This window comes from Cryptomeria japonica, chromosome 10 (genome assembly GCF_030272615.1).
Source record: "Cryptomeria japonica chromosome 10, Sugi_1.0, whole genome shotgun sequence".
NCBI lineage: Eukaryota > Viridiplantae > Streptophyta > Pinopsida > Cupressales > Cupressaceae > Cryptomeria > Cryptomeria japonica.
The window spans coordinates 414,616,571-414,688,659 of NC_081414.1; the positions used below are offsets into that span (position 1 = coordinate 414,616,571).

At 35.5% G+C, this 72,089-nt stretch overlaps 1 protein-coding gene across 2 annotated transcripts; it reads left to right on the top strand.

Moving 5' to 3' along the window:
* Nucleotides 1–9,067: 9,067 nt before the first annotated feature.
* Nucleotides 9,068–48,545, top strand: LOC131038581 (phosphatidylinositol/phosphatidylcholine transfer protein SFH8). 2 transcript variants are annotated; one of them, XM_057971071.2, is made up of 15 exons: nt 9,068–9,723; nt 9,809–9,888; nt 18,743–19,028; nt 24,321–24,420; nt 29,480–29,746; nt 29,918–29,995; nt 30,166–30,267; nt 30,395–30,444; nt 30,593–30,692; nt 31,160–31,258; nt 31,414–31,527; nt 38,471–38,597; nt 47,339–47,742; nt 47,846–47,920; nt 48,023–48,545. In XM_057971071.2, exons 2-15 carry the CDS (start codon nt 9,855–9,857, stop codon nt 48,044–48,046), a joined length of 1,860 nt encoding a protein of 619 aa, XP_057827054.1. In that variant the 5' UTR covers nt 9,068–9,723; nt 9,809–9,854; the 3' UTR covers nt 48,047–48,545. The 2 variants fall into 2 exon arrangements, with proteins under 2 accessions (XP_057827054.1, XP_057827055.1); XM_057971072.2 differs by lacking the exon at nt 31,414–31,527.
* Nucleotides 48,546–72,089: the final 23,544 nt, after the last annotated feature.

Sequence of the window (72,089 nt, forward strand, 5' to 3'; positions counted from 1 at the left end):
AGCCTTTCTTTCTTATCGAGAGATTGTCTCTGCTCTTTTCATACATTTTCATCCAATCTCTCGAGGGGGCATATCATTCCCATCTTGGGGCAACTTTGTATCAGTTCATATTATCTTCTTTGAAACAACACGACAAGCTGCATTGTCTCAAAGAGGGGCAAAATGTAGACACCTAAAATTGTCTTGTCCAATTAAATAATTATCTTTATTTATTTAATTAATTCATTCATTTATCCTCTTCTAGCCTTATTTTTCATTTAAATAAATACTTTTATTTATTTAAATTATCCTTTTCTAAATTAAATAAATATTTTATTTATTTAATTAATCCCACTTCCTCTATTAATTAAATAAATCTTTATTTATTTAATTAATTCATTAGCCTTATCCACCCATGACACATGTCATTCATCTCTTAATTCCTACACTACCTACCCTCTCGTTATTTTCTTATTTCCTCTACCTACCCTCTAATCATAGCCGACCATTTATCTTTTACACCTCTCAATCTTATCCCTTCATTTCTTATAGTGTCTTCTATATAAGGAGATGCTTCCTTCATTATCAACTGTTGGACATATACATTTTAATCAAGCATTCGAGCATTCAAACTTTCATATGTGATCCTACTTGCAACCACATTTATGTTCTTTGTTGAGCTCTTGTGCACACATAAAATCTGAGAGCAAATATATCAAAGCAAGATCAATGGAGATAGGAAGAATGGAGATCCAAACCCTATTGGACATGTGATGGTATAATCTTTGTGATTTCATTTGATTGACATTGTCTTAGGTAATCTTCATATGTTATGGTGGATCTTTGTTGTTGTTAGGCTAGGGTTTTGTCGTTGAATTCATTTAGTCTTTCAACATTGTTGTTATCCATTTTCACTGTAAACAATTGGAGATCGGCCTAATTTGTGAAATACCTTAAGAACCCCACATAAGAGCATTTTTTAATTCATTTTCACATCCATCTACATCTTTTATCATCAAGCATTCTACTCACAATTACTCATTGAGCATCAAGGTGACATTTCATCCCATCCTATCCTTCAAGCATTCTTCAGATCTACACATCATGAAGTAGAAAATTACAACAAACTTCATGCAAGCATGTGTTCATGTTTAATTTCTTTTAGGTTTTGTCATGCCATGTCATGTTATTACATTAACACTTGTGATCACATTCAAAGAGAATTGCATCATCAATCTTTGTATAATATAACGAATCTAAGGTATAACATTCAACATTTTATTTCAACACTTTCAATTCAATTCAAGGGTTAATTCCAAACCTGGGGTTTGAACTAGGAAAACCTCTATCAACAACACCATTTCTCTTCTTATGTGTGTAGGTGACTGGTTTAGAAGCTACAATTGCAGAATTAAGAAAAGTAGACAGAGACAATCAGATTTAGCTTAAATCGCAAGAGCAAAAAGCAGAGGACAAAGTTTCCCCACACACCTATGTACGACTAATTTTTGACGAATCTTAGGAGATCATTTCGGGCTGCATTTTGATCCAAGAATGTTATATGTTGTCTGCATCTGACATTCCAAGGACAAGGTCGCCTAGAGCTTCCTTGTCCCACACTTTTGGGCTTTGATTCTATACACACGTTCCTCTTAGCTCCTTGATTATAGATTTATGTTTATGGTTGCACACCAAATCTAAAACTACTTATTCATGTTAATTTATGTCAACTTTACACCTTTACCTCTAGATCTTGCATTCAATTTACATATTTCCATAGCTCATTTTCAACTCAAACAAAGAGGCAACATATTGAAGTCAATCAACATTCAAACATTTGGGATTGAATCTATTGGCTTCATCCCTCTTTCATTTAATGAATGAAAATAGGCTCATTCCCTGTTTGCATAGCTAAACTAATGAATACCTATTTCTCAACATTATAAAATTGGTGAACTCGACACTTCTAACATCTTGCATATTTTTGTTTGGGTATTTTCAGATCTAATCTTTCAAAATGGAGTTTACAAAATCTATTTGGTTTGCTATTTCACATGCGATTACATTACTCATTAGTTACTTTTATCAAAACCATGTGTTGGATAATAGCTTCTTTCACTTCATGTTGATTGCATTCATTCATACAACTTTAACGTATTGCATTATGAGGGTTTTAAAGATTTTTACTACATGCAAATCATCTCTTAAAGATTTCATACATATTTTATATTGCTATATATAATGATATTTTTTAAGAATTTGATGGAATGTTTATATTTCATAAAAGCTTTGGTATATGCTTCAAATAGAACCCTTACTAGTCTTAGAGATGAAATTGAAATGAATCATACTTGTACCTCTCCTAGAGTATCTTTTATTCATGAGGAATGAAACAATACTCCTATCAATGATCTCTCCAATGGAGATACAACATTGAAGAGTGACATTGAACCATCCTATTCTCACAAAGGTACTTTGGTGCAAGAGGGACAAGGTAAAAATATTAATCTCAGTACATATATCCCCTTATTCTCCTAGATCTTATCTTGATAACCAACATTTTTTGAAGCAAAATGATGTTATCCATTTTATTAATGACCTATCTCATAATATAACATTGAGCAAAGATTAAGCTTTAGATGATGAGAATATGTCTTCCCTACCTAACAAAGTGGATATGAATAATGGTGAGATGAATGAGAATCTTCCTACAAAGGTTATTCCTCCCTCATTTATTTGTCCCTTTGGGCCTTCAACATGTCCTTGCACAACAAATTACAAAGAAGTCCATAACGAAAATCCTCCCCCTCCTTTATCAATTCTTTTACCAAAAACTTATCCTTCTATCCCTCGAGGGACAAGACCTATAAAAAAAAATCTAGGAAAAAGAATCTTCTGGAGACTCAAATATGATAAAAACATTACCTTTCCTTTTGTAAGATGTATCAATAATCATAAGAACAAAGATGGTGTATTGTCTCTTTCATCATATCTATTCTCATTATATTTCCAATTGCAAAGATTTTAAAGCATTTGTTCAAGACTTATATGATAGAGCTCACATCCATATCACACCGGATCTCATTCTTTTTCTTGATCCAAATTTGGGAGTAGTGCATTAGCATTTCCTTCGCCTATTATTTTGCTCCTCACTGACATTAGTAGCTTGCATTTTGGGTGCTCTTTGTCATCGTGGTGGTACAATTTTATGTGCAATCATACTTGGTTAGCAACATAACAGTCTTTCTTATTCTCGTCTCCATGCCCAAGGGACAAGAATAGTGTTTCAATCTTCTCTCTTTTCAAGAATTTCCTTTTCTTTTATTGACCTGCATCTTTCATAACTTAATGTCCTTTCTTGCATAGAATTGTCCTCCATGCGAATACATGTATGTCCCTTGGTTAGGACCTATTCCTTGCTTGAAATGGTACACCTTTTATGAATAATATCTCCTTAGTGAATGTGTACAATCCTTCTCTAAGAATCCACTTTTTCTAGTAGAAGGGAAGGTGTGTATTCTTAGTCTCCTTCCCCTTTCAAAGATGTCATCTTTATTAAGGATCTCCTCTATTTTTTCGAAGATATATATCTTTGGGTAAAGATCTCTTCCACCTTTCACTATGCATTCCTCAAAAGAACCCCTTTACACTTGTTGTGAGATATTTATTTTACAACTATCTCTTCCTTGCTTCAAAAGAGTTATGTCTCTTTAGCATGGAGTGATATACATTGTTTCCTAAAGGATATCTCCTTGGTGTTGGAGGTGTGTATCCCCGTCTCTTCTTTTTGCCTTGAGATGTCAACATAAGGCTATGTTGGAATCTTAAGGGGGGCATGTATGAGACCTCCTTGTTGCTTATTTTCAATTCCATGTTGTAAGATTTCCTTGCGAATGACATGATTTGTTTGGTTATCCTTATTCCATATCATAGGATTTCCTTACAAACAACATGTTTTCTTTGGTTATCCTTGTTGTGGTGTCCTAGTAAGACCTACCTTGCAATTGTTTGCCTTGTGATAAGAAAGCTTCACTTGTCAAAATCTTTCCTTTCAATTTATTTTTTGTGGATTTCCTTATAGACAATGCTTTGTTTGGTGATCCTAATTGTGGTGTCCCAATAACACCTTCCTTGCAGTTTTTTGCCTTGTGATAAGAAAGCTTCGCTTTGTGAAATATTTCCTTCCAATTTGTATCAATCAATCACCTTGAAAGAAGAAAAATTTCCTTGGCACCCCTTTTGTAGGATGAGTGGAACTAGCATAACACAACTTGGTTGACTATTTCTACTTTTTCTTTTCACATGGATCACACAACATAACACAACTTTTTGTCTCATGAGATTTTGTGCTCCCATGGATCACCTAACATAAGACAACTTGCTAGCTCCAGTAGAATCCATGTTCCCTCCCCCCCCCTCTCTCTCTCCCATGGATCACCTAGCATTACACAATTTGCTAACCTATGGAATCCATGTTTCCTTTCTCCTTCCCCATGAACCCATAGTATAACATGTAGGCATCTAAAATGGTTAACACTTGCGATACCATACTTTAACGTGTCCACATTACCTTCTTTTAGGGTTTCACACTTACTAACATTTCTTCTATGTTACACATTTAATCTTTATCATCTATTAACATTGTGTCATTTTTTTGCATTATTTCCTATTTGATCGCGTTTTCTCAAATTTGACTTAGGTTTTATCAATGTCAATCCTATTGCTCAATCTATGATTGTGATCAATATTTCATATCAATTGGACATCATTTTAACCCTAATCAATGTTAATTATGGTTTGTCTTGAATCATTGTCATTTTTAATATCAAACCTATTTCAATCAATTATCAATCAACCAATTTGCATCCTTATCAATCTTTATCAAATCAAACTTTTGTCAATCTTGATCGATTCATCATCGATCCTTTATTAATCATCCTTTATCAAATCAATCTTCTCAATTTCAATTAATTTGTCATTGGTCTCTGTCATTATCAATTTAATCAATTCTTGGTCCTTGTCAATTATCTTCTTGATCATGATCATCATCATTCATTTATCACATTAATCACATCATGGCATTGTTTTGATCTATTTCATTCCTTTTCTCCTTTCTAGGGTTTAATAATTCTTTAATTGTTAATCCCTTCTAGCTCATCCTCCATGGGATAAGAGAATTTATTAATTTACCCTATGCCTTGTGTCACGATTAAATCATTTATTTAATTAGCTAATTGTCCTTTTGCGAGGGAAATTAATAAATGAAAAAGTATTAATTTCTCCCACCTTTTTCTCTCCTAATTTCATCCACCTTTTACTCCACTAATTTGTCTCCATCTTTGCTCAATTACGAGGCTACTTTTTTTCTTATTTTGTCATAATTTCACGAGCTATTGCTCCATCTTGTCATAATCAATTAGCACAATTTTCTCTCCAATTTGTCATAAATTGAGAAGCTCAAATTTGTCACAATTTGTATACCTTGCCATGGTAATTTATCATAATCATTCCATTCAATCAATGCCAATTTTGAATTAATTGCCTCTTTCAATTGCTCACATCATTTTGGAGACTTTTTTCTCTATAAATTGAGCTCTTTTCTCAATGATTTGGATCTCGATATTTGAATAACTATATGCTGTGAATTTAACTTTGAATCTTCTCGCCCTTGCTTTCAATACACTTGCAATTGGAGTTTGAGAGCCACATAACATTTGGTTAGAGAAGCAAGAAGGGCAATGAAGGGGATCATTTTGAGCGTATGAAGGATCATTTGCGATTATGCTTTCTTCATTTTCCTTGTTTATTCTTTCTTTTGTACCTCATTGATGTGGGATTTTATGGATTTCTTTAAATTCTTAACTTTTCCTCTCACATAAAATGCTTTTCTAGTCATTGGATAATGGTTCATTATTTGATGCATGCTCTTTCTCTTTCCATGTGACCACTTGTTCTCTTGCAATGACATTTCGAGAATGATATTAGCAGCTAAGACATTTTGACTACCACGGTCTCTTCAACTAGTTGACTTGGAGCCTTTGTTTTTAGTGCTAACCCTTTTTGTGTGTCTTTTATCTTTGTTTGTTTTTGTCTTGTTTTGTGCATCCTTGTAAGTGATTGCATGAGTTAAGATCCTTAGCTAGGAGCCCTTTTCCCTTGAATTTAGTGATGTCTCATCTCTTTTTAATCTTGCTCCCAGTTGTTTATATCTCTCTCCCTCTTTCTTCTACTTTAGCATGAGTATGCGTGTTGGATCATACTCTTGCTAAAGTGGGGGATAAATGTATTGTCGTAAATTATAACCTTAAAAAATATACACTACTTTTTGTGCCCCTACCTTAGTGTGTTACCTCTTAGCTCTTATCCAAGCCTATTTCTGCCCTTTTTACCCAAAATTGATATCATCCATCCACATGGTGATTTGAACCTTTGTCTTGAAATGAGTGCATCTCATCCTTGATGGATGGACAAGGGCATTTGGGGCACCCTTGTCCTAGGCAATAACACCAAGGATGTCCTTGTCTCCCAAAATTTGGCTCAAATTTGACTATAACGATGCTCACTTCCCACTAGTTGGTTCCCAATCATGATGCCTCAATTTGATCGTTGGAGGTTGGCCTAATGTGTGAAATTCCTCGAGAACCCTATATAAGAGCGTTATTTCATTCATTTTCACATCCATATACATCTTTAATCATTAAGCATTCTAGTTAGAAGCATTCATTGAGCATAAAGGAAACATTTCATCCCATCATATCCTTCAAGCATTCTCTAGGTCTAGACATCATGGAGCAACAAAATACAACAATCTTCATGCAAGCATGTGTCCATGATTGATTTCCTCCAGGTTAGGTCATGTCATGCCAAGTTATTGCATGAACACTTGTGATCACATTCAAAGACCACTACATCATTGATCTTCATCAACTATAGTAGATCTGAGGTATAACATTCAACATTTTACTTCAGCATTTTCAATTCAATTCAAGGGTTAATTCCAAACCTGGGGTTTGACCTAGGAAAACCCCTATCAAGAACACCTTTTCTCTCCTTAGATGTTTAGAAGTTGCAATTGCAAAATCAAGAAAAGTAGACAAAGACAATCAAATTTAGCTTTTGCGGGAGAAAAAAGTAAAGGACAAGGTTGCCCCACACACCTATGTCCAACGAATTCTTGACATTTTTTTAGGAGATCGTTTTGGATTACATTCTAATCTCAAAAAGATATAGATGTTGTCTACGCCCGACATTCCGAGGACAGGGTCACCCGAAGCATCCTTGTTTTGCACTTTTAGGCTCAAATTCATGACACAAGTTCCTCTTGACTTCCTAATTCTAGATTTGTGTTTATGGTTGCATATCAAAGCTGAAACTACTTGTTTATGTTAATTTATGCCAATTTTACACCTTTAGCCCTAGATCTTGCATTCAATTTACATATTTCCATAACTCATTTTCAACTTAAACACAGAGGCAACATTTTGAAGTCAATTAACATTCAAACATTTAGGATTGAATCTATTGACTTCATTCCTCTCTAATGTAATGGAAGTTGGAAGTAGACTCATTCCTTGTTTATATAGCTAAACTAGTGAATACCTTTTCCCAACGTTATAATAAGTAAAACATACTTCAAATTTTTATCAAGAAAATTATCATATATGCGAACCTTTGCCATTTTGTTACATAAAATAGTCATCAAATCAATACAAGGTCAATTTTATGCATCACATTCTCTTGGGTCAATTCAAATCATAAAGTTCTCTTTCCTTCCGACTAGTTCTTATGAGTTGACAAAACACACATTTATGCAACTTATTGTTATGCCCTCATACTCAAAGGTGTTTAATTGCATCTATATGCTAGCATCACATTTAATCATTCTCTTATCTTAAAAGCATTAAAGGAGTAATTAATAGAGAAATGGTTCAACTCAGTGCTTTAAAAAAATAACAAATTTACGTACATATTCCAAGGCTTTCATATTGTTTATGATTTTGTACATATTTTAGGGGTTTGACCTAGATGAACTTGTCTTCTCAAGACACATTGCCAACCCTTTAAAGGTATTCATAAATATCACTAGTCTTATGACAATTCTTGTGTGCTTGAACACCAAATTAATGACCTTATTGACACCCTTATTTTACCATCTCATGTTTTTGAATCCAACTCTATAGCATGCCTTTCGAGGCAATTCAATCAACACAATAACTTTCTAAAATATAATTCTTCAGTTGTTTACTTATATTATAAAACTCATTAATTGTAAATCAATGTTTATTAAGAATTATTTTGGTAGACAATCATTATCTCCTAAAACCTTTGGAGATACACTTGTGAGTCTTCTTGGAGGGCCTTGGTCAATAACAACTCTAACATACAAAACTACACCAACAATTACTCATGATCTAGAAACAACCATTATAGAGACAAATGCATGGATAATCACTTATACTATAAAAAACATACTATTTTTTTTATGGAGGATTTTATATCATTCACAAGATTATTTTGCTATTTCATACAATAACACAATCCTTAAGTTGAAATCTTTTTGGTGAGAGCAAATGACTAAGGGTGTATCCATTCAACTAGAATGGCCGAAGGCCAACCTTGACCTCATCTCTTATGTTACCAAGGCTTTGCATTCAATAAGACTTGATCCTCAATGAACTCATTCAATTTTAACAACAGATTAAAGATCCATAGATTTTTAAAACTCATGACTCAACACAAAATAAAAATGTAATTTTAACTTGAACTCAATAACTCAACAAAAACTTAACAAATTACAAAATATCTAAATTCATTAAATCCAAATAAATGAAATAAATAAATAAATCATGATATTATCTGACTTAAAGATTTTCAACCTATGAAAAAGAAAAAAAACACATATAAAATTATGTAGTTAAAATATATAAAATTTGTGTGGTTGAAAAAATTGCAATTATCACAAGACAAAGCAAATGCAGCTAAAAACAGAAAACCCTAACAAAATCCAGCACCTACTTCCCAACGACCATGTCTCATTCATATGTTCAAGTAAACAAAAGAGTATTAAAAAAAGCAAAAAGCCAAAGTTTTTCCTATTGGGGCAAGCAATTAAAGGTGAAGTATAGAAGCAAAGGCTGGTAGAGTAGGGGAAAAGATATGAAAGATACTGGATGTATATTTGGAGCGTGTCGTTAGACACATTCAGCTTTGCCCGATCTTAAAAATCAGCCAAAATATCTGTAGACAGAAGTCAACCTCGAAACCCTAAAACTCGTATTGAATGTTTCATCCCGAATTCCAACGGATCTCTGATGTCATCACCCAAAATCCCGCCAGGAGCTCCATTGAATTAAAAATTGGAAAAGAAAATGGCTTCCAGCGCCTCGTAAAAAACCCTTCCGCGCCAGCCGTAATCGTATAAAGCAGATTGAAATGCTTTTAGGGCAGGCCGTGGCCCGCCGGGGCATGTAATGCGACGTGTGTTGGTGGGTCCCAATCCCCCTCCCCCGTCGCAGTCCAGTTGGACACGCGGGCGGCATTCGCCGGCTCCCCGGAGACGGGCCTGCCCAGGTGGAAATGCTACTTCTTGTTGATATGTTTCCGCACCCGCATCGTGCGCTCCGAAAGGGAAGACGACGAGAATAGGTATAACCGTAATCCCGCATATCAAGTGGCATAGCTTATTCTTGCTTCCCCCGGCTTTACTGCACGCTCAAAAACGACTGGCTAACTTGGACGGTAAAGGTACGCGTTTTGTTTTCTATTCAGTTTGATTCCTCCATGTTGCTTGCTCTGTTACCTCTTGGAGCTGATCTGAGGGACATTGCAGGGTGCTGAGCATTTTGCGTTTGTGAGTAGCTGAACTGAATTGCAGAATGTCCGGTCCTCTCGACAGATTTGCCAGGCCATGTAAGTTTCACTACAAGAGATTTTCGGTCCAATTGTGCGGGTTTTTGCTGAAAATCAAGAGTTATTTCATGTTTTGATTTTCAGATGATTGCTTGTTTCTATCAGAGTAACCGTAATAATCGGAATTCTGTAGGCTTATGTTCGGTTTTAGGGAAATTAGGGTTTTCTTAAAGGATTTAACTTCCCAGGAGCACAAGTTTCGTGTTCTTGTTTACATTCACGTAGATTGGTAGTACTGCTGTCTTTTTTGCTGAGAAGATGATAATTAAATCATAAATTCTGTATGTTAGGCATGCCTCTCGAAACACGGCTTGTTTCATTTGAGAGAAGTTAAGATCACGAATATTAGGCAGTGCATGTTCTGATCCGGTTTGCTTACATTTATAATTTCAGCCTTTTGGGTATTCGAGATTGCACAACTTCTGTAATTATTAATGATACGCGATCTGCCAAAAAAGCTTTTCTGTTGCAGTTGCCATTTTTTAGTTATGACTTTTTCCGTCACCTTCAAAGTTAAAATTTGAGATTTATCAGTTTGAATGCTTCTTTTGTGATTAATTGCTTGCATAGATGCTTACTAGCAACTAACTGATCTATAACAGGTTTTGTCCTTCACTTGTCTGTCAGTGGTTGCCATCATTATAGTCTTATCGAATTTAACAATATGCTCACAGCCAAGCCTTTTATAACAGTGAATATTGATCTGCCACTGAAAAACCAACAAAGTTTATTCTCTTCTTACACAGAATTTTCTTCGACCAATCTGTAAGTTCAAGTTGAATGTAAGTCCCTTGAGTGTACACTTGGTCAAGCATTTGCCATCCCTACCTTGCAGCAGATAGACTGGAAGACATCCGCAATGCAGGCATTGGAACAACCTAAAATTAAAAGTAGAAGCAAATGAGTTATTTAAATCAGAGCCTAGCGCAGATGCATCCGATAACCCATTTATGGTGGAGACCAAGAGTTAGATTTTGGTTTTTGATAGAAACATGCATACAAATGTTTCAGTTTGGTCTGCAGTTAGTGGAGGTATGTTTTAAGTGCCAAAGGTTCAGTGACCTCCATGAGATCTCATGTACTTATTTTAAGATGCTGATTATGCACTTTTATGGAAGGAAAGCTATTGTATGACGAGGTACATTATCCTGTTGGATATGAGAAAGGCCTGAAGATTCTATGATGATTTTTTTGTCAATTATCAGAGGCAAGAGTAAGGAGTTAACGACATAGAATACATTTATGTAGGTTTGCAATATTCTTGAACATGACTAGACAGGAGGATACTATGTTGATGGTAATACATAGTTATGTTAAAGAGAACTGATATTGTTGTTCATGAAGCCTCTAGATAGAGCCAACCGAAATCCCTGTGAGTTGTATTTAGGAAGCAAAGATCAAAAGAACATGTTCCAGGATTAAGGCAAGTGAGGAATAAAAATATCACTCTGATTTGGAAGGGAATCCTGGGGGAGGACCAAGCGGAATCATAAATTGAAAAACACATGGATGATAAATATTGAACGTTTCATCTTGGTTGGGTTGTTTGTAATTGTGCAGGTAAGTTGTTTATGATGACAAAGTATGCAGGAAGAAGGGATAGTCATATATTATATAGCTGTCCATATTAGGACAATGGAAGCTGCATGTGATGGTGAAGTCACAGCTTGTTCCATGGGGAATCTGTGAATCAAACAGACATTGCAGAAAATTATTTTGATCCAGGGAGTCGATAAAATATGATTTTTTGAATAGTTTAGGATCTTCCAACTATGGCACACCTGGATGCAGATCTCTGAAGTGACTCACTAATGTTGTTTTAGGTTCTACACTACATGCTACATTGTGGACATGATGGAGTGTGACGTAGTTCAATAGGGTGTTTGTGTAATAGTTCTGGGTGGCCTATACCTGCAAATCAGAGATGGCTATGCTGCTTTTGTGAGCAGAGAGAACCAGTGGCAGTTGTCTAAGGATGGGTGGCCTTTTTAATAATGATTCATCGTAAGGGCAAAGATACCATTTCCTCAGAACAACTCATGCACAGAGTTTGGTTGACATCAGTAAGGGATTGGTTTCACCATCTAAAATTTAAGCCAGCCGGATAGAGCTTGGAGGATCTAAGGAGGCTGCTATCAAATATTAGGCATGCAATGCCAAATAGAATCAACATGAATAATATGTTTATATAGAGAAGATGAAGGGTCTGATTTACAGGAGACAAAAAGCTCTCTTATTGTGGGTGACACCCAGAAGGGGAAGCTACAATTGGACCGTGTTGAATTGCTGAGTTGTAATGCTGTTGCTTTCGGGGCCTAATATATGGAGGTTGCAACTGGGCCTCATCCACAATTGCTTGCATATAAGTCTGGTTAGAACCAGACTTAATGAGGCCCTCACAAGGTTCGAATTCGACAGCCATGAAATTCGGATGAAATTCGTCAAGGGAAAAATTCGAAAAAAAATTCGGATAAAATTTGCCTTCTATAATTTTGTTTATTTTTAAATATATGTATACTTCTAATAAATTATCAGAATAGCGACCCTTGTTGGAGAAAATCCGAGGGCGACCCAGCAGTTGCAGACACCCATGACCCAATAGATACAAAACATATACAAAGAATACCCACGACCAGCTGAGTTGTGTTTAGAGGCGGATAGCAGTGCTTTATAGAGGAAATTCGATTAAATTCGATTAAATTCGAACCTCATCCATGAAAATCGTCGTATCCTGTGACTTAGAATGAGGGTGAGTCTGAGTCCATCTTCTGGATGGTTGAATGGCTCTCTGAAGAACTCAGACACTCCTAGCAAGAAGAAGAGTCATGGCTACATGAGTGATGGGCATTATGAATGCACTTGTTAGATTGGCAGATTGGATTGCAGATATGATTTCAATATATAACACTAAGAGGGACACTGCATTCATGCCTCTGATAATAGTTATCTCTCGGTCTGTAGTATTGACTAGATAGGTTAAACCTTAAGCATGTCTCTCTGTTAGACATTAGGATCTTAGTATACTAATCATTATAAATGAGAATCATACAACCATAAAATTACACATTACACAAGATATACACGGAGTAAACCATTTTGGATAAAAAACCCCATAAAGCATCATTTAATTAAAACACTTACAAAATATAGTCTATCATAAATAGACTGAACCTGGGGATACTTCTCCTTGCTTCCACATGGACCATAATACCTTCTATGCATAGTGATATAACTTGTTATAGAACTCCAAATTCACACTCCTCTCAAATGAGACAGAACCTCCTTAAATATAGGAGGAAGGGTGGTAACATTAGTCACACCTTTTCAATAACCCCTATTTATAAATAAAATAATTAATAATCTAATAGTTATTAGATTATAATTATTTCAAATGGGATATGCTAATAAAGCATATAACATATAAGGTTTAATAACCTTATATTAGAACAATATATAAATGTTATAAGGGTGTGACCCTTAATAACATTATGTTCTAACACTCTCATTGGGAAAGGCCTTAAAATGTGTCTCTGTATGATGGATGAGGACATATTGATATTAGGAATGTGGGAATGGGGAGCCAAAGGACAAGTTCATTTCTTTTTCTTTGCAAATGTGTCTACAGCAGGGCACACAAATATGACCTACTCTGCCATATGTAGGCATCCTACCATGGAAAGCTGTAGAATGATGCAGAGGGCTGGAAGATCTTGCCTCACTGTAGATATTGTAGTCAAAATCTGGATCGAAAGAATTAGATACCAAGATTCCAGATTTAAGAGGTAAAGAAGGTTCATGGGACAAGATTTAAGCAAGAGAAAAAGGGAGAGCACAACTCTCCTTAGGAGGTATGTGAAAGAAAAAAGGTGATGTACAAGGCTGGACAAGGTCTATAAAGATAGAGTTTAGGTGAAAAAGATAGGGAAACAAGTTATTTGTGCAGAGGAAGATGGGTCACCTGGAATTGGACGATATACAAATCTAGATCCTTGATTAGCTGTCTCTCTATGCTGGCCGAAACTACTGCATGCTGACATATGTAAACAACAATAGGAAGAAGTGTAATCTTCCCTAGCTCTATGACCTACCGTCTCATTTGATCTGAGCAGAATGTAGAATAATAAATGTCTCTCCATTTCCTTTCCTTATTAAGATATGTGCAGATGGAAGGATTGGGTCATCCGGATTTGGGAAAGGAGCACACTCAAATCCTCAAAATAGATGTTTCTCAATGCTAACCCAAAGCAGTGCATTCTAAATTTTAGGTTTGTTTAAACAGCAAAAGGAAACATAGCTTGTTCTGGTTCAGCGTTTCATTTTCTGTGTTGAGCTAACTAAATGCAGAAAAATGAATACCTTTTTGTGTTTGTTTCACTTTCAGAGACAATGGACAGAGCCTCACTGATTTCCAGCTATTTCCTTGGTGGTTTCCCAAACTCAGCAGGTCACATCAAAGCAACAGGAGTGTAAAGGGGTGAGATAGCTTCTGCATGTATATAATGTAACCCTATCCTTAAGACAACAAGAAAGCAATACCCATGTTATTGTTAATTTTAAGCAATCAGATGTTAATGTAACCAATTTGATTATAATCAGACTGTGTATAAACAGTAACAGAAATAAAACACAAGACACAAGACACCAATACCCTGGGAAAACCTCCCTCTTGGAGGTGAAATCCCCAGCCTTAAGTATGATATGTATTATCTCAATTGTAGGCAATTACAACATAGCAGACTTATCTCAGATTGCTGTCCAAACAGCAAGTTGGCAAGGTAATGAAGGATGCAGCCCTAATCAACAGTAGGTGACCAAAATAGAAGATCAGCAGCAGATGACTACAATAGGCTGGAGCAGAATTGCAGAAGATCTTGACAACTTCGCCCAACAATATCCTTGACTGAATTCGCACAAGTGAAGAGTTCACTAAATGTAGGATAGCAGATTGTATTTTCTAAAAATGATTGTGTAAATGACTTCATCTTCAAGTGGATTATATATCATCCTTTTGGCGCTAAACATCCTCAAGTTGGCTTGCAAGATAATTAATTAATGTTGTGTTGTCATTATGCATTTTCCCACGTTAGGTATTTGGGTCCAGCCCAATAGTCCTTTCCACGTTATATTTCAGCCCAGCCCAATAACATAGTTAATTGTTTCTCACGTTACATTTGGGTCCAGCCCAATAACAAATTAATTGAACATTAATTGAGATAATACATATATGAATTTTAATTGTCATTTGACTACATTAAAATTTGATAATCAGTTATCCGAACTTAGCTAACATTTTCAACAGTTATTATATGCCCATGCTAAAGAGGTTGCCAGGGGGCTGTAATGCACATATGACAAACAGCAAGTGAATCATGAAGAAAAATGGTATACCGATCTGAAAGTGGATTGAATTCAGGTCAGAAGCAAGTGTAGCAAGAGCCCCTGAAGAATGTGAAGGGATGGCAATGCCTTAACACTGTAGGTTGGCTTTCTCCATAAGTTCTCAGTGAAGATATGTTTGAAAGCTTGCTTGATTGTTTTGATCATTATTTTCTTACAGAGGCTGTTGTTTGAGAAGCCCGTAGAAAAGGGGCTTTGAAAGAGAAAGGCAAAAAAGCCAAAAGAAAATTACAGAAGACTCCTTCCTGCTCATGTGCTAGAATCTAAGTTGAACAAAAAAGAGGGAAAAGTGCATATGCTATATTTCACTCTTTTTTATTAACCCACAAACCATTCAAGTAGTTTTGCGCCCTTTTCTAGTGTTTGAGCTAAACTTGAAGGGCCAGTTTGAGAGCAGCAAGTCAATTTTGGTGAGATTAGGTTCTTTACAAATCATGACAAAGGAATTTGGAGAAGTCACTATATCTGCTAATCGGAACAAGTTGGAGCTCCCCATCACCTTCTATAGACAACTTTTTTAAGCACCCCACAATTTACCAGCTATTGGTTGAACATTTGGCAGTCAACCGTACACCAATTCAATAAAAGTCAATCAATGTTCCTTTGTAGGTTTTATCAACTTCAACATCTTTTCCTTGGGGACATATTTCTGGAAACATTAGGATCTAGCATTGCAGGCCAAATAACATGAATAAAACCATAGTTTTAAAACTCATGGGACTCGCCAAGACTCGCGAGTCCATTGGTAGGCCGAGTCGACTTGCCAAGGACTTGCGAGCCGAGTCTCGGCGAGTCCTTCCCAAGGACTCACGAGTTTTTTGAGTGGACTTGCGCGAGTCTTTCACTCGGACTCGTGAGTCTTTCACTTGGACTCATCCCATTCACTGAACACGCCCAGCTACGATTTTAAGTGTTTTTTTTTTTAATCTTTTTTCACTCATTTGGCATTGTTACTTGCTGAAAACAGGTTTGTAGGGTTTGAAGGAGGAGAGGAAACAAGATTAAAACAACCTCATTCTCTTCATTAGAATATATACATGAAATATAACATTTAAGTATACTTTAAGTTATATTTCATGTATATATTGGCAGGATGTTTGAGAGTGGTTTCAGATCTCTAGGGGTTTCAGATCTCTAGGAGTTACAATGCAAATTCTAGGTTTTAGAATATCTTTTAAATTTTCAGACAGTCAAATTTCAGTAATCAGTAGGCTCCTATTAGTATTCTCTCACTCTCTCTATCTCACTCACTTTATCTGCTCTGAATTTTAGACCTATCTATCTCCCTATCACTCTTCCTCTATCCCCTCTCTCTACCACTCTCTATCTTACTCTATCCTCTCCCCCCCAAGATCTAGACCTATCTCTTTACCCCCCTCTCTCTCTCTCACCCTCAGACCCCAGTAAGTGGTGCTACCCCCAACCTAATTTTGGCGAGCTAGAGAACCCACATCGGACTCCTAGAACTAGACCCTCTAGTTCTGTCTCTCCCTTGGTTTTCACTAGAGCTGGAAAGAGGAAGATGTAGTCTTCTCTTTAGTTTGTTCATTGTTGTTTTTCACATTTGGACATATCATTATATGTAATTTTGTAAACCTTTATAAACTTATGCTGCTATTATACATTTTAATATTTGAAACTAGGAGTATGAATGATGAAATTTCAAATATATTCAGTGTTTGTAGATCATATGACATGTATAATGTTTCAGTTATGGCTCTTATGTTCTCTAAATGCATTAATTTCTTTATGTTTGTTCATTGTTGTTTTTCACATTTGGACATATCATTATATGTAATTTTGTAAACCTTTATAAACTTATGCTGCTATTATACATTTTAATATTTGAAACTAGGAGTATGAATGATGAAATTTCAAATATTCAGTGTTTGTAGATCATATGACATGTGTAATGTTTCAATTATGGCTCTTATGTTCTCTAAATGCATTAATTTCTTTATGTTTTTTTGTAAAACTACGGTTTTTTGTTTTTTTTGCCGAGTCTTTCACGAGTTCGAGTCCAAGTCCAATTTTTTGGTTTGCCGAGTCCGTGGCGAGTCCGAATTTTAAAACTTTGAATAAAACTACTGAACGCTCTTGTAGATATATACAAAATATGCTCCTATCCATAGCAGCAAATATCTTTCTAGCGAATAAATCAGCAAACCAAAAAAGGAAGGAGATTTTTTCAATGAATTGAGAAAAAATAGGGTTAGGAAAAAATTGCTCTGCAAAAATCAGAAAAAAAAAACCTGAATCCAGAAGTTGGTTTGTTGACCAAAAAATCTGTTAGATTGATTTCCTGGGAAAAATTGCATCTTTTACAATAAAATTTCACCCAGTGGGCTGAGAAATGATTTATTGGGATTTAATAAAGATATCTGCTTCTGTGCTTCATCACAGATTACCAAAGAATATACTAGATTATTGTGTTTTACTATTTGATCAAGGAGGCAATGTTGGCTTGATCTGCAAAAATTTTAAGAAGTGCCCAAAATAATTTCACTTTCAACTCTCCTATTGGTTTGAGGTGAAGAATTATAAGAAGGGGGAACTCATGCGAACCTTCTTTTATTCTATGCCAATTAAAATTAAATAATAATAATTATTGTGTGGCGGCCACAACTCACCTTTTGGCAACTTCAATTTAATTTCAAGCTTGGTCACGAGTTAGAAACTCGGGAACAAATTTTGAAATAAATTGCCTGGGGGATCTTCACAAGGAAGGTTTCATATGCCTAATTGCTGCCTGGCTTTGCTGTGGCCTTAAAAACAACATATTCTTGTAGCTAGGGGATCATTCTAAGGGCAAATGGGTCAGTCCATCCTTTTAGTTAGTGGTTCCACCAATACAGCTTTTTGGTTAATGTGTTCAGATCCAATATATCCAGGTCATTTGGTAGGTATGAACTAAATAGATTCCCTCATCAAAGAGTATATTAAGGGGCTTGTTCCTTTTATTGGGAAGTGATAAAATTTTGTTTTCAATGGAAGTTGTTGACAAGCCTAAATGACTGTCTCAGATATCTATATTTTGATAACTTCATAAGAATCAATTTAACTAAATAAGAATCAATAAGAATCAATATTTATATTTCGATAACTTAATAAGAATTAATTTAACTAAATGTCACCTTAAAAATTGGGGACATCTTTAATTACCTATGGAGCAATTATGTTCCAAAGTAATAAAAATCTCTTCTAAAAACTGAGAAAATTATGTGTTTTTTATGAATGTCATATCCAGTCATATCCATTTAGGGGTATTAAAAAATGGCCATATCTGTATCTGATATAGTATCTGTAACTGTATCCATATCCGTGTCCATGCAGCTTTGCTGAATAACTTTATGTTGGTTTGGAGAAGCAGTGTTTTATATGATGCATTCTAGTTATGTTTAAGATTCCATATTATACCATTCAGCATGTGATTTTCTTGACATGAATCTGTTTCCAGGTTTTGAGGGATCTTCTGGACATGATGAAAGAAGAGAGAGGAAATCTGATGTTGAGAACTCCGAAGATGAGAGAAGAACAACAAAAATTGGAGCTTTAAAAAAGAAAGCAATAAATGCTTCCACAAAATTTAGGCATTCTTTAAAGAAAAATAGAAGGAAGAAGTCTGTTGCAATTCAGGATGTACGTGATGCTGAAGAACAGGAAGCTGTTGATAACTTTCGACAAGCTCTTATTTCAGAAGACCTGCTGCCTCCCAGACATGATGATTATCATATGATGTTAAGGTAGTATTCATGTCTTCAATGAATGCTTGCCGTGCTTACATTTTAGGGATTCTACAGTATTAAATAGAATGGATGTCATATGATTGCTGTAATGGTTCATTTTATTTATTCATTTTAATTATTGTGTTGTTATGATGCACAACTTAAATTTCTATGTCAGAATACATAGATGTGCTTTCTTAGATCTGCCTTAGCAGTCATAAAATCTGATATGACACCCAATTTATGTTGTTCTTGCAAATGCAGTTACCATTGATCACATCTTCAACCTTTTCTTGAATCTAAATGCACTTGCATGTAATAGAGTACCAAGAGCTTATGGAACTGGTTCACACTGATCACATGTCATAGAAGTTAGAGTTTATGTAATTTTTTTTTCTAAATGATAAAGGTTACGGACAAGTTTGTTTTGCTAGAACCCTATAATACTGCATTGGGGTATGTTTTTAATGCATATAGCAAGTTTTACTATTGAGCTGAGCTATATTTCCTCACAATCATTGGTTCTTGTGCTTCTTTCGTGTTTCATATGTTGTAATTATGGACCTGGATAGGATCTAAGGATTTTAAATTCTTATTTGACTTATAGTGTTTATTTGTCCTCTTGCATTCTATGTAAACCAAAATGTGATGTTGTTCTCAGGGCTTCAGGTATAATATGTTATGGTTGAATTAATCAATCTATATGCAGTTTCTTGATTTGTGCAGAATAGCTTTGTAGAAAGTAACAATAGCTGTCCTTTTGACACTTAGGGTAAAATGGATGACCAAATATGCAAGTCTAGGATATCATGTATGTTCTAACTTGAGTTTCAAAGCATTGGTTTTGAGAATTTGAAATTAGCTTTTATTGTTTCTTGGTTTCACTTTATGAATTGTTTATGATTATGTGCTGGTTACATACAATCAATATTAAGATCATTCTCAGAGAGTCAATGTTCCATTGAAGAATATCTGCATATTTGCGCCAAGAGGTGTAAGCTACAGCTAGAGTCAGGCATGGTGGCTGTTGAGTGTAATGTCTGTGAGATGTTCATGTTTATGGCTGACCATGTAACTTTTTCTCTTTTTTTCCATTAATCACCTGTCATGTAAAAAATAATTACCGACTATATAAATTTTCTGTCTATTTTGAAATCAACTTGTATGTAATAGCTGTGATGCAAATCTTTTTGCTTTCAGTCTAAAGCACTTTTTTTCACATGCTAAACAAGTCCATTTGACAGGTTTAAAGTTAAACATCACAACAAACTTTAAATCCTCTCACCCCGTGCCAAAGCATAATTGATAACCTATGCTAATTCATAATTGAAAGTGGAATTTTGTTAGGTTATGGACATCCACCAAAATATAACCAAAATTTGATTTCTTTCAGGGTATGAATGCACATATCTGATGTCTACTCCACTGCTCATGATAGCACAAAATCTATGCCAAATCTTCACACTAACAGTGCCATGGCTGATCCTAAGGGCCTTCATGTTGCTTATGTATGCTGTGGGCCTAGAGCTCAAAACCTTTCAGTTCTGCTCTACATCAACACATTAAAACTCATCCTCACATCTCATGCCTGCACTCTACTATTTGCACATACAAATATTCTATTATCATTTACAATGAAGAAACAAAAGCAATCCTAAGGCTAAAATAAATTTACAGATGTGTGAAAAATCTTTACCATTTTCTTCACTGTTGCATTCTAGTTTGTAAATATTCTTTGAATCATCTGAATCCCTTTTGAATTTGATTAAGCACCAAAATAGTTCTCACCACTGGATTCACTTTACCCTATTAATGGTTGATAGATATTTTCCATTCTAATAAATATTTTTAAGGTATGTAAATTTTCTAACCTTCAATATTTTTTTTTCAGGTGAAATTTTAGGTAGAATGTCAAAATTTCTACAGATTATAAAATAGTAATACACATTTAATCTCTCATTGTTCCATTATTTGTCTATGAAGTGCCATACCTGACATTTGAAGGACAATGTTGAAGAGAGAACTTTTATATCAATTTTACCCTTATTCTAAATATATAATTAATCTTCTATGCTTCCTTCTTTGTCTATGAAGTAGTAATAATTGAAGGCAATATTGAAGATAACGGTTGTGATAATTTTACGAAAGTGATAGAGTCCATTATCATATTATGTCATTATATCTATAGAACATGCAAACTAATTAGATAGAACATGTAAACTAATGTAATGTGCTCTTTCATATTTGCTCTAGAATCACATTTGCAACAAGTTAGGGTTAGGGTTACATCTTTACTAAGTAAGAGATCTCCTTAAACAATACAATCCTGGATTTGAATCCTGCAACCATAACCAAGGGAACATTTGCATGCATATATATATATATATATATATATATATCCAATTATTGGGGTTAGACAATAACACATAATATTCATATAATATTATTCAAACACACTAGGGTTTTGGAGGAAGAGACATGAGAAAAATAATAGGTCCGCTTGAAGCAATCTCCATACTAAGCCCAAGATTGGACACTCAACCTCTTGGCCTCGGTGGGCAGGCAACACGGACATCCACCAGGGTGGCCTACTTAGTGGGGTGCTTGTACCTGCTTTTCCCATCTATGTCTCATTCCTTTAAAGGCAATAGCCCATCATTGTAGAGTTGGAGAGAAGATCTTAGTATGTAATGTCCCAACTTTGAAATACAAGTTAATGGTGAATAATAATAATAAAATTTAAAATTAAAATATACAAGTAGAATGAAATATAATTAAATTTTAATTAAGCTAACGAATAGTCAAAAGACATGAAATGAAAGGTTGTGGCTCCCTCAAACATGAGATATAAAAGGGAGAAGAGAACCTCATTTGAGGGGGATAATTTGGAAATCAGAAGTGCAGATCTGATTTAAATGAGGAGTGCAGAACTGATTGTGAAAGGTTGTGTCCCTTTCAAAGGGCAGAAATAATAAAGAATCACACTCTTTGAAAGGGTGCTAAGGGTGTGTCTCTTGCCAAAGGGCATACATGATGAAGAGGTGTGACCTCTCCCCTACATTGAGTGATATAAAGGAAAGGAATCAAAAGCCTCTAGTGATATGACCAATGATCAGACCAGATCAGCACTGTTATTAGGTTACAGGCATCAATTAGCCATGGGGAATTGGATCATTTATAATAAATTATATTGGGTTATAGAATAAGCAGATCAACAGAATCATTGACCAGCAAGTGGGGTTAAATTCTCAGCCATAGAGCAATTAAAATTTTCAATGAAGATGTCTATATTGAATGATCAATGGAATGAAAAGCAAGAGATTGGATCAGACATACAGATCTGCAATCAGTAATCAACAGACTGATAATCATAGAAGGGAAACAATTCAATTAACTCACTGCTCATAAAGAGCAGATCAGTCATAAGATATAAAGCAGATCAGTTAATCATTCCAGATCAAGCATCGGAAGAGACAAGCAAGTCAATCAGTCCAAACAGAATATCTGATTTCTTAATTAATCAAGGTAAAGTCAGTAGACTTTGACAAGTGCTTGGGCAAGATTTAGGGCAATCACAAAAGGGGTCATTAGATAGTGGGGGTTTCTTGATTGTCCTATCTAAGCCCAAAAGCGGATCTTTTCCCTCTTGGCCCTAGGGGCAGGCAATGTGATCATCCTTAGGGTGGCCTACTAAGATGGCAACCTTATTATTCCCTTATTTTTTACACCTCCTTCCTTCCATACATGATTGAGGTTTCACACAGAATTATTGCAGACATATACATTCCATTGCGAGTCATAAATATGTATATATGGATTGAGATAAACATTAACAATAACAAATAGGCAGATATATACCATAAGATGCAAGTATTAGTAGATGTAGTTATATAGATCTGAAATAGTTATAAGTCTGCTGCTTCCGTGTCTGGACTGCAAACTATTTGTCCTGTTCCACGGTGATAATTGATTATATCTGCTGATGTTCGATGATCATCACTTGATGATGTTCTTTCAATGTGCCTTGATTTTATACATGCAGATTATATATGTAGCAGGGCTTCTCATCCACTTTTTTATGTCCTCTTCCCAATGATAATTCTGCTCTATATAGCCTTCAGCAAGGCATAGGGTCATACCCTTTGCAATGGTTACCTTTCTTATAAAGACGTGTCTTATAAGTCAATAATTGTATCAGACTGCCAGCTGCTTATCTGAGTCTGTTCCGTTTTCTTGCCTGATCGAATGCCTTTCCTTATATATTTTCAAGGAGGGGATGGGGAGTCGCCTTCTTTCCAAAAGTTCCACTTCTTGGAAACAGTGTGTCTCTTCCAAATTAGTTGTGGTTCTTTCTTTACCTTAATAGCCTCAGTCCTATTAGTTAGTTTAGGGTAATTTGCTCTTAATAATGTATTCGCTGCTCTTTACAAAATCCTCCCTTCTGATTGCTGTTTGGGGAGATTAATTTATAGACAATTTCGTAAACTCCTGCTCTAGGTCGGCCCTCCCTAGTTTGTCCTGGTCGGCCCTCTAACAGTTACAATCTAATTAATTATTTCTTGTTTGTAGTTGGCCCTCCTCATTGACTTACTCAGTCGCTCGTATATATTTAATGCTGTGATTTGTGTTTACAAAGCCCTAGTTTGGCAGGGTTATGACAACTAATTACAAATGATATTTTAGATTGGTTGTTAAACTAGCTCAGATGTCTTAAATATATCTATCTGAAAAACACTGAGGGATATCAATGTTGAGGCACCTATTGTGCCAATTTGACAAATCCAAGATAATCACACAATCAAAGCCAGAGACAGCATTCTCAAATCCAAGATAGTCACCTTGACATTGACATCTCTTTGGAATTGTCTTATAGATATATTTAAGATATCTGAGCTAGTTACCTCTACTTCTCTTAACATATTGATGGTAAACATTTTTTTCATTGTCCTTTTGCTTTACATATTTTTCTTGGATTATCTGTTTTTTTAGAAGAAAATTGCGCTGGACGTTACCAGAACCACATGTTTATTTCTCAAATATCTGGTAGTGGAAAATGGGAGAGCCCCCAAATGCTCGCAGTTAGAAAATGGACATATGTCTAGCAAAATTAGAATGCAGATAGATATTCTCTGCAAAAAATTATTCCTGTTATGTTTTCGTACAATAGTTTAAGCTGTGGATGACAGCATTTGGCACAGATATTCTCTACTTTTCAGATAATTCTTAGAACTTGTTGAGGGTCTGTAGTTTGATCTAAATTATGTTATAGTAGTTATTTGTGAAACTTACACTAATATATGAGTGATGCAGATTTTTGAAAGCGAGGAAATTTGACATTGAGAAAACAAAGCAGATGTGGGCAGACATGCTTCAATGGAGAAAAGAATATGGTGCCGATACCATTGAAGATGTAAGTATTGTTGTATAGATTTTTCTATTTATGCAGCTCTGGCTTTTTCATATTAATGAAGTTTCATATCTGTTGACTAAACTGAAGCATAGTTTATTATAGTAAGCTTTTTGTCAATTGAAATTGTTGCTTTCGTGCTAGTATTTCTTAATAGATTTATTCATTTGTCACTATTGAAGTAGTTGTGGCACTTTCCAACTTTGATGTTGTTCTTTTCGATAGAAAGAGGAATTGTATATTAATAATAGAGAAATACATGACAGAATACGTTACTAAAACTTGAGAACAGCAGTTCTTTAAACTTAAAGCAGTGAAAAGACCACGGAATCACCAATCTTGGTAACATCATAGTACTGTAAAGATCAATAGCAAAACTGCTTCCTGAGTGGCAGAACTAGAGAATAGCCACAAATTTAGACATAAAATTAGAAAAAAATTTCTGGAAAAAAGGAAAAACTGTCCTTGACCAGAGGATGTATTGATCCTTGAACAACTTCTTTTCTCACAAAAGTCCTGTACAAAGCGATAGCTTTCTGAATGAGTAAATAATGTGTTGCCAGGTGAATGGCTTTCACACATCTTGCCTTGTAGATGGGTGTGAGAATGTTTGATCTTGAAACTACAGCAAGATCAGCTGTCTGACTTAAGCAGGATACATGCAAATATAGTCTGCCCAGCAGAATATTCACTGCTTTCAAATATTGCAGCACTCATGAATTTGGCTTTGATACCATAAAAGCTATATTTGAACAGGCCACAATTAATATTATGCCATTTAATAAGTCTGGCAATTGTATAACAGATAAGTCTTTTGCAATTATATTTGTATATTGTATATTCCAAATATAAATAGATAGTATATATATGAATATAAATATGATTAGTATACAAATAAAAATTTACAAATATAAATAGTATAAAAATACAAATATATTGTACCTTTTGCAATAATACAATACACAGTATACAATGTCAAATACTCTTTATATTTGCAGCATTTGTATGTTTGCATCTGGTTAACTTATTGTGTTATTTGCATTTTCAATTTTGTAGTGTATATTTTTTTGCATATATTTACAAATACAAATACATGAATATGTTGTATAATTTCCAATTATACAAAATACATTGTACAAATACCATTTCTATTTGCAGTATATATATATGCAATTGGTTAAGTTATAGCAGTATTTATTTTTTCAGTTTTGTATAGATTTTTTTTTTTTTTTTGCATATATATAGCTGTTTCTGTACCAGGGGAAAAATTTGCCATACCAGCATACATGAACCCCAAACCTGTACCCATGCTTGTACTGGGATGGTCAACTTACATTAGAATGTTATGAAAAATGTGAGCTAGCTAAGTTGTTTGAAGTTCAATTACAATGAACAGCACAATGTGAGAACACAGAATGGTAAAAGGACTTGATTAATTATTCAATGTAGTCGTGTACATATATAATATGGCAATGTGGTTGGACAGTTGCAGTAACCACCACTGTTGCAGTAACCACCCTAACATTCAATGCAATAGATGATTACACAGTTACGCCAACATTCCTCCCCTTATTACATTGATCCTAAAACTCGCCCTAGGTACCCCCCCTTAAGGCTTACACAACAAAACTTGCTGATTATATTATATGAATACATATTATTGAAAGATCTTCTCTGAAAGGAGCAAATCCTGAACCAAGCGGAGCTCCATCAAGCTTTCTCTCGACCCTCAGAAAGGTGTAGCTTCGAGATGTGTTCTTAAGCTCTCAGTCCCAAACTCTCGAATCACAGAGTGTTGAATTATTCAACAATGATCCCTAAGAGATATGGCAGATCTCTACTGTTGATTTTAAGTAATCAGATTAGCAATATAGAATGGAAAATCAGAATGCAAAGTAAATCATACACATAACACACATGTACCCTGGGAAAACCTCCCTCTTGGAGGAAAAACCCAGCAACCAAAGATCTAGATTAGGCATTAACCAATTGAGTTTACAATGAGCTTCAACACATGAAGCTGTCAGCAAATATGCACAGAACCCTAGGGCAGATAGCAATCATAAACTTATCTGCAATACAACTGTTGCTGTGACAAGGAGGATGGCAGATTGAGGTTGCTGTCTACAAGATTGATCTGCTGTCACAAGGATGATGTTTCGCTGACCCTCAGATGATGTTCTCTGCCCCCTTTAGGCCAGTTCGCAGTCCTTCAAGGGAGTTCGCTGTGCCTTGATAAGGTTCGCTGTCCTCTAAATGTAATTCACTAACCTCTGAGTATAATTCGCTGATCACAGAGAAGATAGGGATTGTATTTCCTGAATGTGTGTCTCAATGACATTAGCATAATATATATATATGATACTCTAGCCACCAATTTCCTTTAGGTCGGCTAGGAGTCTAATTACAATGCAAGACATAAAGTGGCGCCAAAATCAAATAACCCCACACGTTAGGATAGGGCAGGGTTAATTCACACGTTACATGAACCGCCTCACTTAGGGCATGTTAAACCCAAGATGTTTGAAGCCTTCTAAAGGCCGGCAGGGCTATACACACGCCAGGTGTGCTAGGTCGGCCCTAGAAAGGGCTCCAACCTAGCTACTTATAACATCTATCATTGTCTAATGTCCGCGAAAGGGTATAATTCTTGATCATATACTCTAAAGGTCGCTCGACAACAATCCATATTGAGCTCAACACCAAATCTCAAACCTGTTTCCAAAATATAACCTTCACAACACATGTATTCTTCAAATCTGTCAGCATCAAAAGGAAAACTGAAAGCAAGAAAAACTAAAACCAAAAACTCTTCTCAGGCAAAACATCATCTCAAAGCGAGAAGCTAACTTGAGATGATGAAAATTCCTCCATCCTCCGGTGCCACCAGCCTCCACCGTGACCTTATTATGGTTTATCCATTTGACATTTTAGATGAGTCTTTCAAGGCCTCATCCTCAAATTGAGACTTGTAAAAGGATGTTCCTAATTAAAAAAACCTTGTCATCTTGGATTCTACCTCATTGTGACAACATGCAAGATCACTTGTATAGCCTAAATCTCCAACATATCATGCTAGCTCCTCCAAAAGCCATTGCCCACGTATGTCCTTTTAGATTTAGAATAGTGATTTTCAAGGAAGCATATTTCTTTTCATCCATTTTGTGAGCCGAATCTGCTATAGAGGTTGTTAATATGGCTCTTGACCTATCATCAGTGTAAAAAGATACAAAAGGTAGTCCACCAAAAACAAAATTATCATTATCCTCCCTTTTGAAAACAATGAGCTCACCTTCCATGCCATATTCCAACTATCGATAATTTTGAATAATTTCTTTGATTTCATTTACAAAAGGAACCCAACCAAGAGAGCAAAAGTGTGATGCACCCTCATTCCCTAAGGGAAAGAAAATGCACAAGAAGTTGCCAACTCACATCTCATGGATTTCATTTGATGACCATGCCATCAAAATGAAGATTAAAGTCATGACAATGATTGTAAGATAATACCAATTTTTGAAGATAACCACTTACTAAAAACTTTGCAATAAAAACTTACTCATTTTCACGTCCACAGATTTATTCCAGAATGCAGTCTCTTTGATATCTTCTCCCAGCGACTTCAAGAGTGGATCCACAGGCAGAGATTGGCACTCACTCTAGATGAAGGCAACATAGAATGACTATCGTGCCAGAGGAATATCAGGCTTCCCATTCAAATGCTTTGGGAATCGCATCACAATCTGCATAAAGGAATACTCATGCTGCAGGGGAAAATGAAGACACAGGCATGGGAAAAACTTTTATTTCTCTGAATATTCGAAATGAAACTTAAGACCTGTAGCTTGTAGCAGGAATGTCGTTCATGCCATGACCGTTATCTTTTCTTCAAAAGAAGTGAAATACCATACACAAAAGCAGGCTAACTTTATCAGCGAATCACTTTTTCATATAAGGATATTTCCTCCTTACTGCAATTGATTTGATTCTTAACAATTCAAATATGAACTGTTACATGCCTCAGATTGATAGCAGCAGTGTATATGCAATAGACATTGCACATCCAATGGAAGACTTAAACTTTACTCCTGTAGATGGTAATCAATTAAATTTATTTTGCGAACACTTCTTACCAGATAGAATCCCACTCAGCCATTAAATATTAGCAATCTCCAGTAAGATATGACCCTATTTCAATTGTCACACTCAAGTTTAAATATTGGAATCAGGTACGCTTTCTTCCCCATTCACGTATTACTTCCTCTACACGCACAGGGAAAAGATCATTGCAGGCTCCAACCTTAACATGGCTGCGCAGCCTCTTCAAATGTCTCTATCTCAAAAATATGCCATCTTTGAAATGCAGCACACAGTTCTACATTTCCATACATGCCAGTCGACTCACTGCTCTGATACCAAATGAGAACGCAGAATGGTAAAAAGACTTGATTAATTATTCAATGTAGGTCTGTACATATATAATATGGCAATGTGGTTGGACAGTTGCAGTAACCACCCTAACATTCAATGTAATAGATGATTACACAGTTATGCCAACAATCAGGATAGCATCTTGGCTGTTGAACTTTGAATGATGCCACCACCACGAGCAAGGCCAGTATTACGCATTTTCTCTTGGGGAGCTTTTTTTATAACACGAGTGAATAATTTTAATTTTATTGTGGTTGTTGATTTTGGAGTGATATTTTACTTTTATTTCTTTTGCTTAGCATTCTCTTCTTTTACATAAAATTTGTTCATCGATCTTAGATATTGCTGGTTTGATCAAATGCCTCAAGTGGTGCAAATATCTTGATAACTTTTAGGTATATGCATTTCACAGATATAAATTTTTAGCATGGTTTATGGCATGGAAGCAGACTTGTTCTCTGAGTTTCACTTGTTACAGCTGTATAACTAAGCACCAAATTTACTTAATTTTCTCTAATGAATGTAAAATTGAAGATTTTGGAAAGTTGTACTTGTTCTATGATCAAAGTGCTTTAGTGTTTAAATAAATTTTATGTTTCTAGCCACTTATGCTCAATTTGGTATCTTCTAGGATTTTGAATTCAAAGAGCTTGATGATGTCCTCAAATACTATCCACAAGGTCATCATGGTGTGGACAAGGAGGGAAGACCAGTCTATATTGAGAGGATTGGTAAAGTCGATGTGAACAAGCTCATGCAGGTTACGACCATTGATCGATATCTGAAGTATCATGTCCAGGAGTTTGAGAAGACTATTAACATTAAGTTTCCTGCTTGCTCTATTGCTGCGAAAAAACACATTGATTCAACCACGACAATATTGGATGTGCATGGCGTGGTATGTCTAATATTAACTGGTTGCATATTTGGCTGGTGTGGGGTATGTCTATGCGTATATATCTTCCATAGCATTTGATCAACAGACAGGACAGCACTATGGTCATGAAGTGTATGCTATTGTTTTGTATTGATCTCATCTATTGCTTCTTATGTATATTGTGTAATTCAGGGTCTAAAGAATTTCAAACAGGCTGCAAGAGATCTTATCTTACGTATACAGAAAATTGATGGTGACAACTATCCTGAGGTATTTTATGATTATTTGCTTAACGTGAACAATTCCATTTGAATGGTCTGGACAAGTAGGTTTAAAATTTGTTTCAGTAAAAAATATGCATGTTTAGTTCGCCATTGATGATCAATTATATTTTGCTAGATGTTCTGGTTAACAGCAATAGACATGTTTAATTGCTGCAGACTTTATGTCGGATGTTTATCATCAATGCTGGTTCTGGTTTTAGATTGCTGTGGAACACTATAAAGAATTTTCTCGATCCAAAGACGACTGCCAAGATACATGTATGTGAGAATGATTTCATCTCTGGTACATCAGTTTTCCTATATTATTGAATTTGTTTCTTCTTGCTTGTCCAATTGTTCAGCAATTTGACTTTTCTTTTGATTGAAATTTGTTTTGCTGGTACAGGTTCTCGGAAACAAATATCAGAGCAAGCTCTTAGAGATAATTGATGCAAGGTGTTGTGATTGCCACTTTATGATTTTGTAATTTAATCTTGAGCATTCAGATTGTGGCTATACCATTGTTCAATTACAATTTAGTACTCACTCTTCGCAAATTGAGTTGAGATAATTATTGTATATGATTTGCTTGCTTTGCAAACAGCCAACTACCTGAATTCCTGGGTGGCACTTGTGTCTGCTCTGTAGAAGGAGGGTGCCTTGCATCAGATAGAGGTCCATGGAAGGATCCTGATATCATGAAGGTTTGTGGTCTTTTGGGTCTTTATTGATGTGGTTTTATGATGGTAGAGGAATTTCTTTGGGGGAAGTAGTCCTTGAATAAAATTGCAGTATAAGGTTTTGACCTTAGTATTGAAATTTTTTCAAGTTAAATGAAAAACCATGCTTTGTTGTTTTCTCTTGGGCCATATTTCTTAAAACCTTAAGCTTTTGCAAGACAGTGAATGAATGTTGACCCCCTTTCTTTAAACTTTGCTGATCTTTAATTAAAAAAACTATGTGAAGAAAGTTTTACTTAGTGAATTTGATTGGAAAGAATTCTATATCTCTCTCCCAAATATTTTTGCTTGAACTTATTTCCCATTTTTGGGGAGCTCACATATTTTTATTTTTTCACAAACATCAGTATCCTGGTTTTGATTCTTTGTTGTGTTATATTTATGTTAATTGCATCTCACTTCTCTGAATGTACATCTATTTGGATTTGCAGTTGGTGATGAATGGTGAAGTCAGATGTGCACGCCAAATAGTTACTGTGTCAACTGTGGAAGGGAAAACAGTTTCACATGGAAAATCACTTTACATGAAGGTAAATTAATTCCTTGTAATCTCAGTACATATTAACTCAATGCTTGATGTGAAAAGGCTAAGTATGTTGTCATCTGTATACACTCAAGATTATAATTAGAGATTATTTATTTAAATTTCTGCTTGTGAAGCTCCTGTCTTTTTTACCTTTACCAGGCAAAGGGTAGTGATGTGTCTACTGCAGAGTCGGGTTCAGATGTGGAAGATGTGGTCTCTCCAAAAGTACATAAGGCTCCTGGGTTTATGCGTCTAACTCCTGTTCACGAGGAAGTAAGCATTTTTAGTTCCATCCGAGTTTGCCTTGATGAAGCATTTTAAGAGCAGTGAGTTGACATTACTCAAATTCTGATGATTTTGAAGGCTAGACTGTCTTATAGCAATGTTGATGAGAAAGAGATAAAATCACATAAGAGATCGTTAGTGGTATCTCTCATTCACGAGGGAGGAACCTGCATTACATTATGAGAAATATCTAATAGGCCTACAAGGAAAATTTTAATTTGTAAATTTTTACTTATGCTATGTTGTGCTGTCTTCTCCCCTTTGATATGTCATAAAGCATGGTGGTAACCAAGAAGTTTCTTTACTTTTAACTAGGCTTGGTTACTCTAAATTCAATGCCAACATTTCAATAAACACAATGGTTTGAAGGTTTTTGTTCTATCCAATGCTATTCCTCATCAAAAGCAATTCTTATTCCTAGAGACCAAACTTGTGTGTTTAGCTGTGATACTCATTTCTACACAGTTTACTTCTACGCAGAATTCCAAGCTGACTTCTATGCAGAATTATCTCACCTGCCAGTTTTCATGTTTAGATGTGATATCTGCCTGGCATGTTGAAAGAGCGCCACCAATTATTACATCCGCTACCATAATTTCCCAAGTTTATGGCTTGCATATTTTCTGATTGCAGGATTCGGGCAGGCCCCCCCCATAAAGTGCTCCCCCTATAAACTGCAGTGTGCCTGATAAACATTTTTCATGTGGCTGGTGACATCTGGCACGACACACCCTCTGGTATCATGGGGACGAGGGGAAGTTTGGACCTGGTGACCTCTTGCCTACAACAGGATGCTTTAGCCAATTGAGTGAGGGCCCCTGCTCAATTTATGGCTTGGAAAGTTGCATGGATATGGATACGGATGGAGATACGGATACGGTATCCGATACAGATACAGCTATTTTTCAAGATCCCCTAATATGGATACGGCTGGATACGGCAATGCGTTATATATATCATTGTTAAAATATTAAATATAATTAAAAATATATTAACAATGATTAATAGTTAAGAATTATATATATCTTAACTATTTATCATTGTTAATATGTTTTTTAATTATATTTATTTTATTTTGTTTAAATTTTATATTCAGATTTAAATGTTAAAATATTTAACTATTATTTATTGTTGATAAAGTATATTATATTATATTTATTTTAATTATATATATGCAACTATTAATCATTGTTAATATATTCTTAATTATATTTAATATTCTATCCAGATTTAAATATAAAAATATATAACTATTATTTATTGTTGATAGTTAAATTATATTATATTTTATTTAACGATATTAAAAATATTAAATTTTTTATAAATTTTAATATTAAAATCATGCTAAATATTACATATTTATAAATTTATAAATATTAATCAAAAAACTAAAAGCAGAATACGTTGTATATTATAATTCCCCTTTTAAATAAATTTAATTTGTTTTTTTGCAAATTCGCCTTCCTTGGTGTGCGTTCTTGAATAGTTTTTTTGTGACCAACGTGATCATTGATACCTACGGATTTTGCACCTTTTTTCTACGAAAGACAGTCAGACACCGAATCGAAATGTATTTGGCGCTGCTTTAAGATTACCCTAATTTTGTGTACAATTGGGAATAGTTTCCATGCTGTATTGGGGCCACTTCGTACCTGTATCCGTATTGGGTACACAGGTACTTGGCCAGGGAAGGAGGGCTTGCATTTCCTGCAACCTTGATGGTTTGCTTTCAATTTTTGAAAGGATGTAAGTTTTACTTAACCATACATTCTTTACAAAATGTGCTTGTTATACATAGTTGTACTTAAAGCCTGTTTATTTGTAACTTGGTTTATCCACTATTAGAAGAAAAACCTATGGACCATTGAAGATAAACAGGATGAAGAAATAACTCCTTTGAAAGGATATAAGTTTTGCCTAACCATATAATCTTTGCAAAATGTCCTTGTTATACATAATTGCACTAAATCATGTTTATTTGTGAGTTGGGTTATCCGCTATTAGAAGAAAAACCTATTTCTCCATTGAAGATAAACAGGACAAAGAAATAACAGCCAGAATAAAGAAATAAATAGGACATTAATATACCCTATTTATCTTCTAACTTATTAACCTTATCAATGCAGTAATAATAGCATCTTTCACATTTCTTTATACTTTATCTTTTAATCTTCACTATCTTAAAAAATCTTCAGTTAGGCTTGAATGGATTGTCAACAGGTCAGGGGCAGGTATTTGGCATGTATTCTGCAAATATTTGTTGATTGGTAGCATTCTTGAAATAACGTACAAAAAAATCGAGTGTAGTAGACCTGTGTAATTCCCCTCTCTTTTGCTCATTTGGTCCCTTTTTGCTTCATATATGTATCTGTATTTTAACAGAGATAAGAATGAAATGATCAATTTCATTAATAATCTAGTCAAGACCTTATGACTTATTTTTTTCTTCCACTCCAGACTCTTTTATGAGTTGAGCAATTAAGATTATGGTTTATAGTGATAACAAGATAATCTATCAACTTTCTGTTGTCTTGATTTCGTCATTTTACCAATCTGGCCATATCTTGTTGCAGTCCTTATCTTAAAGTGTAAGCATTTGGTCATTGGCGATTTGATATCTATCATGCCAATACTTCTTCCATATTTTCAGCAGTGGTTTGAAGGAAAAAATCTTTTCCATTATAAACATATTTATCAGTTCATTCACTTCATTGATGTTGTAGCTGTGGTGTTAACTTATCCAGGAACTTGTTTCCTCAACTGATGGAAAGTATGTAATGGTTGTTAACCTGCATGCTGTTGAAACTGAGTTTGAATGTTCCTTAATATTCAATATTTAACCTCTTTACAAACTCAGCTCTAGAAGTTAGTGCATTCCCAAATTCAATGATTCATATATTTGGGTTCATTTTTTCTTGGTAGGAGATTCCATTCTCTTGGTACTCATTCTATTGTTAGCAGAATATTTAAGTATAAAATTACATGCTATTGGTTGTGCCTAAAGCTGGATGCCAGTTTTCTAACTTTTGTCTTATAGGCTCAACAACCACCAAAAACCAGAAGTGGATGGGGTTTTATAAATGAGCAACATCAATGTTGTTCACCGAACACAAGTTTCCATTGTGATGGAGTTAATATAGATAATCATTTGAAATGGATTTCCTATAGATTTAGGGTATTTATCGTTGATTTATTCAATGCTGCATTGTTAATTAACATCGTTCGATACAAAATATATTATTTCTCAAGATCATTTCTACTTTCTTGTTTCAAATAAACTGTAAACATAAATATGCTCAATCAAAAGCAACAGGCATGTGTTTAGGCTCCCAATTTTTATATATGGCAACACTAGAATTGGAATCTAGACTATGAACTTTGCATGACTTGAATTTGGATGAAAGTTTAAGCATTTTTCAATTACTAAATTAGCTAGCAACCCTGATTAAGTCAGCCTAAACTAACTACATTACAAGTGTCACCAAAAAATTGGTTACATTGCTTTTAGACCTATAACTGACTAAGTGAGGTTGAATTTGAAAGTCTCAAACTAGGAGATTTAAACTTACTAGGTGATGTGGAATATGCAATATTCTAATTCTAATTTTATTTGTAATTACATGAGTGAAGAGAGAAACTATAGGAAGTGCAATAATCATAAGTACTATGCTGTATTGGACATTTTATGTACCATCTATATATCCTTATGCTAATTATGCAAAAAAATGGTTATACCACGTTTTAGTGCTTAGGACAAGTTTTCCAACAAATATAAGATGTTGTAAATTGGATAAATAGGGTCAAAGTTTTGACAGTTTTTCTAAATTTTGTCCTAGAGGGAAAAAACTGGGCATAGTACTTTATTGGGTTAAGCTGGAGTGGCATGCTGGCAGAGCTGGTACGTGGTTGATGCTTTGGTGGCATGTTGGCAATGTAGCAATGCTTGGTGGAGACTTGTTATTGGAAGAGTGGGGGTGGGAGGAAATCATAATTTGAGAGAAGTTGCCTGCTGCTGGTGGCGGCAGCTTGTTGCTAGTGGTTGGTTATTGGGTAACTGTTGGCCTGTTGTTGAGCCAACACCAAGCAATGTGGTTAGTCATGATGCTACTAGTTGAAAGCGAATGCATGGTATAGGGAGGGCAGTGTCATACAGGGTACATAGGGGTGACTGAAGCATTGTATGACAACAATGACTTGTTAACAGTGACAGTGAATGCAGAAATGTCCTCTAACCTTGTGAATGCTGTAACATACAAAAGTTGTATGTTTTTTGAAAAGCATGTCATGCTTGTACCTGCAATCTAAGTCACAAGGTTCGAATTCGAATTCGAATTCGACAGCCATGAAATTCGGATGAAATTCGACAAGGAAAATATTCGAAAAAAAATTCGGATAAAATTTGCCTTCTATAACTTTGTTTATTTTTAAATATATGTATACCTCTAATAAATTATCAGAATAGTGACCCTTGTTGGAGAAAATCTGAGGGCGACCCAGCAGTTGCAGACACCCATGACCCAATAGATACAAAGCATATACAAAGAATACCCACGACCAGCTGAGTTGTGTTTAGAGGCAGATAGCAGTGCTTTATAGAGAAAATTCGATTAAATTTGATTTTTTTTATAAAAGTTTGAAATTCGATTAAATTCGAACCTCATCCATGAAAATCGCCATATCCTGTGACTTAGCCTGCAATTGCCTCAACTTGTGTGCCTGCAAATATTAGAGAGGCATTTTGTAACTATCCGAAATTGACAATCAATTTATAGTTTCTTGAGGCCTTTGAACACAATGGTGATGTCAGAATCAGCACAAGAAGCTTGTACTTTTTGTTTTTGTTTTTGTGGGGAAATGAGTATCTAAAATGTAAACCCAAATTTTAAATGGATTGAAAAACTTCTCAAATCCAATAGATTATTAGAAGGATCTGCTACCAATTGATACAGATTCAAGCAATGTACCAAACAAAGATCAACATCATGGTGTGTAACAGGGGATCCTTGCAATAAAATGCTACAACCTTGATTGCAATATTAAAAGAAAGAAAACTATGATGTAATTCAAATTGAAAGAAATAAGGTTGCACATTGAAATGCATGCCAGATCACATTTGCTTCCAAAATTACTACGAAGGGCAGGTCCGCATGTGGTTGCTTAGCTTGTTTTGGTTAACAGCCACTGCTCAACGTATTTAGGAATTATTTGTGGAGCTGGTTGCCCCATGAATATTTAATTTTTCTGTTTAACTTTATTTTAAAGCAATCATCTTAAATTTGTAATAATTATTAACTACAATTTGTGCAGTTAAAATTTGGATTTTTTTTGGAGACATTAAAATAGAGGGAAAGAAATTTGTGGAGCTTTGTGGCATTTTTGGTAATATGCAGTTGCTGCTTATTTTCAGCCTTCCTTTTTGCCACAGCTTATTTCCAATTTCTAAATAGTAGCTGTTTCATTAAAATAAGGAAAGATTCAAAATTAACCTTTTCCCATAATTAAAAATTTACATGGGAACACTACAGCTGCTCAAATTGCTTTACAAAGACATGGGTATAAATGGGAAAACTAAACTAAGAACATCCTTACAAGTGTAACCTATCATGACAAATGTTGAGGTGAGTCAACTGTCATAGAAGATGTTTTGGACTAGGGAGACTATAATTGTCTAAGTGAGGTGGAATATGGAAGTCTTAACTTAGGAGATTGCCACTAACTAGGTGAGGTGGAATATGCAATAATCTAATTTTATTTGTAATTTCATGAGTTAAAATAGAAACTATAGGAAGTACAATTTTCTTAAGTACTATTCTATGAGTGATGCACTATGTACCCTCTATGCCTCCTTATCTCTAAGAACATGAAATTGGAATCATTGGAAAGTTTTCATAACCCCAGGCTTGGGTCTGAGAGTTCGAAGAGGAAGATAAAATTTTGGAGGCAGGAATGGGTTTCAAGGTGTTTTTTAAGACTTATAGCCTTGCATAGGATTGAAAGGTTGTTTTGAGTTTTCTTAGAGACAGATCCAAGATGGAGATTGTGCCTAAGTACGAACCAATAATTTACAGAGATCTTTAGGTCCAATAGATTTGAGGGAGCCCATATAGACATCCAATTGAGAGCTGGGCTATGAGCTGGGTCAAAATGTGGGCTCCAAAGATGCAGAATCAACCGGTTTCCCTTGGGGCTGCATTTGATAAGCCATTTTTTTCTACATCTTCCTTCAGTTCTAGATATAGGATTTGTTGGTGAGGTTCATAGAAGCAGACTTGTGTGATGTGTGTAGTTAGATTTAAGATAATTTCTGAAGTTTGCCTTTGAATTTATGAAGTGCATTCTTAAATTTCTAATCAAATCACGTGTTTGATAGTTGCTTGAGATTTAACAAGATCAAGTGGAAGTACATGCATGATTAAGCAAAGAGTGTAATGTCATTATTGTTTAGGTTTAGCTTGTTAAGATAAGTAAACTGTTGCCTCTATTAGTGATTTGACCATTAAATAAATGTTTGGCAATGGAAATCTTATTAAATAATGTCATTATCACATGATTAAGCAAAGGGTGTAAATGTCATTATTGTTCAGGTTTAGCTGGCTAAGTAAACTGTTGCCTCTATTAGTGATTTGACCATTAAATGAATGTTTGGCACTGGAAATCTTGTGAAATAATGTCACATTTTTATTAAGTGCAATCGTTTAAGCATTTCTATATGGCAATTATAACCATTGTTTGTTAGAATTTGGAACAAATTGCCTTTAATTTTTAGATCGTTTTCCCTTTAGATTATTCTCTTGACGTTTAATTCTTAGATTGATTTTCCATTAGTTTAGGTGCTGTATAATCCAGTTTATATCCTTGCTATTATCGAGATTGATAGTTTTGCATATATAGTATATTCATGATCTTTTATTTCCTTGGTTGGACTTTACAGAGCAAGATTGCCGGCCAAAATAATTACTTTGATGGCTACTTGGAGTATGATATTCCAATGGTTGACAAGGCTGTAGATAGTGGCTGGAAACGAAAGGGACATGGAGAAAAATTGCCAATATCCAAAGGTATTTTTTATGAGTTTCGATGTTGGAAATAGAAACTGTTTATTTGTTTAATTATATTGGATGGCAGGTGATATTACTTGTGTTGATTTCTACTGTACTGTCTTCTTGCTGTTGGTATGCTACAATTGGTAATCTTCATCTTCCTTTGGTTCAAGTTGAAAATGGGATAAGATTGGAGTGACATCTCTTGTACAATATTATATTGTTTAAAACACAGGAGTACTCAATGCTTTAACTATATTTACACAAACTTATTTGGTAGATTGGCTTTAAATCTTATTTACATTCGATATGGGTAGAAAATTATGTCATTTCTAAACTATTTCCCTTGTGATAAAATGTTGGGTTGTGGTTTTGCTTGTCATGTTGGTTACATCAATCATTCTTGCAATATTTGATGACATATAATGGTCCTATATATTCAAGAAACTATATAATAGCAGCTGTAACATTTTTCTCTTTTTTTGAAGAGAACTATTATTTAAATTAGTGGAGTTGCCAATGCTTTAACTGGCAGGGTTAACTCCTGTGCACAAACTCATTTGACAGATTGGCTTCCAATTTTCTTATGCTCACTTTAGGTGGCATGTTACATACATCAATTGTCCTTGCAACAGCTGATGAAATATAGAAAGATCTTATAAAGTAAGATGCCGACTGGGAATCTTGCCGAACTGATGGTTTTGGTTTGATTTTAAATCTTTGACCAGCGAAGTATTTTTTTGGCTTTTTGAGGATTTTCAGTTTTTTTGAGGTTTTTTGCTTGTTTGAATGAATGATGCAAATTGAATTTAAATACAAAGAATAAACTACAATTGACTGTAGCAAATTGCAGAACTCTGATTTTTATTGCAGCTAATATTAAATTCAGAGAATCAACAAATTTTAGTGTCTAGGGACCAAATTGGCCTACCAGGTGTCCCACACTAGTCTGGATGAGTGCTTTTATTTGCCAAAAATGAAGCATGGAAGAGTATAGGAGCCTCCAGCTGATGACAATGACTCCTATTAGATAATGATCAAAAACAATTGAATGAAGAAATAGTAGATCAGGTACAATATCTTGATTTTTGCCAGGCAAGGTCTCCAGAATTGACCACTTCTCCCCACTAAATTGCTGATGCAATCCAAGTATGCCTTGATTACTCTGAATGAACCCCTGGTTTGCTCTTATTTGCTGCTGACAATAAATTTAACCACATATTCCAACCCTAGAACCCTCTTATTATTTTATTTAAACTCCCCAGGCACAAAGGAGGGGTACAGCCTGTTGTAGGAGGTACAGCCTGCACAAATCACTTCTTATTTTGCTGATAAAAAGTCCTCTAAACAGCCCAGATCTGCAGTGTATGCACTGTAATTGCTGCCTCAGTCACTAAACTTCTGATTTTGGCCCTAAATGACCTGAATTGAAGCTTCTATGTGGTGCCGACTTGCTGAATGGTGATTGGGGTTGTGTCCAATGACCTCTGAGCTGGGAGTTTTCGTTCCCAAACTCATCTACCAATGCTGCCTAGCTGGTTGCAGACTGCTTCCAATCAGAATCGTTGAAAAATGAATATCAATGATGCAAAAATGATTGCCCCTACATACCTTTATGCCTTCTAAACCCCACGCCCAAGTTAGGGATTCATTATACCATGATTCCTCACTTAGGCGACCAGCTAGAGAGTTTGATTCATAGTTTTAAAACTCGTGGGACTCGCCACAGACTCGCCAAGACTCGCGAGTCCATTGGCGGGCCGAGTCGACTCACCAAGGACTTGCGAGCCGAGTCCCGGCGAGTCCTTCCCAAGGACTCACGAGTTTTTTGAGTGGACTCGCGCGAGTCTTTCACTCGGACTCGCAAGTCTTTCACTTCAACTCGCGCCATTCATTGAACACGCCCAACCACGATTTTAAGTGTTTTTTTTTTACTTTTTTCACTCATTTGGCATTGTTCATCAGAATATATACATGAAATATAACATTTTAGTATAAGTCACATTTCAATATGTCTTTTTCCTTTCTTATACTTTAAGTTATATTTCATGTATATATTGGTAGGATGTTTGAGAGTGGTTTCAGATCTCTAGGAGTTATAATGCAAATTCTAGGTTTTAGAAGATCTTTTAAATATTGAGACAGTCAAATTTCAGTAATCAGTAGGCTCCTATTAGCATTCTCTCACTCTCTCTATCTCACTCACTTTATCTGCTCTGAATTTTAGACCTATCTATCTCGCTATCACTCTTCCTCTATCCCCTCTCTTTACCACTCTCTATCTTACTCTCTCCTCTCTCCCCCAAGATCTAGACCTATCTTTCTACCCCTCTTTCTCACCCTCAGAACCCAGTAAGTGGTGCTACCCTCAACCTAATTTTGGCGAGTTGGAGAACCCACATCAGACTCCTAGAACTAGACCCTCTAGTTCACTCTCTCCTTTGGTTTTCACTAGAGTTGGAAAGAGGAAGATGTAGTCTTCTCTTTAGTTTGTTCATTGTTGTTTATCACATTTGGACATATCATTATATGTAATTTTGTAAATATTTATAAACTTATGTTGCTATATACATTTTAAAGTTTGAAACTAGGAGTATGAACGATGAAATTTCAAATATTGAGTGTTTGTAGATCATATGATGTGTAATGTTTCAATTATGGCTCTTATGTTCTCTAAATGCATTAATTTCTTTATGTTTTTTTGTAAACTACGGTTTTTTTTTTGCTGAGTCTTTGTCGAGTCTTTCGTGAGTCTTTCATGAGTCCAAGTCTGAGTCCAATTTTTTGGTTTGCCGAGTCCGTGGCGAGTCCGAGTTTTAAAACTTTGGAACTTTGATTAATCATTGATGGGGCCACCTTTTAAAAATCAAGTTTATTTAACCTTTTGTCTAGAAAGGTGTGCATAAGGGGACAACTTTATATTTCATTATTGACATTTAATTAATCCCCTTTTATAAAGTCACTTTATAACATGTCTAATTTTAGAAAGTAATTTATAATGAAATATTATGAAGTGCACATAATATAAGCTCACCAAGGCCAAGAAAATGACTAAGTATAATTCCCCTTGGTTAGCCAATCATCTCCTAACCTCTGGATTTGTCCGTGGAGATGGCTAACAGGGAAATCTATGCCCCTTAGTGATCACTAGCGAAGAGGGGACAACAGATCCTATAAATACAAGAAATATCAAACATATGAGTTAATTCTATATTTGGTTTTATTATGAAAGGATCGTTCAAATGCAATTGTACAGCAACAATTTTGCAACTTGGTTTGGGTATGGGTTCAGAATTGGGTTCGGCATATATATATATATGCAGCCCGGAAGCATGAATTAAGATTAGAATTTCACATAGAATCATATAAAAAACAAAACCACCAAAAACTTGTAATCACAGCATCATGATCATAGCATCATATACTTCAAGTTCAATATCAAAATAAATAATAATATCATCAAGTATCATTGTTTCAACAATGGGAACTTTAGTTTTAAGTTTTAATCATCAAATGGATTCTCTAAATCATCATCATCATCATCATCATCGGCATTAGATGAACTAATGAACTAATGCCACTTTCACTTGCACTTGTACTAATAGTGCTCTCTCTTTTCGAGTCCTCAAATGCGACAAGTTGAGAAGTGGAAGCATCCAAGTCAACATGCTCTTGCTCTATATCCCACATCTTTGACTCCTCTTGCTTGTAGTCATGTTGCTTGTGTGAAAGGAGATGCAAGTTGGAATGCACATATACTAAGTTGACCACTCTTTTTGATTGCAATCTATTGTGCTTTACTAAGTGGATGAAAGAAATGTGCACCAATTTCTCTCTGACGTAGATGAACTAGCAACTTGTGAAGACAAAGTAAACAATGTAAGTTATACATTTATAATGCTATTAATAGAATTTTCAATTTTTTAAAAAATAGAAAACTATAAATAAAAATTTAAATACTAATATATAAATATTCATTAAATGTTAAACATGTGATAAAATTTTGATTGCGGGGGGTTGCCGGCTTTGGAAGTATCGGCCGTGGAAGTACCACCAACTATGAGCATCCTTCTTATACCTATGACGAAGGGTGTCAACACTTAGACCATTTGCGTTCGCAAATTCTTTGAAGTCATTTGTAATTAAATCTCGCACATCATCTTTAGGGAAGAGTCTAAGTAATACTATCTTAGACCCTTCAAAAACATCTAAATCTCTATATGGTGCAAACCTTCCTCGCATATCAAGATATTGATTGATGGAGTATTTTGGAGTCAATGCATAGGCCAGAAGATGCAATGGAGTGGTTATCTTGTTCCACCTTTCTTCAATGATTGCATGTAGTTGTTTAAAGGAAATTTTCCTTAGGGTCTTGCTCTTTTTCATTTGTGATGCATTTCATCTTCTCAAGCATTGAGTTTGCCATCATACACCTCTCCAATGCAAGGCCTATCCATGTAAGTATAGTGAATCATGCTCATAATGGGCTTGGTGAAACTAAAGAGATACTTCACACGATCCCACCATGAGTCATCTAATTTTCTTTGCTTAATTTTTGTTGCCCTCTCAGTACTGCTTTGCTTGCATATAGATCAATTTTGGCTGATCACCATATTACAAAGTGCCACTTTAACTTTCACATGTTGTCTTATGACAAGTGTGTTAGATGCAAAATGGGTCTCTGCAGCCCTATAATGAAAATTAAAGAAAAAAAGATTAAAAATTAATGACAAACTTTAAAGAAGAATACACATTACACAATCAAATTATGAAAATCAGAAAAATACAAAATTGTAAAATTAAATTACTAGTTCACTTACCTTCATTTGCGCCAAACTTGAAAATGATCTAAAAATTCCTTGAGACATGTGGTGGTTGGTGATGAACATTTGGATGTCCTTAAGCTCTGCATACACCTCTTTGATCCACTCAATTTTATTTTCAATCTTTTGTAGCATAAGATTGAGTGAATGGACTGCACAAGGTGTCCAAAAGATATGGTGATATTGTTCCTCAACCAACAAAACAACAGCTCTACAATTTTCTGCATTGTCCTTTGTGACTTGAATGATGTTAAGAGGTCCCACTGTCTCAATGGCAGAGATGAGAATATCAGCAATAAATTGCCCATCTTTTACTTGTCCCTCACTATCCACACCTTTCAAAAACGTTGCCTCTTTAGGGGACATTGCTATGACATTGATCAAGGGATGATTTTTTGAATCTTTCCATCCATTTGAAACACTGAATACACCTGTCTCAATCCATGAATCCCTTATGGGATTCAATGCATCTTCAACCCCCTTGACCTCTGTTTCCAACAAGGTGCCACGTACCTTCTCATAACCCGAGCCCTTATTCCCTCTTGGAGCTTCATTAACACTTTTCAACAACTTTTTCCAATATGGGGAGCAAACAACAGCGAAAGCCAACCCATTTGCATATATACATCATGCTACATCTTGGTCGGCAATGCCTCGACTCGTTTTGAAATGCACTTTCCAAAGGTCCCTTTGATCTTTTGCTTACAATGGGTTCTTCACTTTGAGGCTCAACTGCGATAAAAAATGTGTGGTCTTCTACCACAATATTGGCATTAGAAGATGGGGGCTGCATTCTCTTTGATTTTTTTTTTTTTGAAATGGGCTGATTTAATTAGGTGCTTCTCTCATTTATTTCCTTTTGCTCCCTAATATATTTTAAAACTTTCTATTGTGGTATAGGCACACTATCTTTTCTAGGGCAACTTTTTGATGCCTTTTCTTGGTTTTCCACACAAATGACTTTTCACCTAAAAATATGAACTAGAATGTTGTATATCACATCCCCTGCATTTCCAAAGGAATCCCACACCTCCAAGAATCGGTTGTATAATATCAACGTATTTCAATAAAGGAGAGTTTGTGGAGGTAGAACTCATTGCCATTCTAGTTCCTATGGCAAGAAATTCTATGAACACAATCAAAACAAAAGCAAGAGAATGGAAAAAATTAGATATAAACTAAAGTAATAATTTGTTTCATGTTTGTGAAACAAAAATGGATGAATTTTTTTTTTTAAAACTTCGCTTTCAGCCAATGCAAGCTTGCAAATGAGTAGGAATGAGGCTGTAACACTTAATCGAGCTTTAACAATTGATTTTCAACTCCCTATGCCACAAGCAAAACTTTGCTCAACCTGCAGGAAAAAAATAGCTGCTTGCAAAAGAAATGACAACAAATGAGACATTTGACCTACTCCATGTTTTCAAAGTCACTTTTAGGTTGCAAAGGGAGGCAGATTTTTAAAAAATATTAAAATTTTGCAAAAAACAAAAAACAAACCAAAAAAACAATAAATTGGGTGCCTGGGCGTCCGATGAATTGGTGCTGTTTTGTGCGCACCTTGGCCGAACCCGCAGGCGGACTGAACCGGACTGAGACTGGGTTCGAAGTGGACCGGTATCCAGGCCGACAGGGGCTGCACCCTGCAACTTAGCATTTATTAGTACCCTCTTTGAATTCGTCAACCAAAAATAATAAGTTCTACATATCCTCATCGAGTTGAAGGAAAGTCAGAGCCTAGAATCAGATCAAAAGGACCCAAATAGCTTGTAACAGTAAGATAATTCTTGACCAGCTGACCATAATTCCATTTGTTAATCCTTACATTTACTAAGTCAATGTAAACATGTTTTTAAGCCTAAATGGATGTGAAATTGTAGATGACCTTTATAGTACATCAACTTACATGTCTGTTCTAGAAGCATTATAAATTTTCTCTGCACAGGGTAAGATTCCCAGGGGGTTATGATTATCAAGTTACACACTGTTATCCATTTAGCTCCACTTGACAAGAACATTTACTATCTTAACTCTATTTGTGAGAGAGTCAAAGTGTAGTTGATTTTACTCCAATATAAAATCCGGTGGAGGAAATACCCATGTTGCAAGCACAAAACCATCCTCCTAGTTGCTTCCGAATATGTTGGTACTCTACAAGATTTCTATTCCCTTGCCATTTTTATCCATACTTGAGCCATTGCCTGCAAGCTCGGAATTGCATATCCTTGTTGGGTGGAAGGAAAGTCAATTTCTTTGAATCAATTATCAGGTGGAAGAAATCCAAGTGCCTTATAACATGATAGTTGAACAAGATTGGCTGCAAACTAAGCTGGTAGTTTCAACTTCTATTTATTCATTTGGCTGTTCCAAGCTCACGTTGTTCAAGGACCAAGTATGGTCTTCATGGCACTGACAAGATTTTGCTACCTTTCTAAAACTGTTAGCAGAAAACAACTGCAAAAATATTAACTTAGCAGAACTTAATAAAGAGAAATGAGGGCACCTCTACGCAATATGGGTTGCATCTGGAAATCCATTTCTAAACATGTGAGAGTTCCCACAGTAGTGATTCTCTTCTTCCCTTGTTATAAACTCATTGGAAAATGAAACTCTAATGAACCCATGACTTAACCCCTTCATTAGTCTTTTATAGACAAAACATAACTCAACTCCATTGTTGGCTCAGTATGCATAAATCTCAGGTATGCTTTGCTCTTCATAAATGAAGTCCATATAATCCTCGTGCATGCTAGTGCATTACACGGGTATCTTCTCTCAATCTCCCAGCTCTGGAACTACAAGAATGTTAGCAATATGGTAAATTTTGGTCAGGGCTTCTCTTGTATGAGAAGTCTCTTCTCCAACATCTCCCAGCAACAATATGCATCATTCTGGCCTCAGCAGTCTTGTAGTTTTTCACACTCCTGGGATGGCAGAAGTTCAGAACGATAACTCCACTCCTCTATTTTCCTAGTGAATCATTGTCTTACCATTTTACCACCCCCATGACCTGCTTCTGGTTTTTCTTTTGTTCTTCAAGATGGCAGTAGTTCCCATTCCCAAATGGAGTATGCGCTCTGTGATTTCATCTCCACTAACACCAATGAGGCTGTTGTGAAAAGTGTCAAAGATCTCACAAAAAAGGTAAAAGAGACAGGATTCACAGACCTAGTACTTGAATGTTATCTCCAAATGCTTCATTATTAGGAAAAGCTCAATCAGAGGTTGATAAATCAAGAGAAATAAATAAAATTTCTCACAGAAATGATGCTCTGCATGGACAGAAATTAATTGTATGAGACTATTCCTGAAGTTGGCTCTGCAATTTAGTAGGCTTCTTGCTGTTCAGCTTAGCCAGGAAGTTCTGCTTTGGGTTTAATTAATGGAGATTTGAAGCTTGGTATGCTCTTTCATCTTCAGATCTGTGATGCCAGTCCCAATTGGGCTCATGAAACTATGGAGCATGTGGGACAACAGAGCTCAGCAGTTTTGGGAATAATATGCAAAATTTTAAGAATTTAGCTTCAATTTTTATTTTTTCAAATACTGTAAACTTTTGAACCTTGTCGATCTCATGATGTTAAGCTAAAGTATTACGTCTTTTTCTGATTTTCATAAGGGTGGTTGTCCAATCCCTCTGATTATCCACCTCAATTGAACTTTTCACTCTTGAAAAAAGTTTGAAATAATATTTGCATATCCTCCCATATTTTGTCTATCTGGAATGTGATTTATTCATTAATGAACAAATTTTGCTTGAATATAACAAACATTTTAAATCCCTTGTATTTGTTACAATCTGTACAAAATTTTGAGTCTTCTTTTTGCTTAGTTTAAAAATGGAGTTATAACTATGATTTTATCTGTGAGCTAGCACATAGTGGCTTTCAGTGTTGGATTTTCATGCACTAATTGAAAAAGTTTTGTGCATTTCAGGTACCTTGCTCACTGCGAATGAGCAGAAACCTCCCCAGGGGATCATTATGCAATTAACTGCATTTTTTATGACCATCATTATGAGCATAGCTGTCTTATTCCGTTCTGTTACTCGTTTTGTTGAAAGCAAGAGTACAAGTGGGAAGTCAGAACTATACTCGAACACTATGCTATACAATGATGACTCTGGGCCTCAGGAGGACCTACAACACCCTATGCCTGCATGTGAGTTAACTGTTAATGATATTCTTCCATCTATGGTGAAACGCTTACAAGCTTTAGAAGATAAGGTCAATGAGCTCAGTGCAAAACCACCTCAGATGCCACTAGAAAAGGTAGAATTACTGAATGCTGCTGTGAACCGGATTGATGTTCTAGAGTCCGAGCTGGATATGGCAAAACAGGTAGGCAGTAAGCTGGTTTTATGGTACTCACTGCTATTTTTTTTCTTTTGCATCATTTAAGTTGGTAACACGGTTCCATTCTGAAATATTTTTCTACATTCAGGCATTGCAGACTGCTCTTTGTAAGCAAGTTGAACTAATTGAGTACATTGAACAATTGAAGGAATCCCATTTTCAGGTATGTCATAGTAACAATGTGATATGAGTTTCTTTGTAGAATGTGGAATTGATAGGGAGGATCTATATGCCCTTCATTGACTACTCCTTGGTTTCAATGCAGAAGAGAAAATTTTGTTGGTTTTAACTGATTCTGCAAACTATAGTATTTGGAATCATTCCTGGAGTGCTTCTAAATAAAGCAGCTGTCTCCATCTGCAACCTTGTTTAATTCGAATGATCTTTACCATCGGGCTGTTGTGCTCAAGATTCTTCAAGCATGAGAATTACAAGGTCATTATATTGTCTTAAATGTTCATAAGAGGTCATGATCTGAACCTACTTATAATTTTTTTGTTTTGATTCTACCTGTTAAATATGTTTATTCTTTGGTGAAATTAAATGAGACATGATTCAACAAGAGTTGATGAGGATGAAGTGACAAGGGGGATGCATAGTATTAATGTCAGTGTGGAACGTGTGTTCACTAAAACTTTCACAGAAGGCATCTTGTCAATGCAGACTTCTGGACTCTGTTAATTTGACATTTGATTATTGGGTGTTTATTTTTAAGTTCTTATTAGGATGGGTCAAGTGGAAACCAAGTTTCAAACTGTGTGAATAAGATAATTCCATTTGAAAGACTACCTTTGTGTGATGTACTTAATTTGTATGTAATGTAAGTTGTGTGAGCCATCTTATGGTAGCATTTTTCTGAGATTCAATTTAGTTTAAGAAAGACACTATAATTTTTGGTAGAGAAAAAAAAATGTTTTAGTCATAGGCTTTCACGGTCCATGGATTGTTGATTGCAAATGTGTGGGATCCCCAAGGGGATTTGGGTGATCCTAGAAAGATTAGAAGTTGCAAAACAGTGATCTCAGAAACTTTAAACTATAAATGTACATGTGAAAATGCTAAAATGCTATATTCTCATAGGTAATTGGTGCACTATTTTAATGGAGTGAAGTAAGGTGGGTAATTGCTCCTTATTTGAAAAGATAATTGGTTTGGGTAGTGGACGTGAAGTCTTTGTTTGTCTTCTGAAAGTGCAAGTCTCTTTGCAGAGAGTAACCACATATTATAAACGCAGCTTGATGAGAAATGTTGTTTGTCAACAGATGCAGACTCTGCGAAATGAAAATTGCTTGGTATTTATAAGTTGCAGCATCAGTGATCTTCAGGCAGATATTACTAGTGTCTATAGGTTAAGAAAAGTCCGTTTGCTCTATAGTGAAGATATTTAATGAAATTTAGATGTGTACTTGCAAATAGGGAAACTTGATCTTTAAACATGTTTTCCAAATTTACGTTTACACTTCTGACATTTTTCAAAATGCATAGCATGCATTATTTTTTTTTTTTTTTTTGTTTGTTTGTTTTAAATGCAACTTGGAGATCGGAAGTAGAGGCTGTCTTATTGCTTTGAATGCAACTTGGAGATCGGAAGTAGAGGTGGTCTTATTGCTTTGAATGCAACTTGGAGGTCGGAAGTAGAGGTGGTCTTAATGGGATTGTGACACCAACAAAAGGAGAGACTCCATGACAATCAATAAGCATGGAACTATAATCTATTTAGAATTTGAACATTCATCAAGTAACAATGAATTGGTTCATTGCATTTCTTTTTTTCGCAGGCAAGTGATAGTTAAGATAGAAAAATAAGTCAATACGATGAAGAGGCCCTGCCTATTCTAACCAGCATGCTTGATGCTTTTTATTTCAAATTTTCTTAAACGACATTCTAATCTATTTATCTTGCCAAGAAAAGCATTTCACCTATTTAATTAGAAATGATTAACGTGGGACTATTAAAAAATTATTACTTTTCTCATGCCATGGAAAATTAATGAAAAAAATGATATATAGAAATTACATGTTTTGCTGCAAATTGAACTTTTGAATTGCAATATTTGCATGAGCAGTATGGACCATGCAGACCTCTTAGTTGTTCCTGATGTTTTACCCTCGCGGACATCATCTAGATGCAATGAGTGTTAAATGGAACATTCATTCTCATGAGTGATGGGTTTGTGTGAACCACTATTAAAAAAATTACGGGTCAAGGAGTTGGATTCAAAGGTCACATGGTTGAATCTTGGTATAAATATTATAATTTGAAACACTATGGAAAATATTTCGATATAAATATTATAATTTGAAACATTATATATAATACCTCCCAATTATCAGTTGATGGGTTGAAGGAGCTCTATAATGAATGATTCAATAGGTATGGGATTTGATAGGGGTTTTGTAAATAGGGTAGCAAGCTAAATGACTTCCGATTTTGGGGGAAACATGGGTAAATTTTGTTGAGTTATAATATTATTAGGATGGGTAACCTCATGGGAAGTTTCAATGCAACTAGATGCAATGATTGCTAAGTGATGTGATCCTCCTCACGAGAGATGGGTTATTGTGAGCCACTGTTTATAAAATATCGTTCATGATTTGACTCAAAAAATACATAATTAAAATTTGATACAATTTCACCTTTTTAATGTAATTTATATATCTTTTTACACAAAAATGTTCATTTTATGTATGAATAATATAAATATTTTTATTTTAAATTAAATGATTAAAGAATAATTCATTAGAAAATAAATTATCATATATAAATCTAAATATTTTGTAGCTAAATATTGTAGCTAAATATAAGTACCAATTAATAATGATTATATATGATTTATACATAAATATTATAATTAATAAATATATGATTTATACATAAATATTATAATTAATAAATATATACTTGTTACTTACATTTTGTATGATTTCTTTTATTTGAGTTGTGAACTTTGATCTAGTAACAAAACCAAATATAATTTCTAATTAGACAAATATAATTTCTAATTAGACACTAACCTTTTAAATGAGGATGCCATGAATAATTTTCAAAGTTCAAACCAATGCTTGGGGATTGGGGAGCAATTAAACTACAACTAGCCTTTGCTGAATTTTAGCATCTACAATAATTTTGAAGTTTTCGAATTAAAAACAAGGATTCAATTTTAAACCATAAAAATCTTCAAATGTATACAAGCTCAATGAGGATTTTGCATTAATCTCTCTTTTTAATATGTGAACGAAGGATCATCTTCTTCTTATTATCATTATTATTATTATTATTATTCTTATTACTTTTGATTTTAGGAGATTTTTGGTGGAGAATAAGATTTGTATTTTATATTAAAGTCAACAAGTTAGTGATGTTAACAAATTTTACAATGATTTTGAAGTAATTTATATTTTCTTTATATGTGAATGGAAAATCATCTTGTTATTATTCTTATTATATTTTTTTTTATTATTATTTTTTGAAAAATAATGTTTGTATTTTGTAATCAAGTCATCTTAGTAACTATAAAAATTAAAATGTTTTGTTTTTTTATTATAGGGTAAATAGGTTTTGATGGGACACTAAAATTTAAAAATATCAAAATGTTGGGAGTAAATGTAACTAAATTACATCAAATTACAAACTCTTAGATCAAGTTTTGAATAAGTATGGAACCTTGTATAACTCATCCAACACACAATGCCATTTCCCTCCCTTGCAATTTCGACACCTTTAACTTAAAAATGGGATTCCAAAACAGATTTAGGAAGATCTCTCTTCCTTTTTTGAACAATCATCTAAGGCATACCATTTTCAAATTTATTTGAACAATCATCAAAGGCATACCATTTTCATCTAAGGCATTACCATTTTCAAATTTATTTGGTATACTGGTAAAGTTGAATAGTTCTAAACGAGCACACTTGGGATCAAGTCTTGCCAAGTGAAAAGTCTCGACATCATAAAAGATGAGGCCATGAGGATTTAGTGGAATAGATAATCCTCAATTCTTCACTCTTAGTTGAAGAGGTTTCAGTCTAAAGGCTCATGCTTTCATATTGGGTAGCTAATAGTTCTTTGTGGATAGTATAAAATCCCCCATAAAAAAATATTTGATCGAGGAGAGAAGTTGGAGTCCTTAATAGGCTCCTCAATTGTAATCACCTCACATGAAAAGGAAGAATGTTTAATTGAAGGTGTATTCTCTAACAAATCCATAGATGAGTAAGAGCATGAATCCTCCCATAGTCAACCTCTATGGCAACAAAAAATATATGCAGGAGAAACTTGAACCAATTTTAAAGGAGAATTTAAAATAGTGGATGACAAAATTGCCTAAGTTGTACCAAAACTAATGGAAGCTGCCTTAGGTAGAGCATCCACACTCAAAGTGTGATCCACCACCAAGGAGGCAAGATAAGGATCATCATCAACTAGAGGAAAAAATAGCAAAAGAGTCCACAATTAAATGCTTAGGTAGGCCATTCCTCCAATTGATAGATCTCATATTCCTACAATGAGTGAGGGTAGTAGAAGCTAAATTAGAATAAAAGTCCCTTGTAATCAATTAGTCGAATCCACTTTTGTCCTCAACCATCAAGACAACATCACTATAAAGAGCCTTGAAAATGCCAATATTTGTAAATATACATGTGGAAGTTGAGTGGGCAATATTAGACATTATGAAATCTACCCTTAGAAAGCATCCAATAGCATTATCGATATCCGCAAAATATGAATCATCCTGTATATGTTTAGCTATTGAAATGTTGGGCAATGGTATTATATACTATGTTTTGAAGTCTTTTTGACAGTCATATTGTGATATATGAGTAACTATTTCAAATAAGAGTGTGTTTATGGAGAGGCTTAGTGGGAAAGATCCTACGGTTACCAAACATTTTATTAAGATCTGGAAGAATGGCAAGATCCTGGTCGGATCCCAGATGATGACTGTAGATGAGGAGATTATTGTTGAAGCTATGGGGATGAGGACTGAGGGCATGAAATTTTATAGGGACCACAACATCTCTGATAAAGCAGCAGACAAATTCCCTGTCATGGATGATGAGAGGAAGAAGATGGCGAAAGTCGACAATTTCTGTCATTCCCCAAAACGGATATGCCGGCCGACAATTTCTATCATTCCCCAAAACGGATATGCCGGCCATGGAGGTTTGTTTTATTCGCTACTATCACCTATATTACTTTGGATGGTAGGTTTACTAAAGCCTATGGGCACCACTTTGTATTGCTCAACCATTTCTGCCATGGGGAAAATGTGAGCCTGCCATATTATCTAGTCTGCTCCATGGACCATACTATCAAGAAGATTCAGAAAGATCCCAAAGGTGACCATGCCCTTCACCAAGGTCTGATGACTCTTGTCTATAAAGTGCTTAAAGGGAGATGCATTGAAAAATCTATCAAAGGTAAAAATGCAAGAGATGAGGACACAGAGAGTGAAGCCAGTGGCTTTAACTTTGATTCCGAGACTGAGGGCGACTTGGAGGAGACTACTAAAAAAGGTAGGAACAAGGCTAAGAGGAAAAGGATAGTGGTGGATTCAGACATTTTGGAGTCTGAGGCTGAATCCTTCGAGGGGAAATTCATTAAAAAAAAGAAAGGGAAAGTTACAGGAAAGCAAATGCAGAAGAAGAAGATCAGCAAGGGAAGCAATAAAGATATTAGCCAAATTCTGATTGACTTTGATGAGGAGGCAGAGGAGAATAAAAATGATGAGGGACAGGATAAGGAGGGGGATGAGAATCCGGTTATGGGCAACATTGAGGGTTTGAACACCCAAGGTATGCAGAAAGAGGATCAAGAGGACAAAAGTGGTAAGCTTAGTGACTGTGTTGGTGAAAATGTGACTATAAAGGGTTTCTGTGAGACCGTAGGTACAATGGTGAAGGATATAGACAACTTGAAGAAACATATGATGACTATCAAAAGAGCAACGATGGGCGAGAAACCTCTAATGGAAAATGTTAAAGAATTGGCAGTTGCAATTAATAATGCAGAAGCCATTGAGAGTATGGTGGGTAAAATTATTGTCACTGAAAAAAAGGTTAAAGAGATGGAAGAAAATAAGGAGGTGAAAGGGATGGAAACTACTATGAACAATCTGGGTAGCAGAATTGATAAGATGGAACTCACTGTTAAGAAAATTGCAGAACAAAACTTCCAGATCCTCAAAGCATCGGTGGATAACATGAACATCTTGATCAATAGATTTGAGAACAACACAGAGAAGGATGGTGACAAGGAACAACCATACAAAAAGGTCATGAGAAGAGGATCAAAGCCAATACTAGGATCAAGGGTGACATCAAAGGTTGTGAGTTGGAGGAGTTAAAGACATTGGCAGACAACATGAAGCAGATGTTTGTCCATGCTGAGGATATCATGAAAAGTATCTAGCTGTCTCTGTCTTTGTCTTGGCAGGGGTCTTTTTGCTGTCGTTTTGCTTTCTGAAAGCTATCTTTTTCTAGTTTTTTATGTAATGTTATGTAATGTGTGTTGGGATCTGTTTTTGTTCGGTAGGGATATGTTTAATTTTTGAAGTGATCAGGCATGAATCTTTCTAGTTCTTATGTTATCTCCTACTTTGTAAAAGGTTCGGGTTCCTTTCAAAAACCCGCTTTTACTTAATCAAAACTATTTCAAATAACAATATTATGAATATTATTTGGAGTTAGTCCATTGTGCTATTATAATTTATCTTTCAACATTTTGCTTTATCAATTTCAATAAATTTCTTTTGTTTCATCATGACCCATTCTCACTTTCTAGGAGAGATGTGAATAAAGGGAATCATTGGAGAATTTGAGCAGAGCTTTCTATTTTTTTCTTACATTGATGCCTTAAGTGGAGGGTATATGGTTCAGAAGCACCTAGTTTCAGAAGGTTCCATGAGGTCAAGAGTGATGTCATGAGTAATTTCAATAATGTTTGAGTTTATAAGGTCTATTTGAGTCATTGTAAATCATAATGTAAGGCTATGTAAGCCATTTTTCATAAATTGTCCAAAAGGTCCTCATAAGGTTGAAGTGTTCCAAAGTGTGTTAAAAGACCCAAATAAGGGTATTAAGGATGTAAAATGCATAAATGAGGAGTTCCAAATTGGTTAAAGGGTAGTTATGAGAGTTCCAAAGGATGAGAATCACTATTTAAATGATGTAATGCTGATCCAAACCGAAGAGAAAGAAGTACATTTTGATTGAAATTGGGAATTCAAAAACCTTTGTTTTGCAGTCCTACAATAATTATTTTCTCTATTTCCAGGCCTTGTACGACCATGTAAGGCCTGAAAATGGTGTATAATTATTATGAAAAGTTAGGGTAATGAGTTAAATTTCTTTTGGCTTTGGTTTGGTGTTTTTTTATGAAGGGATGATTGAGTTATGTTAGTTTTTGTAAAAACAGTTTGTAAACCCTCATTTACAGAGGTGTGTGCAAGGGTTTGATCATATTCCAAATTTTAACCATGGGAAAAATCTAAATATTATTTATTCTGAGAGTAGATTCAAGGGGCCTTCCGATGGATTTGATTTCATATCAAATGGGCTTGTATTTTGGGAGATATTTGATGCCCTAGGCAGACTGTACATGCACAATTCTTGTTTTTTTGTAACAGTCAAAACGGTCTTGGTGTAGAGAGCATAACTCTTAACTCCACCGTTGGACTGTTCTAAATTTTGGATATGTTTTATTAATCCTAGTTAGCTACATCTCCACCGAAGAGATTTCAAAAATATTTTTTGGTTTGAAAGATGTGAATAACAGAATGCATGGTATCAATTGGGACAGATTTGGAAGATGATTGGAAGCATGGATTGGATGGACTCATGATTGATTGGTATGAGTTTGTAAGGATATGGTGAAAGTTTTGTGATTAATTGAAGGTTATTGATTGAATGTTTAAGTTTATGGAATGTAAAGGTTGTAAGTATCTTTGATAAGATTGAGGAACCTATCATATTTGTTATTGATTCAATGATAAGGTGTGTTGTTACATGAGAAATACCTCTAAAATGTTGTTCATATGATTGGATCAACATGATCCTTGATGGTTGGTTGGTTTTCCACGATTCTCTGCATCAGTATATTACGTCATTAGCTAGAGGGGAGGGATCAACCTCTTTAAGGAATGAAACATCACGTTTATTATGAAAGGAGGTACGATGGTTGAGAGAGGTGATTCCAATAGAGTTTAAAAGAATTAGTTTTAAATTTGGTATCTAAAAACAATCCTCAAAATCAGAGGGAGAAACACAACCCTTGGGCTCAACTATTCGGCGATTTAGTTTAAATCCAATCCACCAAGTGCCCTATTTATGATAATGTAATATAGAAAATTAAATTTAACTTAGAAGACTTATATCTTTCTAAATTATACTATTCTCTCTATATCACACTAGAAAAAGTCTTATTGTTGAGGGAAACTATATTTGCTACTGAGATAGAGAACCATGGAACCATCCTTGGGAAGCTAAGCCATACTTCATGACTCCATAGCTTGCACCAAGAAGTCCTGTGGGTGTGTGAGCAAGGCTCCATAGAGCTTCGTTTTTCACATATTGAGTTCTATCGGCCCGCTTTTCCCGCATACAACTGCTATTTTTGTTTAGAAAAGAAAAATGTAAATTACTTAGAATAGTCTAGTTTTAAAATAAAATATTTTCTATGAATTAAAGTATTGTGAGAAATGGGCAATGTACATAAATACTAAACATGGAAATTATTTTTTAGAAAACTAATGTCATAATAGTAAATTAGATAGAAAATGGATTTTGGATTCGAAATTTGGGACTCATTGGCTAGGATGCTTGCATGATGTGCCGTTGTTTGTATAAAATACATTTGTCTAGAGGTTTGGAGACTCATGAAAAATGTCCAATTTATTTTGGTACAATTGCATATCAAGAAACATTAACCCAACAAAATAAATCTAGACAACAAAATATATATTTAAATGATAATAAAGTATAGAGAAATATTTACAATTAATTAAAAAGTAAAAATGATAAAGAAGAGGAAAAAAATTGTGCAGTTGATCCATTTCAAAGACCTCTTAACTAGACAAAGAGAATAATTGCTTGGATTGTACAGGAACTTGACAAGAGTGATGAAGACCCTCTTTTGGTCTTTCAACATGCACAAATAGCCAATAATGTAGAATCAAATAAAAATTGTGGGCTCCTATCTAAGATGTGTTGGAATTGTCAATGTTTATGGTAAAAATGGAAACAACAATATTGAAAGACTAAATAGATTCAACCACAAAACCCTAGCCTAACAACAACAAAGATCCACGATAACATATGAAGATTACCTAAGACAAATGCAAATCAACAAAATCACCAAAGATTATACCATCACATGTCCAACAGGGTTTGAATCTCTATTCTTCCTATCTCCATTGATCTTGCTTGATATATTTGCTCTCAGATTTTATGTGTGCACAAGAGCTCAACAAAGAACGGAAATGTGGTTGCAAGTAGGCTTGATTGCATATGAAAGTTCAAATGTTAGAATGCTTGGGAGTTTAGGAGGATTGATAATGAAGGAAACATTTCTTTATATAGAAGACACTATAAGAAATGAAGGGATAAGATTAAGAGGTGTAAAAGATAAATGGCCGGCTAGGATTAGAGTGTAGGTAAAAGAAATAAGAAAATAATGATAGGGTAGGTAGTGTAGGAATTAAGAGATGAATGACACGTGTCATAGATAGAAAAGGTTAATTAATTAATTAAATAAATAAAGATTCATTTAATTAATAGAGGAAGTGGGATCAATTAAATAAATGAAAGTATTTATTTAATTTAGGAAAAAAAGATAATTTAAATAAATAAATGTATTTATTTAAATGAGAAAAAAGGCTAGAAGAGGATAAAATTAATTAATTAAATAAATAAAGATTTATTCAATCAATAGAAGACTTAGGATAAAATAATTAAATAAATGAAAATATTTATTTAATTAGACAGGGCAATTTTAGGTGTCTACATTTTGCCCCTCTTTGAGACAATGCAGCTTGTCGCGTTGTTTCAAAGAAGATAAGATAAATTGATACAAAGTCGCCCCAAGATGGGAATGATATGCCCCCTCGAGAGATTGGATGAATTTGTCTAAAAAGATCGCAGACAATCTCTCGATAAGAAAGAAAGGCTAGAAAGGACTGACAAGATAGGATAGAGTGACAAAGTCACGAGATAAAGAAGACTGACTCGGTAGACTAGGGATAGGGTAGTCTATAAGATAGACTACGAGGGAAAACATTCTCATTGTCATCCACACACTTAAGAGATCAAAGTGCAGAGAGAGCAGGGAGCAGTCAACAACGATGGCATTGGTGCACAGATTTGATCGCGTTCGCTGATATTAGAGGCCAGCAGATGCAGGAGAGCTGGTGAGTACCATAAAACCTCCTTGTACCTTGTTGCATTAATTGTTATCATAAATGCATGTCAGGTAGGGTAATAAATGCACATTAGGTATTTTGCAAAAATGTCAAGTGGGTCAAAAGACAGGAAGGCTTGTCTGCGTTGGTGCCAGGCGCGTCTGGGTAAGATAGGCACGTCTGCGTAGAATGCAACCGCGTCTATGATTGTAAAAACGTCTATGTCAAATGCGAGCGCATTTGTAAAATGTAGGCACATCCATGCAGGGCAGGCATGTCTATGCAGAATAGAGGCACGTCTGTGCAATCCAGGCGCGTCTGTGAAATGAAGGCACGCCTGTGGAGCATGTAAGCACGTTTGTGTCATGAATGCACGTTTATGCCTTCAAGGTCGAATCGACAGTTCTATGATAAAAATACGTTGTCGATTGGATAAGATGCTGAGAGGATACACTCAAGCAGGTCCTCTAGGGAAGACTAGGATAACAAACATGGCTGGGATCGACAATTCTATGATAGAACATATGTTGCCAATCAGGAAACTACTCAAGATGATACACTCAAGCAGAGGCCCTAGGATAGGATAGAGCGAGACACTTTGTGTTGAATAGGGAGTACCATAAGAAATCAACAATTCTGTGATAGAACATAAGTTGTCAATTGGATTAGGCTGAAATTGACATTTCTGTAATAGAACATACATTGCCAATTGGATAAGCTACTTAAGAGGATACACTTAAGTAGGTGCCCTAAAAGATAAAATAAAAGCAACACTTTGTGATGAACATGGAGTACCACTAGGATAGAGTGCCATATGATAGATATAAGCACTAGGATAAAAAAGAAGCACTTTGTGATGAACAAGGAGTACTACTAGGATTGATACAGTTGATTTGCTTGACTCTAGGAGGAGCTACCTATGTTGGAGTCATGAGAGAGATTCCCTTCAACTCAGAGGTTACGAGTAGAGCTGAAGTTCAAGGATAGAGTAGCAGTTGAGGCCATGGGCTTGCGATACATTATGTATGTGCTTGAGTTTCGGGCGAACATGGGATTGCTGACTGCATTAGCTGAGAGATGGCACTTAGAGACATGCACTTTTCATTTGCCGATTGGTGAGATGACAGTCAACTTAGAGGATGTATACAGTATACCGAGGATATCGATCATTGGGGAGTTAGTTCCTTACGATCGAGAGGGAGATATGGATGCACTGAGACAAGTGTTCCAGAATCCAGGACTGGAGATGAGAGCAGGACATGTGGCTTGGGACACCATGACAGGACATGATTAGTGCTACTGACGGTGATGGAAGGAGTTATCAATGGGTTCCTTTGTCCGGATAGGGCGACACGAGGGTTGGCTGTGGGATGGGGGAGGACTCGAGAGACATTGGTGACTAAGCACACCAGGTTTGCATGGGGGCCGTGTCTGCTGGCACACTTGTATTATGAGCTGCATCAGTTTGTATATCACAGATCAACAAGATTGGGATGCAGAGTGACATTGTTGCAGGTATGGGCATATGAGCATCTGTCGGTTACACGACCGATACATTTTAGAGGTAGAGGACATGGGTGTAGTTATGTACATTTGTATGATATGATTACTTCCCAGCCATAGATTGGGAGGCTAGAGTATTGGCGTCGAGTGATTGATGAGGTAGACAGTGTGATATGGAGGCCTTATTGAGATTGTGAGGAGTGGGAGGAAGACGCAGTGGAGCTGCCATATGTATTTAGGAGTAGGTATCTGACAGGGAAGACACCATACGTTATTGAACGACAGTTGATAGATAGAGTATGCAGGCAGTTTGGCAGGATACAATGGATGCCACGTGGCTCAGGGATGTATGCACGGACAGTGAGGGATCAGGTGCATTTAGGGCCATTATTGTCTTATGATCAAACAGTGACATAGATGCAGGAGATGGTTCCCATGCCTTGGGATATTTGGGTAGATGTGGAGGATGCAGGGATGGATGCAGAGTACAGTGCATATTGGGTAGAGCATCCGTTGCCATGGCTGACAGATCCAGGAGATTCGATAGAGGGTGATGGTGGAGATGGTAGTGGAGATGGTGGAGGTAGAGGCCGACGACGGAGGCAGGGGGTAGTGGCAGAGAGGAGGGTTGTTTAGAGGAGAGATGGAGGAGAGGAGAGACAGGTGCACGAAGTGAGGGGTAGAGGTGGATTGCCATTACAGGTCCCAACAACACAGGTTCCCAGACAGGGACAGGGACAACCATAGGGACAGGGTGAGGGGGGAGGAGAGGATGAGGATGAGATACTATCCTTGAGGGAGATCTTCCAGGGACAAGGAGATGAGATCGAGGATCTGGAGAGGGATGCGGCTAGGCTCAAGAGATAGCTGAGGGACACTGAGCGGGAGAGAGATTAGGCTATTCAGTGCTATACAGAGGCTGAGACAACACTGAGGGTAGACATGCAGGCATCAGAGAACACAGGTGCTAGATATGCCTATGTTCTGTGGGCAGGGGAGGAGATAGCCTATTGGAGAGACTTGTACTATGGAGTGGTGCCACCAGATCAGCGGGCTAGGAGCTTCCGGAGACCATCGCGGACTATGACGACCATTGGAGGGAGAGATAGGAGACAGGCGTCTAGTGGTGGGGTCATGGGTCCTCCACCACCACTAGATAGAGGGGGCAGGAGAGATGGTCCTGGGGCAGGGACTTCTAGGGCTCAGACTCCGTCGAGGCTAGCTGGATCTGAGGGAGGGAGCTCATCATAGCCTTAGAGGGCTCCCTATGTATCAGTGTTGTATCATTTTTGTATGATGATGTAGACACCTTCGGGTGATTTTGTAGCCATATGTATTTTGACATTATTGTATCATGACACTTATGGTTTTTGAGATATATATGAGATGATTTATCCTTGCGGCAGCTATATGCATGTGTACCTATGTGATGTTGCTTCTATGTTTTATGATGATTATGATATGGATGCAAATATGTACGTAATGAAATGCAATTTTTTTTTTGTTCTTTTACGTTTTTAATATGTTATGCATATGTGAATGTATGAAATGCAGATGAATATGATAATGCAAATAAGTATTTACATGACAAGAATGTAAAATGTGCTAAGATGTGTTGCGTGCAGGATATGATGTAATTGTGATATCTATATGTATGTATGAAATGCTAATATGTGGTAATGCAAGTGCAAACTACATGAAATGCAGATATTTTTGGCGTGTCATTATACTCAGTCATGTGATAACGGACTACACAAACTCAAGGACGATGGAGGTCAATCAAGAAAGGGGGATGAAAGATAGAAGATATCGAAGTGAAAGAGTTTCTTGTGCTTTAATCATCATTGAGCTTTATTATGGAAAATAGGTTATGACAATCCAGATATATGTTCGACCCAGAAAGTCATTGTACCCGTTTGCATGGAGATCATACAGTCACAAACAAGGAATGCCCCAGTTCACACTAGACTCACAGTGTCCTCATATCCTTGGACAAGTCATAGCATTACTAAGAGACAATCCATAGAAAACAAAACAAAAGGTGAACATATCCCATCCCCGCCTTTCTAGTCAAAGACATCCTGGAGATAAAATCTCTAGTCAGAGACATCTCGGAAAAGCTAAAAGACATGTCACCAAAAGATAAAATCAAAAGAAAATCAAGACTCAACACCAACATCCACTGTAGTCCTCAAGTTTAGTGTCTCTTGTCACTTGTATAAGTCTATTTGATTGTGGCCACAATGTTTACTTTCAGAAAAAGGATAGATAGCACTAAACCATAATGTTGTCTGAGTCTGTTGAAAGATTTGATTTTGTGGAAGCTCATTGTTAATTGTGTCTCATCTGAAACTGACTAAATCCATGAAATTGATACTTTATTGAGGAGAAGACAAAACTTTATGTAAAGCGGAAAATCGCGATCGAACCCTAGTTGTTCTCCCCTCTTCCAACTCCGAGGAGAGAGAAGGGAGGTTCGCTAGGATTCGATGGTTTTCACTTAGGGGAGGGACTTTACATTCAAAAGAGGGGTTGAAACCCACAAGATCCAATCCCACGCAATGCAAGATTGGATGCTAAATGAGTTTCAAGGGTTAAGACAGCAAGGCTACCCTCTTTTGTAAAGAATGTTGATAGGAAGATTAAGCTAGGAATGCATAGAAAGTGACAAAGATTCGCTTATAAACTGAGATAGGAATACAGTATAAAGCTGCGGACCTGGAATTAGCAGTAAAATGTCGATACGGCACTGTCCTGCAAATTTGAGCAAAAGTCGTCGGGACGATGGCGCCCGGCGCCACGGTCCTCCAAAAAATCCACGAAACGAAGGGGGATCTGTTCGTCTCTGCACAAGGATTCCAGATCTTCAATTTCAGCCGTGTACCTGCAACCTACACACAGAAAAGCGAAGACGATTGGGGGGTTAGGGATTAGGGGTTTGCCTTTAGGTCAAACCCCGGTTTTGGAATTAACCAAGAAATGAGCAAGAGCTGTAAATGTAAATGACTGTAAAACAAGTACTAATACCTTGTTCTAAGGATGTTTTTATCCTTATGTGCGAAGGTATAGATGTTGTATGTTGTTGTAGTATGTTGTATGTAGTATGTAGTAAGTGATCTCCTCTTCAATGGTTGAATCCTTGTCTTGAATGCAACACTTAGCCTTGAATGGAGACTTGAAATGATCAATTGCTTGAAGGAATGCTTGAATGCTTGAATGCTTGAGTATAGTTTCCACGCTTTTTCCGTCATGTATGTGTTATCCCCAAATGAGAGAGAAAAATGTAGTTTATATACTTGTCAATTAGGGCTGATAGACTGATTTTCCCGACCTTAGGCCGACCAGGAAATGTAATTTCCAAATTGCAAACAAAAAGACCCACAATCTCCTTAGGAGACCGGGCCCAAAATAGGACCCAGGGACCAGGGCGCTGGGCGCCCTGGTCTTGAGGGACCAGGGCGCTGGGCGCTCTGGTCCCACCTCCCGGGACAACAGGGTGCAAGGAGGTTCAGGCCAGGGTACTTGAAAAATGCAGTTTTTGGTGTCGTGAGCAAGTTTCGGGGTCTCCATTCAGGTTGCGTGTTGCGTCGCCATCGTGAAGACCGAAATGCAGTCGAAATTGCAAGTGTCGCAATTTTAGGACCCTACACTTTATTGCGGAATTGTGATGGAAGTGTTGCTTTATTGTGGATTGTGCGCGGATAGACTGAAGAAAACTGGAATAAATTGTACTCCTCAGAACTTGTAATGTTCTTAGTTCTACACCCATCACTAGACTTAGGATTTGCCTTAGCCACATATAGGAGATTATTTATTATGGATGGAAAGAGGTGAAAATGAGGGTTTATTATGAATGGCTAACCAATCTTGGGTAGATCAATAACAAGCCATGATGGGAATGGGTAAGTTTATTATGGATGGATAGGCTGTGAGTGTGTGCAAAGTGAAGGATGATATTGAATCCTAAAGGAGGGAGGAGTAATGTCTCTACACATGGTGCCGGTAACCTGGTTTTCACCATGGTACTTGCCTAGGGCGTCACCGAAGTGGTTTTCACCGTTGGACGAATTTATTTTTTTATTTATTTTTCTATTTTTCAATTTTTCTATGCCAAAAGGCGCCTGTTTGCCAAGTTTTCACCAAGTAAAGATTTTTTTATTTTTATGATTTTTTTGTATTTTTTGAATTTTTTTGATTTTTTTTTGTATTTTTTGATTTTTTGTATTTTTGTATTTTTTGTATTTTTTTGTTATTTTGAATTAGGATATGCTGAAGAGCTATGTGTAAAACCTGCGAAGGTGCATGCTATTGATATAATCTTCCAAAGGTTCACCCTATGGGGTTGAGAGCTGATATGCACCAGATCCATAGACTGCTGTAATGATGTAAGGACCAAGCCAATTTGGTTCAAACTTGCTCTTCTTCTCTCTGTCTTGTTGATTTTTTGGATTTTCCTTGAGAACTAAGTCACCCACTTCAAATGTGCGAGGCTTTACCTTGTGATTGTAACTGCGACGTTGTTGATAAGCCTTGAGGTGATTAAAAGTAGTTTGTTTTCATTCATCCAATAGTTCTAGTTCTTGTAAGCGAGAGACCCTGTAGTCTTCATCACTGATAATGTTGTACAAAGAGACTCGTAAAGATGGTATCTCGACCTCAATAGGAAGGATAGCTTCAATGCCATAGACAAGTGAATAAGGTGTGGCTCTTGTAGGTGTTCGAATACTTGTGCGATAAGCCCAAAGTGCAGGATTAAGTTGGATATGCCAATTTCGGCCAGTGTCATCGACTGTCTCTTTGAGGATTTTAAGAATGGTTTTTTTAGATGCCTCAACTTGACCATTACCTTGGGGGTAATAGGGAGTGGAGAAATGATGGGTAATATGGAAGCAATCACAAAGTTCACGAACATCCTGGTTTTTGAAGGAACGTCCGTTATCGTTGATGATGGAAAGAGGAATATCGTACCAACAAATGATATAGTTAAGAATGAATGTAGTAATCTGTTTTCCAGTGACTTGTGTAAGAGGCACGACTTCAATCCATTTTGTGAAATACTCTGTGGCAGTGATAATGAATTTGTGGCCATTGGAAGAAGGAGGGTGAATCTTGCCTATGAGAGCGAGTCCCCACTGACAAAAGGGCCAAGGAGTCGCAATCAGTTGAAGTTCTTGTGGTGGTGCATGAATAAGGTCTCCATGAATTTGACATTGCTTACATTTCTTGACAAATTGATATGAATCTTTTTCCATACTGGGCCCGTAATATCCAGTCCTGACGAGTTTCTTGGCTAAAGTAGGACCACTAGAATGTGGACCACATATACCTTCATGAACTTCGTGTAACACAATTTGAGCTTCGTCCCCTTCTAAACATCTAAGAAGAGTGCCATCTAGACCTCGACGGTATAGGATATTGACTAAAATGACATATCGGGAAGATTAGCGAATGAAAGTACGACGTTGGTTGTTGGATAAGTTAGGAGGAAGGGTGTTGTTATGAAGGTATGTGAAAATGGAACCGTATAACTAGGAATTAGGACCAACAACACATATCATCTCAGTAGGAGTGATCTCATATGAGGGAACCAAAAGGTTATCCACTAAGAACTCATAGATGGCTTCATTCTACGGTAGATCAATTAGTGAGGCAATAGTAGCCATGGCATCTGCGGCTCGATTCTTCTCTCTTGGTATATGCTCAAAGGTTATCTTTATGAAGGGTGAACTCACAATAATGGTTCCCACTTTTTTGCCACTTTTGACACTGAGATGTACATTTTTAAAATAATCTTCAACTTCCGAGAACTATAACTTTTAAACTATTAAAAATTCGAAGATGATGTAAATTAGTGATTTCTAGCATTTTGTTTGTAGATTCTATATACATCTTTTTTCAAATTTTTTTGAAGGATTTTATTAAAATTTTTCCATCTCCCTCGAAAAGTAGTTTTTTACAACAAACTACATTTATTAAGAGGGAGGTGCCTCCTGAAACGCATAACTTTTTTTCTATAAATGATAAAAACTCAATTCTTTCAAATTTTGGTTTGTAACATCAATATCTAGGGCTTGCATTTGGTTTTATAGTGATATGTTCAATATTTTTCATTTTATAAAGTTTTGAAGTCTAGTCATAATTCAGACATAGGTTTACGTTTGAACACATAACTTGTTCTATATAAATCGAAATTCAATTTTTTTTTTGTTAGAAAGAAGACATCAATACTAGGGGCATAGATATTTTTCAGAATTTTGTTGAATTAGTTTCTTATTTTTCCCAATGCGTTGAACAGAGAAGTTCATGTTCGGTGAAAAACCAATTTTCCATAAAATTAAAAAAACAAGAACATAATAAATTCAAAATATAACAAAATTATACTCGTTGGAAAGCTTGCTCCGAGTACTACCATCTAATATTTTTGGGTTATCAAGATTATTTCATTCGTGCTTTGAACCAGAGCTCTGAAGTCATTAATTCTTCAGAACTCTGAATTTTTTTTGGAGAAACCTCTAATTGGAGGGTTTGAATGAACAGTACTTCGAGCGAATGGGGTTCGCTCGAACCATAAGGGGTTCGAGCGAACCCCCATTCGCTCGAACCAATGGGCTTGATTTTGGCCCGTACTTTTTTGTAACGGTCATGTTCGAATGAACCCGACCATTTTTAACTGTCGGGTTTCGTTCGAACTCTGGCCGACACTTTTTTTTTTCATTTGTGGAGTCGTATAAATGTCCATAATTTTTTTCATTTTTTATCACACAAATGATTAAAATAATTCGCATTTTTGGATGAGAGAAGACATTTGAAAATTATTTTGAGGGCAATAATTTGAAGGTTTTTTGTAAAAGCATGGGGAACAAGAAGAGAAGGCAAAATAAGTCTTCAAGGAATTATTCTCCTAAAACGAAAGAAAGATATCGAGAACAAAGAAGACAAAGATATCATGATGCACGTATGTATTTTTAATTTTATTTCTATTTAATTTAATATGTATTACGTAACAATTAATTAGTTCAATATTTTTTATCTAATATTTTTAATGAAAATTAATTTAAAAAATCTTAATTAAATTAATTGGAAATAATAGGATTAAAAATAATCTTGTTTTAATTGGAAAGCATAATTAATTTGAGATAATACATGTGTATTTGCAAATTTCAAATTCCATCAACTTGCTTGTTGTGTAATTGCATTTTTCTCCTATATAATTAAGTCCATTTATAATAGATAAGACCTATTAAGTCATAAAATTAATAAGACCTATTATGTCATAATTTATAGGTTCTAAATTATATATATTGAATATTTAATCTACATGTACAAGTAATTTCATGTGATAGGTCCTTTAATATCACATAATATATCTGTCTTAAGGGGAGTTAAGTATATTAATTGTGAAATGTTTTTTCATACATGGTCATATTGATTTTAATAATAAGGCCTATTAGGACTATTACATTGATTATAGGTCTTAAATGTGACATAAATTTATAAGGTCTATTAAACATGTTGAATAATTTAGGTGAACTATTTATATGACTTCACGTACATGCAAAAACATTTCAGATTAGGAGGTCTATTATGCAATAATAGGTCTTAACTATACACAGATGTGACAAATTATAGTCCACCTACATTATGGTCCATAACAAATTAATATGAGGTCACCTTTATTGTATGCATGCATCAAAATATTTGTACTTTTAATTTTCAAAATTGGAATTTCTAATTTATCAAAATTTTATTTTATGTGTTAAATTAGTGCTCAAAATTAGAGATTGAACTTTAATCCTAACCTGAGAACAAATTGAACTTTAAACCTAAACAGGTAATTTAATTAGAGTTATAACAATAAGGTCCTGAAAGTAATTAAATTTAATAAACCAAATTGAATGGGCTAATTTTAACATGTAAAGCTTTAAGCCAAATTCACCCCTATTCTTAAACCTAATCGAATAATCTCTGATTAATTCAAGAACCTTACACAAACTCTTAAATTATGTGCAGAACGGGCTCGAGAAGAAGGGAGTTCTGAAGTGAGAGTCGAGGCAAATGAACCTGTTGAAGAACACAATATAGTTGATGAACATAAGGAGGAGATTGTCCAGGTTGAACCAATGGAGACATTTGAAGGAGAGGGGTCAGGCTCCTTACCTCCTACCACTGATATGGATGAGCATATTGTGGATCTAGCTAAACAGGTGAAGAGAAATATTTCTTATAAAAATTTAGATCATTTACTTGAAATGGATGTGGATGAGTTGAAACGTCTCAGTGAAGAACCTAGACATACTAAAAGGAGGTCAATGAATAAAAGTGGAAAAGAAATAATGTCTCATTTCAACAATCTTGATACTACACTAGAAAAAGCTCAATTGTTATCAATTGTACTTACTCATAAAGACTTAATAGATCCAATGAAATTGTTGGGTATAGATACAACAAGTCAAAAGAGGAAAACTTCTCAGCTACAAAAATCTATTGTTGATAATGTTAAGAAAGGTTTGGTGAACATTGGTAAAAAATATCAAAAACTAGATAAGACCATTTCAAGAAGAGTGATGTTGACATCTTTAGTAAATGAAAGATTGCCTCAAAAAAGACAAATCTCTTCACTGTCATCTGAGTTTGGTTTTAGTAGAAGGACAATATCTAAATATGTTAAAAGGAGAAATATTTTGGATGATACTACCTTAGAAGGGAATTGGGCAATTACGTGTAGAGCTCCTCGTTATGATAGAATTGACGATGTTGTTAGAAACTTTGTGACAAGTTTTTGGAATGATAATACTCGTCCTTCATCAAATAGTAGAGATGTTATCAAGCAAAGGATTGGTCCTGATCATTATGATCTCCATGTAAAAAAATGGATAGACACAACAAAACATGAATTGTATGTATTGTTTACTAAAACAAACCCTCATATAAAGATTGGACAAACCATGTTTGAACGGTTAAGGCCATATTATGTGAAGTTAAACAAAGTTTTCGAAACTTGTTGTTGTCATTATCACATCGAATTTGACTTGTACTATCAGGTGTTTCGAAAGATTAGAGAAGATAGTGATGGTCTTGAAAATGCTCCTCCTAAACGAACAAGTCAATTCATAGCATCCATCTTATGTGAAAAATCAGATGATAATGCAACCGGTCAAATAATTTGCATAAGAGGAATTTGTGGAACATGTGGGGACTTGGCTAAATTGCCTTTGAGAGATGAAGATACTGACATGAGGAAGATGATAAATTGCAAGAGTTACAAGTACAAAAAATTTGAAACAAAATTTGGAAAGGAATCTACAAGGCTAGATTATGTAGAAGAGGAAATACCTATTGGAACATTTATGGAAAATTTTCGTAAGTTGATAAAACCATACATATGCCATGGTTTTTTTGCCAAGTGGCAAGAAGAACAATTTAAAAGATTAAGAGACACTTTCCCACTTGGAACTATTCTATCTGTAGTTGACTTCGCAGAGAATTACTCTTTTGCACATCAAAAAGAGATTCAATCAGAGTATTACTTTTCAAAGCAAATAACTATTTTGGTGCATGTGTGTTATCGACATGCACAAAGGAATTTGGATGGTGTTGATAGTACATTTGAAAATCATGTCATTAAGAAAGAGTACCACTTCTATATCAGTGATGATAAGGAGCATGACACACTTTTTGTACAACATTGCTTTAAGAAGTTTTTTGAATATTTGAAAGATAGAGGCATAATAATAGTTAAACATTTTGTTTGGTCTGATGGATGTGCAACACAATTCAAATCTTCGAGGCCATTTTATGCACTATGTAGATATCATCGAACTGACAAAATGCCACATGTTTGGAGTTTTTTGAGAGTGGTCATGGAAAGGGTGAACATGATGGTGCGGGAGCTTGTATCAAACGTGCTCTAAGAAAGCATCAACTAAAGTACACAGGAGAACATATAGAAGATGCACATGATGTTGTTGAATGGTGTAAGAAACACTTTGAGCAACCTAATTATCCTGGGGAATCATCACTGAGAACATACAAACCCATTCCATATAGAGTGTTTTGGGAGATAACCGGTACATGTTCTCTTTTAGTATTTTATTTAATTTTTAAAAAAATGTTCCTAGTTCAAATGTTTCAATTTAACAACTTGATCTACATGTAAATTCTTGTACACATGTACATTTTGCAGACGTGGATAGAAAATCAATGCATGGATGCAAGAGCGTGGAGAGGACAAGATCTTTGCATTGTGTCATGAGTACAGATAATCACCCATGGACATTATACACTAGGGATTATTCATGTTTTTGTTCTGAATGCATTTTCGAAAACTATGTTGATTGCAAGAACCAAGAGCTTGGATATGTTAGTGAATGGAAAATGGTGCCACTAGATGTTTCTGACACATACAAGGATTCAAATGAGGATGAAAACTTTGAAGACATTCCTTTGATTTCTGGTGATTACGATCATATTTCAGGATTGATTAAAAAAGGTACATACATGACGTACACATGTAAATATTTCCTTAAAAATGACATATAACTTAGAATTTATTTAACTTGTGTCAAATTGCAGGAGATATTTTTGCAGTCATAGTAGAAGATGGACCCCTCACCTCACTCCTCAACTGTCTATATATATCCTCTATAACCTTAGGTGAGAATGAGGTATGAGAAACTAAGCGATCCCTCAATGTCCGCAAACTATCAAAAATGGACATGCATGTACTCTTGTACACGCCATCAGTACGAGGGTCATCTAATATGGCCCTCAACCCATGCAACTCCCAATCACTATATTGAAAAATAGTAGCAATGTCAGGTAAGGGGGGATCCTGCTGTGGATGATCCTGTTGTGGAGGATCAACATCATCAATGTGTGGCTCCTGATGTGGAGCCTGTGCAGGTGGATCCTGATCAGAAGCCTGCGAAGGTATATCCTGGGATCATCTATCTAGGTACATATCATAAAGTTAAAATAAATACGTAAGCAGAGAGAGAGATCATATTCATGAGAGAGAGAGATTATACATATAAATCTTCATGAGAGAGAGAGAGATCATTTTCATTTTCAAAAAATACATGTAAAAATTTCAAATATTTCAGTGAGAGAGAGAGATACCATATATTTCAGAGAGATAGAGAGATCTAACATGTGTATATTTAAATCTTTGACATACATTAAAAATTCAAGAACATGATATATAACATTTGGGCCTGGATATGATTATATTTGGGCCCATATGATTTTAAAAGTATTAAATTTGCAATATGTGATCTTAACGGGAATGTCATACGACCCCTTAAGACACTATGTGATGGACTAAGGGGTATGTCGTTCACACTAGGATTTTATAAGGGGTCATATGCGGTTCTAAGGGGTCATGCATATGTTATAACACATGCATGAACCCTCAGGACCACATATGACCCCTTAGGACACTATGTGATCCTAAGGGGAATGCCATATGTACAGTAGGATGTTTTAAGGGGTCCTATGTGACCTACTAAGGGGTCACACATGTGTTAATGCATGCGTGACCCCTTAGGACCACATACGATCCCTTAAGACACTATGTGATGGACTAAGGGGTATGTCATTCACACTAGGATTTTATAAAGGGTCATATGCGGTTCTAGTGGGTCACGCATGTGTTAAGACACTATTTGATGGACTAAGCCCGGTATGTCGTTCACACTACAATTTTATAAGGGGTCATATGCGGTTCTAAGGGGTCACGCATGTGTGTTAACACATGGGTGACCCCTTAGGACCACTTATGACCCCTTAGGACACTATGTGATCCTAAAGGGAATATCATATGTACACTAGTATGTTATATGTGATCCTCTATGACCTCCTAAGAGAACGTATAGTGTCATCAGGGCATATGAAATGTAATAGGATGTGAAAATGGGTCACACTGTAGAGGATTTATTTTGTCTAATTTGTTTAAATTTGTTATCTAAATTTTCTAATGTTTATTTAAATTAAAATTTATTAATTTTTCTAACGTTTAATTTATTATATTTACGTTTGCGACATTTTTCTAATTTTCTTTTTTTGCTAATGTTTTTCTAAGTTCTGATTTACTACCTTAGTTTTCTATGTTTTTCATAACAATTTTTTAAAATGTTGAAAAAAATATACATATATACAATTATTTAATTTTAAAAACAAATTGACACATTTCATTCAAAACATTAAATTATCAAACATTTTTCTAAAATAATGAAAAACAATAAATTATCAAACATTTTTCTAAAATGTTGAAAAACAATAACTATATACAATTATTTAATTAAAAAAATAAATTAACAAACAAATTATTTATTAATTTAATAAAAAAAAGACATTATTAAACCAAACAAAGGGTTATTTTGTGCACTCGATATAATAAAGGTCGAAAACTGAAATATGAAAGACGCTAGCTAC

Coding starts and splice junctions, on each gene's coding strand:
- LOC131038581 (XM_057971071.2), top strand. CDS start 9,855: ATGTCCGGTCCTCTCGACAGATTTGCCAGGCCAT. Junction 19,029..24,320: donor GATTATCATATGATGTTAAG/GTAGTATTCATG, acceptor TGAGTGATGCAG/ATTTTTGAAAGCGAGGAAAT. Junction 31,528..38,470: donor TAACTCCTGTTCACGAGGAA/GTAAGCATTTTT, acceptor TGGACTTTACAG/AGCAAGATTGCCGGCCAAAA.